Source organism: Excalfactoria chinensis, chromosome 1 (genome assembly GCF_039878825.1).
Source record: "Excalfactoria chinensis isolate bCotChi1 chromosome 1, bCotChi1.hap2, whole genome shotgun sequence".
NCBI lineage: Eukaryota > Metazoa > Chordata > Aves > Galliformes > Phasianidae > Excalfactoria > Excalfactoria chinensis.
Window position 1 is genome coordinate 5,982,268 of NC_092825.1, and position 55,382 is coordinate 6,037,649.

The 55,382-nt window shown below is 44.3% G+C and overlaps 1 protein-coding gene across 1 annotated transcript; it reads right to left on the reverse strand.

Moving 5' to 3' along the window:
- Positions 1–524: 524 nt before the first annotated feature.
- On the reverse strand, positions 525–40,693 carry CCDC3 (coiled-coil domain containing 3). The gene is made up of 3 exons (XM_072343811.1): positions 39,694–40,693; positions 38,619–38,793; positions 525–2,890 (listed from the first exon to the last, which is right to left on the reverse strand). The coding sequence occupies exons 1-3, from the start codon at positions 40,104–40,106 to the stop codon at positions 2,615–2,617; spliced, it is 864 nt and encodes a 287-aa protein (XP_072199912.1). The 5' UTR covers positions 40,107–40,693; the 3' UTR covers positions 525–2,614.
- Positions 40,694–55,382: the final 14,689 nt, after the last annotated feature.

The following is a 55,382-nucleotide window of genomic DNA, read 5'->3' on the forward strand; positions in this document are numbered from 1 at the left end:
CTTGGCTACTGTCTGGGTACTGTCACCATCAGGGACAGGTAATCAAAGTGACACTTGAAAGGTATTTTTATTCAGGCTTGGCATCTCCTGTCACTTGTTGAGAGGGTTAATCTTCTGGTTTGATCTGATCGCCAGTCCTTATCTCTGGAAACGATACAAATCCTACAGGGCACAACCTTCTTTGGTTTGCTGTTTGAAGGAGACGTTTTGATTTATGTTTGGATTCTGCATTTGGGGATTTTCTTTTTGCTTTCTTTACCAAGCAACAAGATTCTCACAAAACTGATAAGGAAAAGAAAACAGTTTACCTTTTTCTCCTTTTTTTTCCAGCTGGAGTGAAAATAGGATGGAAATTTCAGTCCTTTCATCAATTAAAAAAATAATAATAATAATCAGCCAAATGAGAATGTTTTCAATGCTGTGTTTGGAAAAACCGTACAAATAGTGAAGATGTAAGTATATTAACTATGCTTTCTCAGCTTCATAAAAACATTTATAAGACATGAATGAATAACAGGGGAAATACTTTTATTAACAAACAACAAAACCCACAAGCTTTTAATACTTATTCCAGGAAGAAACAGTTATCTTATTCAAACAGCAGTGTAGAAACCAGAAACAAACAAACCAACAAAATTAGATACTTTCCTGTGAATTTACATTTTAGAGTTAAAATCTCTTGATGGCTTCCAGGGAAGCCTTATGTCAGTTGTAGTTCTCAGGAAACAGCATTGCTGACTACAGCATAAAGCAACTTAAAATGTGCTGATTTGGTAGGCAAAGCCTTTGAAGCTTGTGGAGGAGTCAGAATCTTAAGAAATGCCAATATTATTTCAAGGGGGGAGTGGGGAAGGGAAAGCTCTATTTCCAAAAGGAGCAAGTCTGGAAGGTAATTAAACTTAGCAGCATCCTAGAAGCCAACTCAAGGCTTAACTTCTGAGCTTAGCTTGGACTGAAGCTCGTGGCTGAAAGCTGATATGGGCTTTTCCTAAGTGTGGGGATAGTTGAAGTGTGGTCCAACAGAGCTGCAGTCTGGATATGCTCTATTTTTAATCTCTGAGAAACAGCATGGAGACCATGCAGTGATCTGGCAAAGCCTGGAGAGTTAGGAGCAGAATGGAGGTTTCCACATTGTTATTTCTGAGGACCTCACCTCCATATCATCTGGATTGGTCTATCATGTATGAATCAGGTTTATCCCTGGTAAATCGTCAGTATTGCCTGATGCTAAGCAAGGACTCTCTGCCTCTGAGGCTCATGTTTGGTGAAAGAAAAACTATTTTGAGAAGGGAAAGAAGATACAAAAACTCTTCTTTCATTTTCCATTCCTTATGGTGCCCTGTTAGGAAGGAAGGTTGTTTAACTACCGTGACCAAAGACATTCTCTGGTACATTAACATAGCTGAAGAATACATTAGTTGTGGTTGCTGAGTCTTAACCTCTGATGCTTCAACAGAATTCAGTTTTGTAAATGTCTATTGAAGAACAGGATGGACTTTTTTTTTAATGAGAAAACCAAGAAATGGGATTTGCTTCATATTTTAAGAAATTAGACTATATCAAATGTGTAATAAAAATATTTTCTATAGGATTTTAGAATATATACATATATAAACTACCTTAATTTTTAATGCCCTGTTGATATTGATGTGATCTCTACAGTATCTAAGCATAACTAAATGAGGCTGCCCAGCAACCTCCTTTATACCTCAAACAGTGATTACAAAACTTGAAGCCTTGTCCACACTGTAAGTTAAACCTGCTTGAAAACAGGATCTGAAATTGTCCATCAGACCTGATCCAGCACCCACTAAATCTAGGCTAAATCCATTCCTGACAGTAGGAGCTGGATTAGGCCCTAGACACAGACTCGGATTGATAGGTCTCCAGCTCCATTGGCTGAGCAACACTAAAGGCACCTGAAGGAGTTGCTATGACTCTTAAGGCATGTCCTGGTAAAATGAAAAATATTGGAGTTTTATTTATTTATTTATTTTAAAAGAATATTAAGAAATACTTAGACACACTCTTAAGACAGTTTGGGCACATTTGCATTTCATTTTGAATAAGGATCCAAACTGACTATGCGTCCCGGACATACCCTGTGCTCATATACAGAATATAGTCTTTAGTCAAGCTTAAGGCGCGATGAAGGGGATCATGATGGAGCACAGAGCATTTATGCCCTTATCCTTCCTGCAGCATACATCTCTGTACATCCACTTGCTCGCCCAGTCCATGTAGAGAAGATAAGTTGGCATCCCTAGAAGAGGCTCCTATGTCAAATGCCTGGCAGAACTTCCATCATACCCACCCCACCACGGGGAAACCTAGAACTGGTGACAGAGACAGGACCAAGAAGCACAATGTGCTTTATATTACAGTCTGGCCCTATGTCTACCCAGAGTACCATGGACTTAGTTTGAGGTTGATACTCCAGTACGCAGACAAATCCAGTTTGCATTCCTGTTTAATCTAGCACTGTGTCTAGAGCAAGTTCAGATTCATATTCCATGCAAGGTTTGAAACAGTATAGACAAGGTGTAAGGGCCAGATCCTGATCTAACACAGGCAAAATTTGCCATTATCGTTGGCCTGAGCTCTTACCCTTGCATTATACTTTAAGGTAGGTAGCATGTGAGTTCTCCTGCTTTAAAGAGTTAATATAAGGAATTTGACCACCAGCAGAGGCAAGTTTCTCACTGAGCTTTCGGTTCATCAGCTCCATGTGCCTGCTGTTTTTCCTAGCTTGCCGGAGAGACCTCTTGACTTTCTTCACCCGATCTCGCAGCTGTTTGTTGCGCTTCTCCAACGTTGCCACCTTCTGCTGCAGCTTCTTCACTCTGTCCTCCTCCTCAAACAGGGCTTTCTGGACCGAGGAGCACATGAGCTGAGGGGACAGATGAAATGAAATAGGAACAGATGAGCTTTACGCAAAAGCTTATTCAAGTAAGGATTTACTCAGGTGTTCCCCAAAGGACTTCACAACTCTTGAAACGCACAACAGCTTTTTCGAAACTCTATTGACTTTTTTTATGCCTCTTCTACTAAAAAATTTTGCTTTCATTCCTGTATTCAGATAAGATGCAAAATTGTAGATTTTAGCGACACTGATTGTTCACAATGACTTCTGGGAGCTGTTCTGAAAAACCTGTTAAGCCCATTGAAGTTGGATTCATGGAGGAAGGTTGGCCTATTCATGATCTGAAATTGGAGTTCAATCTAAGGAGTTATTGCTATTGAAAAACTCTAGGCTTGATTCAGCTTAGAAGCCCTTCAGAATCTCCAGATTTTGATGCAAGTCTGTCCTGTGTTCTTTATTTCAGTATGTGCAATAAGCACAGAGGCTGCAAAACATAGGACGAGCTGTTTTTATCTCTTCAATCATAAAGTTATCTTAAATATCTTATTTAATGGGCTTCTCTCAGATGAAAACCCTGAAGTGTAAAATCTCAGCAGTCTCCAGGAGCATTCAAGATTCCATAACTTTATCAAATGGTATTTAGTTTTGGGGTCATTGGCTGAAGACCAATTTTATTTTACCCACTATTAACTTATTGCAGTACTGCCCAAAGTAGGGGCATTAAGCTCTTGATGTTTTCTCCCAGCTGGGGGTCTTAAGCAAAATTAGAATAAAATAAAATAAAATAAAATAAAATAAAATAAAATAAAATAAAATAAAATAAAATAAAATAAAATAAAATAAAATAAAATAAAATAAAACAAAACAAAACAAAATAAAATAAAATAAAATAAAATAAAATAAAATAAAATAAAATAAAATAATAAAATAAAATGGAACCAGCTTCAAATATATTTCATTGTGCACATGGAGCTTTCAGCTGATTGCTGCCCTGTTGCCCTGTTGCACTGCGAGGGAAAATGGTGCTTTCTGCTGAATTTGTGTCCTATACACATCTATATTTTATTGTGAATCCAAGCACTCCTAGAGCTTAGATGGGCTTTCTCTAGAAGAACATTTGGAACAGACAGAGAATGCAAGCAAACAAGTACATCCTCTGTGTGGTGATGAAGAACTGCATGTTTCTTTCCACCTCTCTTTGTAGTATTTTCAACAACTGAAAGTGAGGGAGGGAGTCCACTTTGATGACTAACAGTTCATTTGCTTTGGAAACCTCCAGCAGCAAAAAACATGGTTGGTCAACAGAACAACTGCTTCCAGTAGCCATAAGATCATGTTTCCTGTACAAAAGCATCACAGGGCTTTCCTGAAAGGGAATTGCTTACCCCGACTGCCCTCTCACCAGGAGTCTTTTATAATTGCACACTAGGGAAGGCTGTGAGTTCTCAGATGAAGGCCAGAAACTGCACAAAAGAGGAGGGAGTTTAATTTTGATCACAGCTCAATCCAAGAGCTTTTTGAAAACAGCTGGTACCTCTTGGCTGTTGTGTTTGCCAAACCCGTGCAAAGCTTCAAGCAGAACTCATCTTGAATTTAAATCCCTACACAGGAGACCATTGTGTGGATGAGATGTTTGCTGGAAATTCCCCTTCCTGAGGGACTTGTTGCATTTTTCATTGTGTACTGACGAACAGGCATGTACTGATAGGAATATCATAGAGTGCAGTGCATTCATGCACCTGAAGTGTGCCACTGTCTGTACCCAACCGCATCTACCTGGGCTGGTTGCTGAGGGAATGACAACACCTGAGGCACTAGCCTCATCCCAGAGGCACTCCCAAACCATTGAGGTTGGTCCCCTGTCAACAGAGGTTGGGCAGTTGTGCAGAGCCACTAGAAACTTCTCATGAAAGCCAGACAGCTTATTTGCTTACACCATTCCTTTCTCAGATCTTCACTCTCCAGCCTGAATACAATGGTTTAATGTTTAAATTGCCTGGAGATGTCCAAAGAGACCACTGGAGCAACACAGATATAAAAACTAAGACCCACATAACTTTGCCTACCAACTGGGCAGGCAATAGGTAGAGCTTCACTGTCTAATAGGGCACCAACCTGAAATCACAGGACAACTAGTTGAAAAATGAACTCCTTTGATCCTTCTATGCATGGAAAAACAAGAAGGCGAGGTCCACACGTTCTCACCAGCTGGTTGCAAACAGCATTTTTCACAGGCTCTGCAGTAAGGATCGTGTCTAAATCTGAGTGCTGTCCTATTCCTGCTGCTGCTGCCGGAGCTGCGGTTCACATGGGTGCACTCAAGTTATTTTTAAACTGTTAGATCTGATGCTGAGAACTGTGCAAATGTGACAGACTGGAGCTCAGTCCAGCCAGTGCAATTAACCAGGAATAAATAGGTGAGGAGTAAGCCAGCCCTTGGTTCATGTTGCTACTCGACAATTTTTGTTTACTGCCAGCTGAGATATCCCCACTTTGGGCAGTCCTTCCTATGGAGCATATCTATATAGAGGAATCTCACACCCCATTTTGTCCAGTCTCACGAGTCCATAAATGTGCAGAGTTTGCACTGATGAACATCAAGATCAAGCTTTAATCCAAAAGCACTGCTAAAACTACTAAGAACTGACTTTCTTTTTCTATGAATGAGTCATGCTCCCATTCTCCACGACAGCTTGTCATGCCAAGTACACCAAAGAGTTTCTGTCCTCTTTTTTTTTTCTTTTTGACATCACATTTAAAAGATGACACCCAAATCTTCATCCAGCAAACTAAGTCACTCAAGAATCAATGGCAGGCAGTTAAGCAACAGGTCTGAACTGCTGTACTTAGCACGGTGTACGTGCCCACAGACCTGGGAAGTGGAGTGAAGACATCATAGTTCTTCAGACAAATCTGTGAATTATTTTTCAAGATTTCCTTCAGAACTTAAGTTATCAGATGACCTACAGAAGATTTGTTTGCATTGGACATTTCTGTTTGTATATTCCACAGTTGGGTCAGTAAGTCATCCTCAGTGGTATTTAAACAAATCCAGAGCAGTACAAGACAAGAAGATGTAGCAAAAAAGGTAGCACAAAAAGATCCACACACATTCTTAGGATTTAACCCAGACAGCACACAGCTGTGAAACCACAAATTACATATATTCAAGCATTTGTCTGAAACATCCTGTCACAAATACACCCGGTCTTAAGTTTCACTGCATCTAGATGATTTACTCAGTCTGTCTATCTGCCAAACGAATCAGCACTGCATTACATCAAACTGATTTTTGGAGTGTCACATTACAGGCGTGTGAGCGCTTTGCTAGATAGTTTGAATTGACATGTGTAAACATTTCTGTCTGATTGACAGACAAATCTGCCTTCTGAAAGTGTCATTAGAATGAGACAGTGGATGGGGAAACTTCCACTGACAAAGGCATGATGGTAGTGTCCATCCAACACAGGCTGTCCATACATGGCTGGAATCAGTGTTGCAGAGCTCAAGTCACTCAAAACATCACTGGTACCCACATTTGTACCATCATCTACCAAAGGGAGAAAAGTTGAGATCTAGCCAGCTTCTAATGCTTACTCCCAATGGATTGCACTGCTAAAGAGCACTGGAGAGCCATTTAGGACAAGTAAAAGACTTTAAAAGACTTTAAGTTGCACCAGGGGAGATTCATATTGAATATTAGGCAAAACTTCTCAGAATAAGTGGTGAGATATTGGCACAGGCTGCCAAGGAAAGTGGTGGAGTCACCATCCCTCAGAGTGTTCAGGAAAATGGTTGATGTGTCACTGACGTACACGGGTTAGTGGGCATGGTGAGATGGGTTGACATTTAGACTAGATGATCGTAGTGGTCTTCTTTGACCATAATGATTATGAAGAAGTCTTTCATTTGAGATCTCCTAAAAATATCTTTCATGTCAGACAGAATTTTGGAGCACAAATACCTACTGTGTTTCTTCAGCCAAGATGATCGTCTGTAATGCATGTCTGTAAGACCTGATCTCCTCTGCAGGAACAGGATATTTCTTTAGAAGACCTGGGGATAAGTCACTTTGGTTTCTTGACCCCATAATATTTTCAGGACCCACACTGCTGATTGTGCTCATGCTACCATGGGATGCTCCCTCAGCACCCCAGACTGAGCATCCCCCTAACACAACCTGTTGGAAGCATCCAATAGAAACATAGCCCAAAGGCTGAGATTGAGAAGCAGATCTTCTGCTGTGCTGCCAAGCCTCCTCCACACTGCACCCCAGCAGTTCATCACAACCCCACACTGCTCTCCTCTCTCTCTTCCCTTCTTTAAGTCTGCCCGGCAGCAAAGGTAAAAGCTGTCTGAATTTGCTGCACGTTGACTTACTGCTCTGTGCGTTACCGCTGTTAACGATATACAGGACATCTTAAACTGAAACTTTATGCATCATGAAGCATGTTCCTCCAGCTCTATTTGTCTCAGTACAGTCGTAATTCATGCACTCTCTCAAGAGGGGCTTTGGAGCCAAACATAGCTCTTTATTTTTCTTTAACTCCACCAGGATTTATTTCCCCAAGCCCTTCTCTGTCCTCAGCAAAGCAAGCTCTTGGTGAAACTAACAGGGACACGACACAGCTCAAGCAGGCAAACCTTGCCTCTCCTGGCAGAAGCGGTCCTCTTTGAGCCATGCCTTGCCATTGCCAAATTTCAGACAGTGAGCATCACTTTCTCCTTTTGTTTGGCCCCTTTGGGCAGGTTCACTGAGAGCGAGCAAGCTGGATGGACAGAGAGATGATGTGGTGAGGGGTAGGAGGAGGAATCTGGCAGCCCTCCTCCAGATGGGGTTTGGGATGGAGTCACTTAACCTCCAGTTACTGGAGCTTTTCAGCCAAGACTAACACTCCTGCTGAAGTGTGGAAAAGCCCTTGTCAGCACTGTTAAACCATCATGGTGGGGAAGCTTGGTTAAACTACCACTGCTTGCTGCAAGGCTTCACCTTTCAGACGTTCTGAAACAGGGTCTGAGGGCAAATCCAGCAGCACTGCCATTACTGGGAATAAGCTGCTATTTCCTTCCATTGCTTTGTACAGAACACCAGGGTACATACAGCCTGGATAGAAAAATTAATGGTGGTGGCTGTTCTTCTAAGGATTACTGGATCAGCATTTCTGCATGATGGACATGATTTGGTGGGCTTGGTGGTAATGAATTGATGGTTGGACTAGATGATATTAGTGGTCTTTTCAAACCTTAATGATGCTGTGGTTCTATTTACTGTGGGAAGTATAAGGCTCGTGGCATAAGCTATCAGCTAATTCAAACTGTTAGAAGCAGAGATTCACTGGGATAGGAAGAACTGTCTGCAGGGGCCTCTGCCAGCTTACAGACACCATGACATGTTTTAACACTGCAAATAATGTCTTTCTTGCCCATTCCACTTCTTGCTAAAGGCAGATTTTCATTTTAAACCTCTAATAGGCAGCCAGTCAAGACAATGTTCCCAATCATCAATGGAGACAAATGGCCATGTCAAAAGAGAGACTTCTAACCTGACTTAGGCATTTACCTGGAGAGGCTCGCTTTCTGGGACCCTTTCCATTACTTCAGTAACTTGCATGGACTGAAATGGATTGCACCCAGAGACCCATGAAATAGCAGCTGGCATCACTAGCTACCTGGGGGAAGCTGCAATGGGAGCATGAGGGTATTTGGAGGTTGGAGGAACTTGCCCTAGCAACAGAAGTAAACCCATATTCTCCAATCGGGGGACTTTTAAAGCAGCCTCGTTGGTTTTGATCTGCATTAAGCTGCTGTTTGGTAGAAAAACACCTGAAGAATCACTCAAGGGCCTGCTGGGGCAGCTCTTGGCCTGTGTTTTGGCAGGTCTCTTGGTTGATGCTGTGCCCTGAGCAGATGACCATGGGCCATCTCCCTGGAAAATGTGAGTGGTATTTACAAGCTGTGACGTAAAACTTGAGTGCCAGCAGCTCCACCAAGGCACCGACTCAGCACGCAGGATGGTTAATTTACTGGGAAGATTATTTTTCGGAAGGAAAAACACCCACAATCTATTCTTTCTCTTCTGATCTTTTTTTAAGCAACAACTTTAAGCTGAACAACAGATTTTTCAAAGAAGATCCTTCCCCCATAATGAAGCACTTTGAAAAACCAGACCTTCCTCTCTGGCAAGGTGTCTGAATAGCTGGTGACTCTCATCTGCAGTGGGTATGGCAAGCATCCATTTTAAAACCTTGCCCTTCAAACTTGCAGCCCTTGACTCTCTGCAGCCAGACTAGGATGGTTTTGGAGGACACAGGGAGGGAGCTGGAGGCCCATTAGGGATAGTAAAAATACTTTCAGCCCTGAAAATACCTGGATAGAGGTCTCTAGCTCCAAAACCACACACACAGAGCATTGCCTGGGCTCTGCCTTCCCTGTATACAGTGAGTCCTGAAGCTTGAGATTCTGCTCAGGGGGAAGATGTGAAGATACCAGGTGACAGCCTGGCCCAGTCCCTCTTGATGGGATGGGGGATGATGGTGGAAATGTGAGTCCTTGATACTTGCCTTTATCACTGTCAGCACCCAGGAAAAAAACAACTGAATTATTCCTCGTGTTTGCAAAGGAAAGAGGAGATGCCTTAAAGAGGAGAGAAACCACACGAATCAAGAAGACAGGAAAGGAAAAAAAAAGATGTGGGGTATGAGCCAGACTGCCTACCACAGGCACCTCACTGGTGCCAAGTGAGCAGATAAGCCAGTTCCGACAGCAAATCCTTTAATTCCCTGCACAGCCAGTGGGAGACAGGGTCTCTAGGAAGAGAAAAAGTAATCACTAGGGCAGGAGCTCACTTTGGTACACCTCAAAGCCCATTCCCTCTCCTTGCTGAACATAGGCAGAACGGTATGGGTGAGAGATATGCACCAGGAGCCAGCCAGCTGCTTTTTTCCAGTTGCTCTGAGGTGGAAGGGCCGCACACTTGTCTTGTTCCCTTTGAAAGCATTCCTCCCAGCAATTTGCCCAAGATGCCACAGGAATGCGGTGGTGGATCTGGGAGGGGAGTGACCAAGTCTGACATCTGGGCAGTTCAGGAGGAGCAGCCATCCTCCTCCTTGCTTCTTTGGAGATGCAGAAGTAAGGGCTGAGTGTTGGGCTCAATCCCACTGTACCTTGTGCTTCCTGCATTACCAGCATCCCTCCCAGCTCAAGGCTGGGCCTCACTTGGGTGTCCAAGGTGGAGCAGGGCATGGGGGTGGGGAGGGTCTCATGGCCACCCCAGGGGTCCATCTCTTTGCCCAGAGAGGTTTGGGTTTTTTGCCAAGAGAAGTTATGGATCCCAGAGGCATTCAAGGCCAGGCTGGCTGTCACTCTGGTCTAGTGACTGGCAACCCTGCACTTAGCAGAGGGGTTGAAACTAGATGATCATTGTGGTCCTTTTCAACCCAGGCCATTCTATTATTCTATGACTCTAAGATTTCCACAGTTGTGGTGCTGCCTTGACAGCCTCTTTGCTGAGACCTGTGTCCCTTCTCCATTAAAAGTACCCTGAGTGGGCAGTGAAATAACAAACAATGGGGACAAGTGCATAGAAAGGCAGAGAGCAGCCATGCCTCTGCTCCTGGCTCTCCCCATCCCATCACTGGGGTTACACATACAGAGGGCAAACCAGCTCTAGGGCTTTGCAGCACAGCTGCAGTCCAAGGCAAAACAGCAACTGCTCTGGTTCCTTCTGAGCACTGTCACAAGTAGGAGATATTCCTGATATTTCCTGTCCTTGGGGAATGCAGTGCATTAATTATTAGTTGACTAGTTATAAGCAAATGACACTGAAGTTAAAAGTGCAGTAGTACCATCTCAACCAGTGCAGCTCAACCTTGCTGAGCTTGAAGGAAAACTATGTAAAGACAAGATTAAATCATGTTCTTAACAAGGAAATAAAAACGTCTTCTCTCTGCTCCTCAAAGCCATTGAGATGCTGAGAATGAGTGAGTTTGCAGGTCTGCCTCGCAAGCTGTGCTGCTTCATGGATTTCTGCATTTTATTCAGCCTGAGTTCTGATAACAACTGAGCTGTTGCTTTTTTTCCCCCAGTCATTTTTGTCTCAGAGTTAGTGCTGGAGTTTCAGTTGGGCTTCGAAACTCTCAAAAGGCTATTTTTTTCTGTAGCTTGTACAAAAACATTCCGCTTCCACAGACATCAAAGTTTCCAAAACTCGCAATCCACTTTCATTTCCAACTCAGCTTTTCCCCACAAGGTATTATTAATGTCACAATGAAGCTAATTAGCTCTGATATGCCTGTAACTACTTTGCCAACATACCTTGCCTCAAGTGTATTGTTGCCTAATTGAAAGTTGCTGTGTGACCGTGTCTATACCTAACCTTGTTTTGCTTGGCATGTATTTCAATAGGATTAGGTCACCATTCCCCTACACATGCACACAGTGAATTAATTAAATATCAAGGAAGGGAGACAACCAGCAAGGCCCAGAAACAAAATTGATTGTGTCTTTCCCTCTCACTGTTGGGAACACAGGGAAACAGGGCACGGCTGAGCAGAGTGCATGGCAGCTTATGCACTGCTCAGTGCTATTGAAACGTCCGTGTTGGCTTTTGAATGAGCTCACCCCTGCCTCGTGCCACAATAGCTCCTGGGAAGTTAATGTAATGGTTCTGTTAAATGTGCACCCTTATTTAACAGGATAACAGTGAGGGAAGTACGGCATTTTCAAATATATCATCCCTTGAAGCATCACAGAATCATTAAAGAAAAGACCACTACTCCAACTGCCAACCCAATCTCACTCAACCCAAGCCCTCCCAGTGTAACTTAAGGCCATTACCTCTCATTCTATCACGTTACCTGCAACTCTAGATGCAGCTTAAGCTAAGGACTAGCATCAGTTGGTGCAGAAACCAACTTATCCTCACCAATATTCATTTGGATGAGGATTACACTTGTTTAGACCAACCTTACACCTGATCTGGAGTGTTTGCTTTAAGCATGACTTACTTCAGAGCGATGTTTTACAGCCTGTAGGAGTTATCTGGAGGCCCCAGCAGAAATGATCAATGATTTGGAGTGGCAGGTGCTGCCTGAATGTCTCTAAGGCTCAGGTTTAGATTAACTATTGCTGTCACAGTACAAAAGAGCGGGGGATATGAGTGGTGGCAGGATCAGGGTAGATGAACCAAGAGCTTGTGTCTCTGCAGATCAGCTGTGCCTGCAGTCCCACAAAAGCTCAAGAGCCGTGCAATTGCAGAATCATAGAATTACAGAACTGAATTTGAAGGGATTCTTAAAGGTCACCTCTCCCAGCTCCCCTGCGGTGAACAAGAACACCTACAGCTAGATCAGGTTGCTTGGAGCCCCATCCAGATTGATCTTGAATGTCTCCGGAGTTGGGGCATCCACACACATCTCTAAACAATACACTTCAGTGCCTCACTACCCATATTTAGAAAAAATCCTTTTCCTTATATTCAGTCTAAATCTCCCCTCTTTTAGTCTGAAACTATTTCCATTTGTGAGTGATGAGGTTAGAGGAGAAAGGGGCTGAGCAATGTGGAAACGAGGTTGACTGGGGTCACAAACCCCTTGTGAGTAAGGCAATGCCAGCAATCTGTTATACACCCAACAGGTTCTGAATATGGATGCTGAGTGCCTGCATCCTCTATACTGAGAAGTCAGAGCAGCAGGAGACCTCCCAGCCCCCTACTTCCTCATCCCTGGGCTTATTATTCCCAGACAGCACATACATAAACTTTTGTTCCTCTGTCACTTCTGAGGCCAAATGGAGGGAGAGAAGCAGAGCAAATCCCAGCAGGGACGTATGCAAATGCTCAGAGTGTGAGTACAGTGCATTCAGTGACGTCTCTTGTGAAGTCACAGAAGCATGGACGTTTGCTTTAAGCGGCGCTCGTGTCTCCTCCTCATCACATATATCATACCTTGGGCAACTTTTATGCACAGGAGGAAAACCCATGCTGAGGAAGGCAAATGTTTAAAGTTAACGCAACGTCTATAAAAGTCATGTTCCCCTATAAATCCCTCCACTCTGGACGTTTTGGCTTCATACTTCACATAAGCTGCTGCAGCTGAGCTGCCTCTACAAACAGATGGGATTTCCTTGGCCACAGGCTCAGATGGAGACTGCATGCACTGCTGCTGCAAGAAAGCTTCTAGATTTTGAAGAGCAAAAGTAGGCGCTGTGAGGCAACCTGCCATCCTCTAATGCCTCTGGGAAGCCATCACTCTTGAACAGGTAGAGGAAAGGCCATAGATATTTTACTTAATTATTTGTCACATCCACTTGGGAAGCAGGGGAGGTGGGGGAGGAGGAGGGTTGAAAAGGGCACACTCCAACCTGTATTTGGCTGGGTTTGGTGCATCCCTTTAGAGAGTCTTTGCACCACACTACTTAATGTATCTAACCTAGATCCTGAGTAGGAAGCATTGGTTTTATAGGCTATTTTGACAGTCTGGAGAAAAAGAAAATCCTCCAGAGGATGAGTCAGAGCAACTAATTCAGAGCAGGAAAGTGAGCACTAGAAATAGTGTGGAAACAGCTCAGTGCAGTGCTTACGCAAACAGCTGGAGATGCTGCTGCCACAGCAGGAGCAGCACAGAAGCTTTACCAAAGCCTTTCCCAGTAAGCATGAAATATGTGAAACCTTAACAGAATCAAGAGCAAAGGCACCGATATTAGCCTGGATGAAGGACAGGGGCTTGACAAGGGATATCTGTATCTGCAGAGAGCTAAGCTACTGAGCTACACCACGATCCCAACCCAATCTGGAGACCTCAGCAAGGAGCTGGTGGCTGTGCCCCTTCCAAGCCAGAAGAGAATCATAGAATTATAAAGGCTGAGAAAGTCCATTAAGATCATGTAGTCCAATCATCAACCCATCACCCATGCCTACTAAAGATGGGCATGCTCACTAGAGGTGATGGAACAAGAGGTGACGACATGTAGGCAAAGCAGAGGACAGGGCTTGTTATTAATTCAAGGCACAGGTTCCCACAGAGGTGAAGTGGAAAAGCTTCACTGAGGGTGGAGAGAGCAAAGACAAAGGCATGACAAAACAAATATCTACTATCTGCAGGCGCTCTGTGGCTAACATCAGCATGCTGAGAGAGAAGCTGAGGAGGCAAAATGCCGGGGAGACTAATCAGAAGCTCCAAATAACAAACTCAGAGTGCTAACATCTGGTTGATGGGTTGCTGCTCACTGATAGTCCCGTCCTGTTGTTCTCAGCTCCAAGTGCTGCGTGGGCTGTTAATTCTGAGTGGCCCCAGACCACCCTGCATGCACTAAATGGGCAGTAGACTGCTCTGAACATGGCAGAGTTTGGTAAAGAGGTTCTGGAGTGCCATATTTCAGGGATCATCCTCCTGCTTGCCTGAGTTTAAACGACCCCAAGCATTCAGGGCATTAATTTCTACTTTCCATAGGAGTCAAAGGCTGCTGCTGCTCTCCAGTACAACCTCTCCAACAGGGTCCTGCTCCTGAACCAGCATTTGAATTCTCCCTAGAAACATTGGTCATGGAAACATAGGGTCATATTTAATGAGTCAAGTCTCTCTCTACAGCTTTGCTATGCTTTATATACACATAGAAATATCTGCTGGGCAACTTATTGCCTTCTACAGGGAAAAGCTTTTCACACAGGATGGCTTACAATGTCCATAGAAAATAAGGTCTCCAAATAAGGGTGAGTGTTCCAAGTGCACACAAGCCTGCAGCTCTCATCCCAGCCTTTTGAGAGGTGATGAAGGAGGCAGAGCTGCTCAAGTGACAGCCATAGCAGCTCTGGACACTGTGTCCCCAGGCTGATTGGTGCCATGTGGTGAACTCTAAGAAGAACCTAAATTGGAAAGCAGGCACTCAGCTGCTGGTTCACGTAACAACGGTGGCTCTCAGCTGTTTAATCCTAAATTAATAACTGTGTTGGAGGGGGATAATTACACTGCACTGCACGGTGAGCTCACAGTGGCACCTCTGAGTCACAGTTCAGTTACACTCCTGTTTTCTTCTTCAATTTTTTTTGTGAATAATTGCCTTGTGATATGCAAAATCTGGTAAGATCCTGCTGTCATGTGCACTTATCTGTAAAGCCTGCTTTATTATTGGCTAAATATTTATGGATAGGTATCAAGTGTGTCTCTGTAAGTCTGTACTGCCGTTTGTATATGTGCTTTTCTAACGGCATGAAGATGCTGTAGATATTTATTTTGTTTTTATTACAGTTCTCTGACACTCACGTTAAACATGCTTCACCAGTTTTGTATTGCACCCTATTAGCAATAACAAGAGCCAGGATCTGGACAGTCCTAGTTGAGGCACTGACACAGTCTTCCCAGGGAAGTTGTGGATGTCCTATCCCTGGAGGTGGGATGAAGCATCATCATGGGGCCCTGGGCAACCTGATCTAGTGCCTAAGTTGGCAACCCTGCCTGTTGGATCAATGATCTCTGAAGTCCATTCCAACTCAAGCCATTCTATGATGCTGTGAACTGAATTGCCTCCCACCCCTGCAGCAGTAGCAGCTTATAGTATCTGCACCAGAAACCATTCATACAAAACCATATGAACTGCCTGACATCACAGTAATAGTAGAGAAGACAACAACAACAAAACACACTGTGAAGAAATCCAGACCTGGCCTCCAGTCTACTCTCTTAACTAGCCCTCTTCTGTGTCTTTTGGCAATGGTAATTTCAGAACAGCAAAACAGCAATTATTTTGATCTGCGTTATCTGAACAGCTTGTTCTCATTAAGCAACACACACACTTCGCACCTAATCAAAGCAGGCAGATAAAATGAGTGTCCTAATCAGCGGAAAGAAACTGGATGTCTCCTTTACAGAAAGGGCAGTTAGTGGAAAAGCAAGAACTAGTTTCTCTGTGCTTCATTCCCTCTCTCTAAAAGGGATAACAGGAAGCATGTCATTCTGAAAGTTTTCTGAGCTGATATATTCAAAAACTAGGAAGGTCTATATTCAGTTTGGATGGTGCAAGAATGGAAGTAATAAGGGAGCCAAGACCTGCAGTCAGATTCTTCACTTTCATGGTGAGTGATCTCAGTGCTTCCCCATGGAAATTCAGAGGCAGACCAGGACCCACAGTTTTCTATGAGTGGTACTGCTGTGTATTGCCTGACACAGTATCCCTGTCTCCAGCAATCTGGAAACTCATTTTCCAGGAAGGATCCTGGAGAAATTGCCCAGCATTAGAGAGTATGACTGGTTGAGCTTTCAATAATTAGGAGTTTAGTTAGTAAGAGTTTGTAACACAAAATCTGCATCTCCGAGTGTCGCAGATTAAGGCGTGTAAATCCACATTATACAAGAAGAGGAAAGTTCCAGATGTGTGAATGTTTGGGTCAGTCAGGTTAGCGGCATCCAGGGGATCTGTGTGTGTGCTGTGTCACATTTGTGGTAGATGAGAGGAATTGTCAGAGATGGGAAGATCACGGATCCTACTCAAAATAGGGACACTTCTATAAATCTCCACACGTCTCATTTGCCAAGAGTTTGCTCTGAGTCTTATTTGAAGACAAGTGTAATCTTGTTAAATACGCTGAAACTTTATTATCTGCTGAAGAGAGGGAATGAGACGTAGATGATCACACATAGGGCTGTGCTTTCAGAGGCTTATAACTCTGGATAGAGGGATCCATGTGGCATTAAATAATGATTATTCTGTCTTTCTGTCTGTCTTGCAGGGCAAGGATACACCTGGTCAAGTGAGTGAAAGTGGAGTGGTGTTCTACACGTGCCTGGTAAATTACAAAGGACAAAAAACATTTAATTCCCTGTAAAAACACCCCCTTGGAGCTATGTATTTGTTGGCTAAGCACTGTCAGATAATTATCTGTCATCTAGATGGGACAACTGTGTCCTCTGCTAGGTGTGTGGTCACTGACACATTGTCAATGGAAGAGCATAGGCATGTCCATGCTTCCTCTTGGCTCCAGATGTACCTGGTAGAGGATGCATGCAGATGATTGGGTGCTATAGCCCCAAGACCAAAATTTTCAAGCATGACCAAAGGAACAACTTCCAGCAATCGCTCTCATTATGATATGGATGAACAACTAACCGTCCTTTAGTCCATGTTGATCAACAGGGACAAAACAGGTGCAAGCACTTGGGCACTAACATGCCAGCGGTCCCACCTCTTCTGTAATTACACGCCAACAAAACATCAGAAAAGCAAGCTGACAAATACAGAAGGGATTTTTATAGAAAGGACAGGAAATATTTATTCTCATTCATTGGCTGTGGCAGAAATTTGAGCTTGTGTGGGAGAGTATAACAAGAATTAAGCACTGTAGGGGTTGTTAGAGACCCTTTCCTGCAAGTATTTGAGGCCTCTTTCCATCAATTAGATGTGATTTAGGCATAATACATGCAAACTGCAGCACAAGCTCAGCTGGAAAGACTGGATAACAAACGTGTTTAATCTGATTCCAACACACATAGATCTCCCAGTTCTACCTTGGTTTGTTTAATGCTGTTAATAAATACATTACTGTGCTGATATTCAGCACCTACAGTTCTAATGACAGCCAGTGTTACTGAAAGACAACACAAACAGGTTATCTACTCTGCTCACTCAGTATATCTGTAAGCCATTTTAAGTGAAGAAGCACAATAATAGTAACTTTTTTTTTCTTAATTGCATGATTTCAAGTCTTTTTCCTTCCATCCACTCCCCACCCAGAGATCCTGCTACTTACCAACACGTCTTTATTTAATCTTTTCCTAAAATAACCTTCTTCCACTGAGAAATTTGCAAGTGTTTGGGGAGGGGAGGTGTTGTTTGCTGTTGTATTGGAAGGAGAGAAGGGAAATTATTTCCTGGCTGAGATTTATGTGTCAAGTTTTAGCTTGCAGCCAGACGTTTTAGCCAAGTTATAAAATCTGAAGATAATTCCAACTCTCCTCCTCACTGACATTTATGAAGTAATTCCTGGTATGTGTCAAAATAAAAGAAGGTTTTGCACTGTGGAGACTTTCAATACAAAAGAGACCTACCTTTGCCTAGAAGCAAAGGGCAGGAAAAGATGTCACTCTAGAAAGAGCTGGTCATCAGAAGGAGGGAGCTGAACTCCAGGTTACTAAAAACTGGTCAATACATTGTCAAACCAACGAGCAAGAGAGAGAATGCACACAACTCTTGCACTTGTCAGTGAATAAAATGAAGATAGGCTTGGTTGAGGCATCAGAATCATTGGAAACTTCCATAAATACCATAAAGATGCTCTTGATCTGCTGAGACTATGCAGCTCATCTCTGCAAAGTGTTTTGATCCTTCAAGCAAAAGGATACTGAGCCATGGGGACTGCTGTTCTCCTTTTTCCTTTCTGTCACATTTGCCACATCAGACCAGGCCAGATCATGCTGGGAAGTGAGGTGACCAGAGCAGTCACCAACGGACTGTCTCAGAAGGAAGAGCACAGAGGCTGCAGAGATGAGTAACCATATCTACTTCAGTTGAACCCACTGAGAAGGGGTTAAGACTGTTGGCTATATCCATGCTAGTAAGATGGAGCAAAGCTCCAGTAAGCTGGGAAAGCTTCATTAAAGAGTAGCCCTCGCAATCAATGCAGCACAGTGCAGCAGCTGCTTGCTTGCCTCCTGTCCTTCCCAATGGGCCCGATCCAACCTCTCAAGGTCTCAGAGCTGAGCTCAGATGCAGATGGGAGGTGGTGATGAATGTGCAACCACTCCAACCCACACAGCTCTGGGGTTGTGTAATCCAATTGTAACACAGAAATAGAAGCTGGCGTGTTCCCAAAGAGCCAACTACTACAGGAGCTTGCTGAGTTTCTCTTACTTTCACTGAAAAGCTCAAGCAAAGAAGACGGCTGGCTGGGCTCTAAAATAACCTCCCATAATTTCCCTCTACTCCCCAGCCTGCAAATCTTTACGGTGCTGACATATACGCTCTCCCAAACTCCCACATTTTTTTAAGAACAGTTGAACCAAATGCTGGGAGAAAGCAAATCTCGTGAAGCCACCTTGGCTGTATTTTAATGCCTTCTGGAAAGATCCTAATGCAAGACAGACGTTCACGATATGTTTGCACTTGTAACTAAGCACTGGCTACACTCGAGCTTGGCTTTAACAAGCTTTCCCCAAAATACCACACATGAAATACAGGCAAAGAGACAAGGATGTTGGTTTCAGAGTTATGTGTGACAGAAGGCAAATGTCTAGAAGCTAAAAGTGAGTAGATATGAGGATTTCCATACTCGCTCCCATCTCTGTTATCTACTGTCCACACCTAAAAGCCTGTTTAGAGTTCAGTTAGATCAGAATTAATGCTCTGCTATAGACTCAAGGCAATGAGTCCAAGGCTTTGCCAACATGACCAGATAAGACAAGGTGACAGAAAGGAGATGAAAGTAATGTGATAGTGGACAAATAAACTGCCATTAGTCCAACAGCCACATGACAGCTTACGTCTACCTTTTGAAGTCAGTTGTATTATTGTTGGATAGGTGAAAGCTCATGCCTTAGGTCATTTATTTGAATACTCAAATTGAGTAAAGACTGTTGAAAATGCAGGCCACAACCCTGTACAAGCTTTTGATTGCTGAAGGAAAGTTTCCCAGACATTTCAAAGCTTCAGTATTCAAAGGCCTTTTCAGACTCTTAAAATAAAACTGATGTATTTGTAACAAAAGTCAAGAAACAAGAAAATTGAAGGAATAACCCAAAACGAACACTACTTGATTCAATTGCTGAGCTGAACTCAAAAGTCCAGTCTCATTCTTGGGTTTGCAGCCTGCCTTGTGCCCCTTTGACTGGACAAATCCAAACCCACATCTACTTCAGACAGTGATTAAAGAAAAGCTCATAGAGCAGTGTTTCACCTTTATTGCTTTATCTTACCAAAGTATAACAATACCCTAAGCTAATAAAGCCGCTTTTAACCAAAAATTTGGACAATGGCTTTAGGTTTCAAAATCATATATTACTTTATTTTCACATTGTGAGTCACAGCTCACAAGGTCTACACAGAATCACGTAGGAGAAGAGGAAAACTGAGAGATCCCTTAAATGAAAAGATGGGTAAATATCCTCCCGTATCAACTCACCTGGAGGTTAAATAGCAACAGTAATGATACATCAGTGGTTCTGAGCTGAGTTTTGAATCATGGGCTGTGGATGGTGCACAGTGAATGCAAATGCAGCTTGCTTGGACTTCAGAATTCCCCATTAGGAAACAATGAAGTTACAGTAAGGGCCACAACAAAGCGTGTCTGTAGGAACTGCAGCTGGGCACTCAGTCTTCAGTGTGTGTATGTTACACATTAAACCCCCTCTAGGCACAAATAATTCACACACAGCATCTGCAAGGCCTGCAAAAGTTCAGGAGAAAAGGAACACAGATGGAAGAAAGCCACTGCTCAGCTCTAACAAATTACAATCAATTCCCTGTTACAGATTTTCCATGTCACTGAGGACAATGTGGTGTTATGGGGCACTTTCACTCCTCATCATCAGCAGTAAAGCCTTCCCAAAGGCTACCTCAAAAATCCCTCCCTGGGTTACTGTGAGAAGCCTAAAAACTCCCTGCAGCAGCTGTGAGCAGATGTTCCTCCAACATCCCTTCTGACAGCTGCTCTACACCTCTGAGAGTGGGGCCACGCCGGCAGGACCCGAGTGATGTATGGCCACATCCCTGTCCAGTGGCAGGTCAGCAACATGCCACAGACCTCCAGCTCCTTTCTGCTCCTCTTTTTAACTTCGCAGTGCTAGTTGAGTGGAAGCAGTTTTCTGGATGCTTTCCCATTTCCTTAATACTTCAACAAACAGTACTAAGAGCATGGAAAGGCTCAGCATGCATGTTTAAGGAAACCCAGGCTTGACAAGTACTACTTGGCCATCACTACTGTGATGGAGATGTACTGGTCTTTGCTTTTCCCCTGTTTTTAAAGCTGCTGTACAGAGTGCTTTTGACGGGAAGCTTTAAAAAGCTTCTGTTCTGAAGTGGTTTTAGAAGACAGCCTCCATACAGGAATGCTTTTCCTCACTCTGACTCTTCAGCTATTGTTGAGTGTGGTAAAACTGTGCAACAGGCAATTTTCAATCTTGCTTCCAGGGCTGCTTCTTGTTCATTCCTGTGGTTGGATTTCCTTGCTAGAGATCATAGCTGTATGAGGTTTCCCATGGCTGAAATGGACAAAAATCATTAAGGATGGGCTTTGCAGCAAGAATACTGAATGCTCCATCACATCACGCATGGCTCCAAAAAACACATTTTTATGTTAACCAGTCTAGAAAATATCTGAGAAATAAAATACTGAAAGGTCAGGTCCAGTGTGGCCCAAGAAGAGATTTGGACTGGATATGAGGAAAAAGTTTTGTATGCTAAGAGTAGTGAAGCACCAGAACAGGTTGTCTGGAGAGGTGCTGGATGCTTGGAGACACTCAAGGCCAGGCTGGATGGAGCTCTGAGCACCTGATGTAGCTGCGGTGTCCCTGCTCATTGCAGGAGAGTTGGACCAGAAGACCTTTGAAGTTCTTTTCCAACTCAAGTGATTCTAAGATTCTACAATACTAAGAGCAACAAAAATCAATCTTGATCAGAACAGATTAGCTTGTACAGTTGAACCTTTGATCTGATTTCCTGCACAAAGTTGTCCAAAGACATCACTTATGTTCACTGAATGACCTCAGCAAGTACTTATCTTTCCTAGAAAAAAAGATCCAACCCCGTTTTCACTGATGGGGAATTCATCATGACCCCTGGCAAAGTAAAGGAAAGATTAATGATTTACTTGGGTTTAAAAAATGCTTTCAAGTTGGGTTACATATACATATATTGCTACCAATTTCCAGTTGCAGATCCAAAAAAAACAAAAAAGGAGAGAGATCTAAAGCAGAACACTTCTGGTTTGATTTCTGAGTCAGGAAATCCTCTTTGTAATTGCAGTCTCCCAGGTAAGTCCTATACTCCCACCCACACTACATCCAGGTGTTTAAGGAGGTGCTGCTTTCCTTTCCAGAGAATTGTGGTGGCCTCCAGCAATCCCTAATTAGCACCTTGCTGATCCACGAAGCACTGAATACCACTCGCTTCTCTATCGCTCGACTCTGTAACCAATAATTACATATTTGTCAGGCTGCCAAAATGCTCACACACACCTGCACACTGCCCACACGGTCCTTACAAAGAGATTTATAATAATTAATTGTAACATTCCTATCACAAATCTCTTATCCTGCTTCCAGCAGTGGCATGCAAGTCTGAAGACAGGCATGTCTGACTTCCCCTGCTTGTTTACCAAGTTCAAGTCAGTTAAGATTGTCTTCCCTCTGTATCCTTTGATGCTTTGATTCACTGTTATTTTTTTTCTCTTGACATCTTAATTTACATCTGGGTGAGGAATGATGCTTTTTCTTTTTCTTCTGTTTTCTTCTTGTTATTTGTTCATGTCTTCCTGACTAGTCTAGACAGCTCTACCACTTGCAATTTTCCCAAGATGGATGCTTGCCAAATTGCACGTCTCTCCTCCCACAGAAAGTGGGCCAAGTTTCACAAAACCAAACCTCTTCCCACAGCTCACCATTTCCCCAGCTAGCTGTTGTCTTCCAGAGCTGAAGGGATGAGAACTGAAGGCTTTGTAAGGCATTCATCACCTCCAGGACCCTTCCCACTTCCCAAAGGTATTCAATGGCCATGCAGCATCCCACCAAGCTGCATCTCTCATGCTGCTATTCCTGCTCCCTCTCTACTTTATGCTCACCACGGAACATCCCAAGTTGCTAATGCAGATGAGTACTGCCGCAGTGCTCTTCTTGTTGGTCATGATGCTGCCCTCCTTTGCTAAAGCAAAAGGCCTTGTTCAAATCTGCCTTCTCCCTGATTTGTTTCTAATCTGTTTTGCGTGTTATTCTTCTTCTTTTTTCCATACCATATTCTGTTCTTAAGTTCTTCTCAGTTTTCACTTTCTCTTACAGGTTGCTGGCACTGTTGACATCCATCTGCATTTAATCTTTTTGGGGTTAAGTCTTACACACAAATATTTGCTTTCCCTGCTGGCACTTTCAGCAGTCTAAGCAAAACTTTGAAATTTCCCTGTGGCAATAGCTGTGGGAGGTCCCAGACAGTGAGAGAAGGGGCTTCATTCCCTCATTCCTCATATACTTGCATCTCAGAGCATTTGTGGTAGTTGATTCCCATCCAGGATAGGGCAGAAACCACCTCCTTTGAGGCTCAGCCATCAATACAGTCTGCAACCTTAAATCCTGTGCTATGGGAGGATTACAGGACAGAGACCTACACACTCATAAGCTCCATGGAGAGAGTAAATAGACTGACAGTATCTTCCATCAGAAGATCTGGGGGATAGCAGATGGCATAGTATGGAGCATTCTCAAATCAAACAGAAAGTGATGATTCTCAACAAGACTGGACAACTTAAGGAAAGGTAATGTCACTAAAAGCAACTAACTACACACACACACAATACACACCACCAACAACAATAAAACATATATATAAATTAATTCACAACAGAGTTCTTGAACTGAAAACATTGGAGGTCAGGAGATCATCAGGAGGATCCAGCATACCTCATTGCCACCTTTGTACCGTCTTCCCTGGATACCTGTTTTAGATGTTTGTTGTGTTTCCTTGTGGAAGCAAACAGATGTGGACCATCTTTCTTTACATATGGAAAGAATGAATGGTCACAACTGGCTCACTTCAGCTCTTTCCCAGCCAAGCAGTTGCCAAAGAAAGTTTCAGCTCTGAAGCTCAGCTTTGCCTGATAGCAAGACATTAGGCATAGATGCCTTTACCCTCTGTGTGCCCAGTGATGTAGACAGCAAGATTTTCACACTGTGCTTCTTTTTGATCCACAAAATCTGTGTCCTTCCTCTTTTCTTCCTTCGTCTTAGCCATCAATAGGAAATAGTTCATAGACAATTTTAGAAGGCAGGTCCAGGAGCAGAACTATAGGTACTGGTGCTATGGCCATGCTGGAAACATACGGCTGGCAAAGAGGCCTTCATTCTGATCCAGTACAACCATTCTCATTTTATTACTAATAAGATGGGATAGCTGTAATACGAGGAATCATAGAATCATAGAATCATAGAATCATAGAATAGCTTGAGTTGGAGGGACATTAAATACCACACAGTTCCAACCCCTTGCCATGGGCAGGGCTGCCACACACCAAATCAAGCTGATGCCCCCAGAGAGGACTGAATGCTAACTGTTGGCTGTTAATGTTTAATTTCCTCCAAACTTCCTTTTGAGAGAAACATTTGAGGAAAGTTTGAAGAAATTCTATTCACTACTAAAAAAAAATAATAAACAGTAAATTTCACCTTAAGTATGATAAGAACAGCTGTCAGCTGTTGGAAGCCAAAAAGAGGAATGTCGCCTTTCTTCTCATGGCTGGGGAGAAACCACCCTGCAGCAGGTGCCAGAATGGCGCTCCTGCCACCTCAGAGATGCCTTGAGTTGAACAATTGAATGACCCAACAGAGCTTGTGAAAGCCCTCGCAGCTTAATGAAGTCACTGCTTGCTAACACTGGAGCAAAACCATCTTGTTTACTGCTGTAGTTCCATCTGTAAACATTTGTGCATCTGAAACCACAAAACTTGAGTCATTTTGACTTATTAATGGCACAGCACCATGCTGATTGCTGCTGTGTCTGACTGTTATCCTGTTAAGAGAGTGATAAACGAGGTCCCAAACACAGCCTTTCATCTCCAGAAGGTCCCATTTGGGTTCCCCTGGAAATGAATCATATGAAGGAGAAGTGAACATGAAGATATGGCTGGTCTCCTCTGGGTCCCAGCACTGTTGGAAGGGAAAGATGTCTCTCCAGAAAATCACCACCAACTTGACCACCCAAAATGGGCCAATGTTCATTTCCTACCCTGCCAACAATACCCAGGCTCACAGACCTCCTGCAAGATCAGTTGATGAGGTTTCTGAAGGTTGGGGTTATTTAACAGGTATGATGACGATCTGTGTAAAAATGTGCTTTTCCCACTTCATTGGCTCACCAGGTACAATTTCCTCTTGACTAGAACAGCGCTGATGTTCCTATAAAGCTAAAACTCTAAGACTTTCTGCAGGGATACTTTTCATTCACATATTTGTCTACTTGCTGAGATGTTTTTTGCATGATTACTTTGACCCCTCAAACCAAGTTTTTTTCCAAATCTTTTTGAAATAAGAAGAGAAAAAACTGTAGACTTTTACCCCAGTTCAAAACCTCCAGAGTTGGATTCAGCTCCAGGTTAGACAACTGACTCTATGGAGATGACCCAGTAGCCCATATGGAGGCGCCTGCTCTCCTTTCAGTCACTGTGCAGTACCCTTCCTGTCCACCATCTGCTGCTTCACTTTCCATGGAAACAGGAGAGGGCTTCAAACTTCTGCTAAGTAGATGATACAGAATGCAGGAGATATGGCTATTCAATGGGTTGCTTCACTTGTATGTAATTTAACTGCTGTGTCAGCTTTTAAAACCAAAACAGCACGAAACTCCCACTTCTTTTGTAGTCTAAACTTGCATTCTCTACTTTTTGCTCATAAGGCAACTATTTTGCACTAATTCAGGGCTTCCAATATTGGAACATTTGTCAAAAGAACTTCTGTACTTCACTCTGTTGGCTTCAGAACTTTAGAGAACTGCATGGAGTGAAGAAATTCAGCCTTTCTTCCCATTTTGCAAGCAATATTGAAGAGGACAAGCTAATGCCTTTCAAGCACTACTCAATGCATATAAATATGTATGTATATATCAACCACAAAGCCAATCCCAAGCCAAAATATTTATGCATAAAATATGTGGAAAAAAAAATTATGTTTAAAATCCCATCAAGAATATATACTAGAAGATCAAATAGAAAAGCTCTAAAATCAATGCTGAAGTAATTTAAAAAGCCTAATGAAAAAGCTTGTCTTACATGATGGTTCCAACAATGCTACCTGGATTAGAAAGCTTATTGTGGTTGTTACTGCCAGCTTTGGGGTCTAAGGCATTCCATGGTTAGAGATATTGTTTCCTTTTGATAAAGTACTGTTAACGTGTGTTTTCATTTCTTTTTTTCCTCTCCTTGCACCATCTTGAAAAAATCCTTTTTTTTCTCTCTCTCTGTAAATAGAACTATTTACACATTTTGCACCATTTCCTAAATCAGTCTGTAATTGACAGCAAGCTTATAAAGAAAGGAGACTAGGGGCTTTGGAACTTCAAAACACATGGAATTGCTTTAAAACAATTTAGAAAATTGGATTTAAATCCACAAACTAAAAATCAATGTCTTACAAGCATTCAAGAATTCTTATCCAAAGGCTTTAAGAAGATAAAGATTCCAATAGGCATCATAAGCTCTGAGCAAATTCAAGCCACCTGCTCCACACAGCATTGCACAAAGGAGGACCCTGGGCAGGTTGCAGTGCTTGCCTCAAGCTCTGGCCTTTTCTTGAATCCACTGAATCTAAGCCCAGAATGTCTATTTGAAGGAAAAGCACGTGGTGAGACAGACCCATAGTCGTGGTTATGGTATTGTAGAATAAATGCTGCAGGAACACACCAGTCCCTTTTAGATCACATTAAGACCATACAGGGCCAAGGCCAGACCACAGCGTGAGCTTACGTGAGCTCTGTTTCTCAACATTAATGTATCACCTTCACCCAAAAGGCAAGAAGAAAATGCATTTGCAGGGTTACCCTCACCACTGGATGCAGCACAGAAGCTCTTTCAACTCACATGTTTTGCTGGGCATGGATTTCCCAATCACTGCTCTAGACAAGAAGTTAGAGATGCCAAATGCAGCTGACAATGCAAGTACAACTTGGGTCAGAGAAAGAACTGGAGGAGTGATTCCCTTAGCCCAGCAGAAATCATTAGATACTGATAAATACTCAGTCTGGTTTTGGAAGCACTCAGACCAAGCCTGAGACTACCTCCCTAACTACACAGGACGGTCCAGTGGCTCTGGCACTAAAGATCTGGATCTCAGTCCCAGAAACAACTTTTACTTCCAGGAGAGAGCCACCAACTGCTTACTATAAGGGAAGTGGAAACCTTTTTACTTATTTGAGACCATACCACGTCTTTTGTGCCATAAGATGCACATTCATTAACTTGTCAATTCAGAGTCAGTTTTTGTACAGAGGAAGCAACAGTGCTGCAAAAGAGAGGATATAACGCTGGTGTCACTAAGATTTGTTGCCTCAAGCATTTCTATAAGTAGCAGTTCTGTTAGGAATCCTCCTAATTAAAAGGATAAATGAAACGTGGGACAGATTTCAGCTCAGACACTAACACACTTCAGTTTAGATGTCAGCAGGTAGAAGGTGTCTGTACAAAAGACCATTGTCTTGAGATTTCCTAACAGTGGAGTTCTAGAGGCCAAACAAAGTGTCCAACTCTTTCTTGGGCAACTTCAGGTGTCCAAGACATCTGCAGAGGACCACAGATGACTGCTCTTCTTATCCTAAAATGAACACCACTCTTTGGTTAGCTGAAATGCTCTCTGTCCTCTTTTATTTGGGATTCCTGGGAGTGTTATTCACCTGCACACATTGTGCCACCTGCTGCTACATGAACTGCCCATGTTGTCCCCAGGCTGACACTGCAGAAGGTGATGTTCAGGTGAACAGTAAGCTTCCTGCTATTGCTGGTCTTCTGCTTTCTTTCAGATCTCCTAGGCATCTCAAATGATAAAAGGCACCCACTTCTGGGGACCACATTGTTCCCATGAAGGTCTCAGCCTGGCCACTGATTCCTACCCAGGGTTGGAAATGCCAGTGATGCCCTGCTGGCCTGATCTCAACTTTCTGGGCATGAGTGTGGAAAAAGAAAGAAAAATGAGTTCTGTTCTTTCAGTGGTTTCCCTTATTTAAGTGAAACATGTGTTACACTAACTGGAACCACATGTCTAAGACAATAAGTTGGGGAATACCACATTTGAACTTCTGCTGGGTGCTGATGACCTCCCAGGGCAGACAGTACTGAGTCTCCCCCTGAAAGCCCAGGGCAAGCCTGTCATGACCTGTTCTTCTTTTGGGGTCCCAAATGGCTCTGAATCCTCTTTTAACTAGACAGAGAGACTGTTTCCACTTCTTCCCTACTTTGGCTGACTCTGCTGCTGCCTACAAAGACTGCCTGTCTCTTTCCAAGATAAAATATATATATAAATAAAGATAAATCCCCAGAATCTGTAGATGAAGGAAAAAGATACTGCTCCCTGACAGACACTGCAGTGCTGCAATATCCACAGTCCCTTTGTGGGGTACAGACCAAGCCTGGACACTACCAGTGGTTTAAAGCTATGTGTAGGATTGGGAGCAGGTTAGAGTACATGATTCGCCCTGGGCAAGCCTGAGATTACTCCATTTCAAAACAGAGGAAATGCTGTAAATACCACAGCAAATGTAATTACCAGAACATGATAAACACCACTTTGTTAGCAGCAACCATGGGAGGCTTCTCCTGTTTCAGATGTTTCTGACAGTGAGCAGAAAGCAAACTCGAGGTCAATCCTGATGTCTGGATACAGAACCATGGCTCTAGTTTGGGCTTCTTTTTAATTAGCTCCAGTACGTGTTTAGTCCCAGGTGCTGATGTTGTGATGGAAGGATCCCACTCATTCTCAACGTCAGTAAAGTGATTTGGGAGCAGCACCCTCCCGTAAGAAGCAGCTCCTGATTGCCACTAATTTGGAAGCATTGGGATATTTCACATCAATATCTCAGCTGCCCATATAGACATAAGTTAAACATTTGGATTTTGTCACTGAATGTGTTTTTGAGCCATTTCTATTGCAGCAGGAAAGATTTGAGCGTAAAACACTATTTCCTGGATACGTTTAATCAAAGTTCTGCACTTTTGGGAAAGGAACCAAGAATCACATTTGCTCCCTGTCCTTAGAAACTGAGATTTAGGAAAACACCGGCTCAATTAAGATTTTAATGGGCAGATTGTGAAGGGGCAAATCTCTGAACTCAAACAAAACATGCTGCCGGCCTAAAACATGTATAAGGCAGAAAAACAACTGCTGATGGAAGCAACAGCTCTCCCATGGGGCATTATTAAAGCTGTTTCCAATCCACATCACCACAGTCATCTTCAAGGCTTCAGGAGGTGGGCTGTGGATGCTATGTGCCACCTCCCAGGGTTGCTCATCCTGGGAATGGGGCATCAAGGGAATGAGACACTACTGTCACCACAGCCATTCTGTTTGAGGAATGAACCAGGGCAGAGCACAGTGAAACATTATACCTTATCCCAAAACTCTGTCATGCCTCATGCAATGGATATTCCTCCAGAGGCAGGAAGCCTATGGAGAGTCTCTTCTGACTAACAGACTCGCTGCAACCTCCCAGCTTGAATCAAAGCATGTAAATAATGGAGATTTCATCACATTGGTTGGCTACACATTTCAGTACATTATATCCTCATTTCCTATCTCTATGATTGTTTTCTTTCTCTTATTTATACCCATTATTTTTAATTTGTCTTTACTTACAGCTATCTCTCCAATACAGATACATGCAGACCAAGTACAATCCGCCTGCATCCTTCCTACTGATAAACCATGTACATGGAGATTCTCAGCTTAGGGCACTGTTTGTAGGCCAGGAATAAACTCATAGCATTTCTTATCCACTCAAGAGCATAGGCTGGTGTCCAACAGAGCTCTCCCATGGAGCTCATCATTCCTCCCCTTAGAATCATAGAATTATAGACTCATTAAGTTTGGAAAAGACCAATAAGATCATCCAGTCCAATCATCAACCATCATGCCCACTAAACCATGTCCCTCAGTGTCACATTTACACTTCCTTTGAACACCTCCAGGTATGGTGACTCCACCACCTCGCTGGGCAGCCTGTGCCAATGCCTCACTTTTTCTGGGAAGAAATTTTCCTAATATCTAACTTGAACCTCTCCTGGCACAACTTAAGGTCATTACTTCTTGTCCTATTGCCATTTCCCAGGGGAAGAGGCCCACCTTGCCAAAGCCTCCCTTCAGGCAGTTGTAGAGAGCAATAAGGTCTCTCCTGAGCCTCCAGACCAAACAATCCCAGTTCCCCATAAGACTTGTGCTCCAGACCATTCACAGCTTTGTTGCCATTCTCTGGACATGCACCAGGGCCTCAGTGTCACTTCCACAACCCTACACAACGCTTTTATGTGGAAAGAGCTTTCCTGCTCCACAACAAAACAGAAGATATTGAGTAGATGCGGCTGTTATGTTCATGCTTCAGAGACTCTGAAACAAAACTTTTCCCCATGCAATGGAAATGGGGAGTTACATCATCTGACTTTCTATTTGTGTCCTCAGCCGGCATCAGCACAAGCTGTTCCTCTACTCTGACTTTCCTTTCTTTCTCTCCCCAACTACCATCCAGTTATGCAACTGAGTTTTTTCCACAATAAATATATATATATATATAATCAAGAACATCCAGGAGAACATAATTGTGCTTTGTAAAGTCTCTGGAAAGACCGAAAGCAAGACAAACAAGTGAACGTGCTCTGAAACAGGTTTGCAGTGAAGATGAATGGAGGTGACAAACTCATTGTATTTTGAGGCAATAAAGAGAACATGTGCCATCACCATCCAACAGCATAGTTTGGTTTGAATAAGTAGTCAAACCCCAGGTGCTCACATGTCACACATCCAAACACATGTCCTTGGAAGACATGGAGAGGCAAAAGGAAGGGCACAGGAGATAGAAAAATTAGTTAACAGATTACAGACAGTCATTTCTAATCTCCCTGGAGATAAATCCTAGTTCAAAGAGAATCGTCTCCACTGAACTAGGGAACACAGCCTCGCTTCTACCATCCTCAGAATGAGATAGCCCTCCCTCTGCTCTTTCCTTTTCACATTACACAGCGTCATGGAAAATTGCTTCTCTCCCAGTAAGTTTTTTTTCCCTATTGGACTTCATTTTACAGATAACTGGACAGCAGTTGTAGCGGTATCGTTCCAAAAGAAACCTCTAATTGTGGCAGTGAAAGGAGGTAGCCGCTGCAACAGCTGCCAGAAGCACCTGCAACATTTCTGGCAGTAACCAGCTGCAATTGGCCATGCCAAAACCCTATTCTCCCAGTGCCCTGAAAATGGTTTGCATTGGCTCTGTGTTCCAGGCTGGCAGCAAAGCTAAACCTGCAACCACGTGGCTGCCCATGCCCAAGTTCCATGGGGCAAGGATGTTTCTGCAGGGAAATTTGGAAAGTCATTTGGCTGGTGGAGGCAGGATAGATATTAGAAGGCTGCATCCGCAGCTTCCATTGAGGACTTGAACTACTGCTGCCTCGGAGCCAACTTGGCTTCCCCTTCGTGAAAATAAACATCAAAATACATGGGCTGGGAGAAAATATGTCCCTGACTGAAAGACCTCATCTCCCTTCAAGGCAGAATGACTGATCCGGTTACAGGCAACATTATAGGTGTCCCATCTGCCAGCTGGATTTCCACAGTTGTTAGTTTTAATAAACATTTTCTCCTTTTTCTTTTCTTTTTTTTTTTTTTTTTCTTTTTAATCTCACAGGTAAATGAGGAAAGGCACAAGTGGAAATGAAGGACTTCTTATTGCATACAGGATTGACTGTGGCCAATAACTAAACCAAAGTGCGACTCTGCTCACAGCCAGACAAGTGTTTGTACTAAGGACAGAACTTAGCCCAAGACTGCTGGTCCTGGACCCCATAAATCATCCTTCCCATCTATTGAAAAAGACAAAGCATGAAATCTTCACATGCAAGAACACCTAACAGATCTACAGACTTACAGATTAGATAGAGTCTCCCATATTTGGGTTGAACAACAGCTTGGGAGCATCCATCATTCACTGTGTCTGCTCCTGGATAAGAAAACCTTCCAGATATTCACTATGAATACAGTCCTCAGAATGGCCAGCCCAGACTGTGACCTAGGAGAATCCAGGCAGGCAGAAATCCAGGTATACCTGTCTTAGATGTTTGCTTCTCCCTCCTGCTCCCAACCCAACAAAAAGCACTGAAATATTCCTGGTGAGTTACTCCAAGTACAGGGAAGCATTCCTGACCATCTTCCAGTAGCAGCTAATGCTACTCTCAATGGCTGAAAAACCACAGGACAAATGTGATAAGTATGAATGGCTGAAAAACAAATAAGCAAACAACACCACTGCCACCATTACCTGCTTTTTTGGGCTTCATGTTGTATTTTGCCTTGGATTCATAAGATAATACCCTACAGGAACATGGGCCTTGACTTTCCTCCTTGGAAGCCAGGGGTACCCTGGGAGTACCTTACCTATAAGAACCTGCGTCAAGGAAGGTGATCTGGATGTAGACACAAACGTTTTCAAGCATGTGTTGCCCCACACCTTTTCAGGTCCCAGCTCCAGTAACTGCTCATGTCCCCACCAGCATTGGTGGGCCTTCTTTGCCCTTTCAGCCTTCCCAGTCTACATGCAGTGGGATGTCCTCCATCTCCTTCTAATGCTGGAAAGGCCATGAGCATGAGGACAGAAAAGCAGAGGAATCACTGTGCTGCTCACACATGGGGAAACAAAGTCAGACTTGGTCTTTTCATATCTTCTTGTTGCTGTTTGAATCATGACACTGCCATCTCTAGCAGGCTTGGAGGAAGAGGTCTGTGTCTCTTCAAACTTTCCACTGCCTTCTGCAGGAGGTATCTCTTATGCCTGCCTCTACCAGACTTCATGCTAACACAGAGGGAACATGACCAGGTTGACAAACATCCACATCTCCAATCCGCCCTGAGACCATAATGTTGACATCTCACTTGTGCCACACTCTGTGAATTTGGCCCCATCCGGTTTGCTGCATCTTTCTTATCCAGCTGGGAAACATATTGCTTCTGCTCTTGGCTTGCAAAAAAAATCTTTATACAGCTGAGCAAACACTGAAGGAGAAGCCAGACCAAGAGATGAAATGATCTGCTGTGGTTGAGGTCAGATGCCTGCTCATGTACAGAAGTAGGTAGCCTCATGCCACGAAATCCAGAATAATTTAATGCATTTGGCAGAAGTCATTGAAAATGTGGCTCTGTATAATTAAAAGCAGCCTGAAGCCATGTGGGTCTCCGCTCATCGCTAGTTCCTGGAAGGATTGCCTTCAGAGGCAGCAGCCATGCACACATACTCATGGCTGCCCAGGCATTTCCTCGCCTGGCAGGCTGGAAGCAGGATAATTTTGAGGATATCATGTACCTCAATGTGCATAGTCAGAGCAGGCTGTGCTCTGAAGCAATCTACATCCACTGATGGTGAGCAAGGTAGTCCAGATTTCTCCACCAGTTGGTGGGACACTGGTGTATTCTCACCTCTTTTTGCCTTGCCCTGCACCAAGCTTCCAGAGTTCAGAGGGTTCTCTTTTCAACCCCAAACTGAGACTAATCACAACTGATATCAAACTGAAGACTTCATACACTGCTTCAGGTCAACCCTGCTACGTGACACTGTATGAGAACAAATGGGCAAGCTGCCTCATAATAAAGAAAAAGGGTGCCTCTATAAGGCACTCTAGGAATAGAGACATTTCCCCATTTCCCTGCTTGGAAATACTCTAAACACCATCTGGGTGCTACAAATAAAGGAATGTTAGTGTGCAGTGGAAACATCCCACGGATTTTGAAGTCTTCCATGGCCTTTTGTTCTCTATTTTATCACTCTGTGTTCATGTGGGAAGACAGAAAACTGATAGGGAGATGCTTACCACATCCCTAAGAGTCCCCCATCACAGGCTGAGTGGGAAATGAGTCCATGCCATTTCCACACCAAAAGACTCCAAGGGACATTACCCAAATATATCAGCTATCTTGTGGTTTCCCTTCATCCCAGACACTTTTCAGCAGTTGTCCTTCTCATTTAATGCAGCTCACAACTATGCAAATCAAACACAGATTGCAGGGCAGGGATATGCTCCTTGGGTGGGTTACTAGAAGGAAAACAAAAGCACAGTAGAACATCATTAAAATGAGATGGAAGCAATGGGCATTCTCTGCCATGGTATTTTGCTGCTTCAACAAGCTGCAGGGAAAGAAAACTAATGTAAAAAAAAAAGAATTTCAAACCTTTATTGTACCCTATTTTTATCTACTTTGAGGTCATTTTGCCTTGCCCTTGCCACACTGGAGTTTTAAAGAGAGCATTTTCTATTTCCCTAGTGCCTCAGGATCAGGGAAGGGAGGATCCTTCATGTAGCTCATGCTGTAAGAAAAAACAGAAGGCCAGTACATGGGAATTAAGGAAAACTGCCTTAACCCAGCTAGACTGCAGTGGGCTCCACAGTACGCACTAGAACACAAGGATGGCTACCCATGACTGGCACTTCCCAGCCCTCCAGTTCCTCCCCTAGAACCCAGAGCAGAGAGGAAACTACCAGGACAAACATCCAAGTCATTCTCTGGTAGCCCAAGGAGCCTTTGTGGGAGATGCTGTTTCTCCATGATTTAAGCCTTAATGGTCTTACAAAGTGTCTCTGAATGTGAGCCATGACCATCCGCCCAGCTGAGGTCACCAGGACAAGGAAGAGGCTACAAACACTGCTGCCCAGGGATGGGTTCAGGGAGTGACTCAACCCAGTGGCTCCCAGTGTATTCACATGCCCTCTGTTGAAATACAAATAGCTTTGAAACTATTTCCTCCATTTCTGCAGAGGAAGAATGACATTTCATTCAATTTTTTTCTTTGTATAATAATGGGAAAGCTAATTATGCAATTACAATTGCTTTTCTTATCTGGTTCCTTTTTTAGCTGCTTCAAAGCCTTGCAGGTGTTACAACTGGGTCATGAGGTGCTTGTTACAGCGGCCAAAGTGCCACTGGAGAAGAAGATGCTAAGCAGGCATTTGTAGATTGCCTCCTAACTTGTTAGTCACCTTGCTTTTTATTAGGAATGCTGACAACTTCCATGAAAGCTTTATTATTACCCATAGAAATCCCTGAGGGTCTCTCTAAAATTGAGAAGGAAAATAATTCACCTAAATCAGCTGAAGTAGCAGCCGGGCTGCAGGTCTGATGATTGAGAGGGGAAAAAGCAATTCATGGAGAAAGGCTCAATAAAATCTCCTCCTGCAAACTGAATAAGCCAATAAAAATGAGCCTCCTCATCAACTTGTTAACAAAACCAAGAGCTAAAACTCCTCTGAGTAATAACTAACTGCAGGCATGTTCAACGCTTCCATAGAGTTGACCCTCATACTTCCATAGACTCCATAAACAGGGCCTCAAGTTACCCTGGTGTAATCCTTTCTATGCAGAAAAGGCAGCAATTAAGAGACTGCACAGCCCTACAGAAGGCCATTCAGGGGGAGAAATGTGAGCTACCAGCTTTGTACTGAAATGTGAAAGCCTGCATGGGGCACTGCAAGAGGGGAAACTGCTTTCTCATCACCTCCTCTCAGCTTCAGCAAGCAGAAATCAACTCTCTTCATGCAGAAAAGTACCATTTAGCATGTAGCAAAATCTGTTACGAGAAAGAGGCATTGGCGCATTTGGATAGCAAGGAGGGTGATGATGTAACGCTGAATGTTCATATCTATCACCCAAAGAAAACTCTGAGGAATTGGATTTGATGATCCTTGTGGATCCCTTCCAACTTAGGATCGTAGAATCATAGAATGGCTTGCAATGGAAGGGACCTTAAAGATCATCCAGTTCCAGTACCCCTGCCACTGGCATGGTTGCCAACCACAAGATGAGACACTAGATGAGGTTGCTTAGCACCGTGTTCAACCTGACCTTGGAACACTTGATAGACCACATAGAATTCTATGATTCTATGACCTGTAGGACTGCTTTTGAGCAAAAAAAGAGGTCCCAAGGCTGCTCCCTAAAAGCATCAGGATCTTTCAGCAATGCAACTCCAGTGCTACTGGCTGCACCAACCTACAGACAACAACTGGGTGTAATGCAAGGTTTAGTGAGCAATCATAGGCACTGAGGGAAGAACTGGATAGAGGCCAAGAGGACTCCAGGGCACTTCCCAAAGCCAGAAGGGAGCTGGAAATTGTGCCTCAGCCAGCACAGCACAGCCCAAAAAGTGAACATTCTTTGATGCATCCACAGGTCTCCCCTCGGGCATCAATGTGAGGCTTGAGTACAAACACAGAGCTTTTAAGAATTTTAATCAGGTTTTTATTACTCCTTAATTGGTCCTTTCTTTAATAAAAACACCTTATTAAAGGAAACTGCTGCGACTGCAAGATTTGTTTTATAGGCAACTACTGCATTTCTCCAATGGGCTGGAGAGTGGGAAGAACAGCCTAAAACTGTAACTCCAGAGGGGCAAAGTAGAGTTCCTGTATCATTATCTCCACCAGCATCAGCTCTTAAGCTTCAAACAGAAGGGAGAGGAGTTGAAGCGATTCGTTAAACTCCAGCTGTGGTGTGGTAGAAGCTCAGGGCTTTAGCACCAATCTTGTGGTAAACCAAAGCAAAGCAGGAGGTCTGTGAGCATCTCTGAGAGGCTGAGAAAGGTTAGGATAGAGCCTAACTGATTACAAGCATGGAGGCCAAAGTGGAACTGCGCAAAGAAAGGACAGCTGAGCTACTGTTGCTCTCCAAAATGGCCAGAACAAGAACCTGAGTAAATTCATCAGACTGTGGGGTTGTTGGAAAACCATGGATAGCAGCGCCTGGCCCTCAGCCCAGATTGAAGGGGCTTAAAGATGCAGCTGGTTACAGCTTCCAGCAGCAGTAGCAGTCAGGACGAGGAATGTGTTATCCCCAGCAAATTGTCTGGAGTCTGGCCTCCTTTTACCATGTGCCCAGGGGCTTTCCGACAGTTGTAAGGTTTTCCTGCGCTCTGTATCCCTTTACCGTGTCAGTGTGTTGAGGATTTTCTGCACATCTATTTGTTCCCCCAAGCGCTGGGCAGAACAGGAGAGAGGAGGAGAAGGAGCCGGCATCTTTTCATTCTGTGGGACAGTCCTTATGGGGCTGCGAGGAGCACTGGGAAAAAGTCTTTTGGAGTCTTGTTGTTGACAGAGCCATGTGTGAAGATATCCCAAGACTCAAAGGTGGGACCCTCAGTTCCTCAACCTAGACCTTCACCTTCTGGTTTGAGGACATCAGCACCTCTGTCTCTTCCCTCAGACTTGATCCCATCACCACTGGATCTGATAAGGCAAAGCAAGGAGCAAAATGCCAACCATGCCTGTTGGGAAGAGATGCCAATCCACACTGGGAAGAGAAGGGTAATGCTAAGAAGGAGAAGCCAATTCCTAATGCAGCGATAGCCAAGAAGCCTATCTATCTCCAACACAATAGCACTGATGCATGGGCTGAATGGGAGCACAATCCAAACTATTTTTAACTAGTGCAGAGGAAGCTTTTACTTTTCACTGCAAAAGGAAGCAGACAACATGGCCATCAGTTGAGCTCAGTTTATCCCCTCATAGGGTGTGTGCAGAGGTATTTAAAGCCCCCAGCTCTGGCTGTAATTCCCTTTAATCTGCTCACAGCTGTGTGGGGTCAAGGAGCACAGCAGCTGAGATGCACTTTTGATCCATGTGCTCTAGGTTCTGCCCTGGGGTTTCCATTCCAGCTAACAGGTGAGTTGTACCATTGGCATCACTAAGCACCAATCCATCAGGGTCCCCTACATTTGGTTCCAAATGTATATTTGAATGTCAATAATCCCCCCTCTCTCCCCAGAATGGGACACTGGTACTCTCAGGGCATCCCAAGGACTGGAGTCATGCCCATGGTGCCACTGGCACCCAGTGGACAACACAGCAGTTCAATCTTAGCCCATGGGAAAAGTCTCAGCTGCTGCCAGAGCTTCTGCCTTCACAAATATTGTGCATGAATCCACAGGACACAAGAGATGATACATGTCCCCTCCCATCCTGACCTAAAGAGATGCTTCAGATGTTCTCAGCTCCCCGTGGAAACCACCAGCCTCATAAAACAAAGTTTGGCACTAAAAGAAAGAGGTCTCCAAGTTCCAGTTCCGCAAGTGTATATACCCAGAACATCACTGCAGGTTGCTCCTCTCTGCCAAAGAAGTGTTTATAAAAAGCTTGCATTTATTACAAACACTACAGCCCCATAAAGCTCAGAAGCCACTGGCAACAGACACCAGAGGACTTTCCATGCTAAAAATATACTTTCTTCAGGGAGAGCTGCCTAGAGGGTGAATTACTTCTCGTGCTCTCCCCTGGGAGGAGAAAGGCACCTTATTCAGCTTGCTCCAGAGCAGGTGCTGGCATTACTCAGACGAATGTGCCCTCAAGAGCCTTTATTCCCCCAGCAGCTACAAAGGCAGCTTAGGACGATTACCTTCGAAATCAATGTTTATGCTGCTGTGTGTATTAGGCAAGAATAATCCCTCACAGCCTGCAGTGGTCCAGACAAGAGCGAAACCAGAAGCCAAAAAGCTCTACTCCCAAACATTTTCATTGAAATAAAAGTGTCGGTTCTGCAGACAGCAAGACGACAACAGGATCCTAATTGATTCTGGTTTCCCATCTATTGCTCACGATCAAATCAATGTCGGGCTTTGCTCAGCCCCAAGGGAAGTTAAAGGGTCAGCAAAGAGGTGAGCACTGAAAGCAGAACTTAACATCTCCCCACCAGCAGGGTGTTGTCTGCCAGTGATGGTGCCAACAGACCAGGAAAATCAGGGACCAGCCAATATACATACATATACACATATAGATATATACGCATGCAAATGACACTTGAATGTCTGCGCCCACCTAGAAAACAAAGCACCAAAGAGCAAATAAATCCCTTACTCGATTATCTTCTTGGATCTCCCAGTCGCTGGAGAAGCTCAGGGCGTGCTGTGCCTGCGAGCAGTTGGAAAACTGGAAAAGGCTGGCAAACATCCTCCTGTTCTCCTGGGTGTCCGGGAAAATCGCCTCCTGGAAGTTCACCCCATGTGGCAGGAGAATGTAATTCTCATCCATGCTGAAACACAAACCATGGGGCAGCTGCTTTAAGGCTCTATTGCAGAAGTCACTGTTGTTCTCCAGCTCAGCCAAGTGCCACCAAAGTTGCATGGACAGACTTTGAGCCATCGCATGGCTCTCAGCAGTTCTGGTACTTTGCTGCCTATATTCTCTCCATGCATTTGACCTGGTAGCTGCAGGGAGGACCTGGCAGGCTCCTGCTGCCCTGCAGATATCAATGAGCTCCCAAAATATGTCAAATCTCTCTTTAGGCCTTTGGTTCCTACTGAATTTGTATTGCGTTGCTCTTGACCCCTGAGTCTAAGTGCTCCTTCAAAGTCAATAAATAACTTTTGGAAGGCATGTCCTTAAAGATATTGTCCCAGACTGAGCACTGGACAGCATCAGAGCTTGTTTTGCTATGCACCCAGTGTAAGGATATAGCGAGCATTTCGAAACAAGCCACAAAGCAACATTTTGCAAATGCTTTTGGATTGAAAGGTCAGGGCAATGGCTTTGTTCCCACATTGTGGTTTATTTTCTTATTCTTTCAATGAGCCCAAAGTCACGATTTGGCTGGGACCAACAGAACGCTGCCGGGTGTGCATTTGGGGATTGCTCCTGTACTCTCATGCCAAACTTCGGAGAACAGGCACTGGCCCCTCTCCAGCGCTGGAGAAGAGCTCTGTTCATGAAAAAAAAACAAAAGCAGCAGCACCCAGGGGCTGCTTAACAGCAGCTCAGCATTAAAGCAGTGCTGGGATATCCCAGCTCGGGATGTTTCTTTGGGGTGGATGTGCGGAAGATGAGATACTACGTGGAGAGCAGCGGGACGGGGCCAACCCTCCCAGTCCTGGAGGATGCCCGGATATGTGCCACGGCACCCAGACCCCCCCGGACCCCCGAGGCCGGGACTCACCGGAGGAAGAAGAAGTAAGCGTAGCCCTGCATGACGGTGTGCGAGTGACAGGAGAAGTAGCCGAGCCCTGTGAGGTTGAGTCGGGAACCGGCGGGCACCTCCAGCATGCTACCCCACGCTTGGTCACACAGCAGTTCGATCTCAGCCGAATAAAAGAGTCCCCCCGGGTTGTGCTGCGAGCTGGCACCGGACGGAGGGTCCCGTTGCCAGGGCAGATAATTGTAAGCCCCGTAGGGATCGGGATGAAGAGCCAACACCCGCGCGTAAACGATGATGGAAGCCAGCTCGGCTCGGCAGCCCTCGCTCAGCGGCCGCCACTCGGCCGGCAGCTGGCAGCCCCCCCCGGCGCCCGCCCCGGCCCCCAGCCCCAGTGCCAGCCCCAGCAGCAGCAGCGGCCCCGCGGGCGGCGGCATCGCGGGAGGCTCCGAGCCGGGGGGGGGCGCGCCCGGCTCCGCTCCGGGTCCGGCACCGGGACTGCGGACTGAGGATGGGAATGGGGGAGAAGGAGGGTAGGGGACAGCCCGGAAATGTTATAGGTGGAAGCTGTAGGGAGAGGGATAGAGGGAGAAGGGATGGGGTTGAAGCAAAAGGTGGGAAAGTCAAAGGTGTCCCCCGTAAATTTAAATAATAATAATGAGACTTAGAAGGTTTGGGGAGTGAAGGAGTGAAGATGCAAAGGGGTGAGGGTGCGAAGGGGTTGAGATGCGAGCGGCTGAGATGCAAAGGGGAGGGCTGGGAAAAGGGAGAGACATGCGAAGGGGCAGAGATGCGAAGGGGAGGGAGGGAAATGGGAGAGTTGCAAAGGGGGAGGTGAAAAGGGAGGGATGCAAAGGGGAGGGATGAGGAGGGAAGAGGTGGACGGGACGGACGGCACGGACGTGCAAAGAAGAGAGAGATGTAAAAGGGCGGAGATGCGAAGGGCAAAGCACAGCCCCGGGGGGTTAAAGCTGCCGCTGGGCATCCCCGGACCCCACGGGGAACGCTGGCGGTACCCGGGGCTCAGGGAGGTGGAGACAGGTCTAACAGGGAGGGCAGGGACTGAGGGAGGTGCCAGATCCCACTTGCGATTTCCTTTCCTAGAAGCCTGCAACTCTTTCTCAAAATGCAGCTGCTGAGAAAGGTAAAAATAAAAAGCCGGCACTCCGCGCTGTCACTTCCCACCGCTTACTCCATAGAACTGCGGCACCCTGGGGCTTCTCCAGCTTTCGGGCAGATGGCTCCGAGCCGGACCCTTCTCCTGGCACATGCACTGCTGCGGAGCTCCCGAGCATCCCCAGGGGCCGCGCACCATCTGCAGCCCGAAATAGCTCCTTCTAGTTCAAGTTTTTATCCTTTTCCCACATTAGATCTGACTGGTAATAACGTGGCCAAGAAAGAGCTTGGGATGCTGAAAAAAAAACAAAAAGACTTCTGTTGGAATATGAATATCATGCAGATGTGGTCCTGGTTAAGTCTCTCCCTAACGCTGATGACTACTGAAAGTTTGACTCTAAGTCCTGGCTGATTCCTTTAATCCTCTCCTCTGTCTGTCTGTCTCCATCTGTTTCTGCTCTCCAGAAGGACTGGGAGCCGTCAGGAGCAGAAGATGCCTTTTTGTTCCTCATTGGTGCTGTGCCCAGGGTGGGGGGTTCCCACGTACGGGCAGGGTTGGAAGCACTGTGCAAAAGAATGAACCGCAAGTTACACAACACTAAGCCAAGTTCACGACAGGGAGACATCAGTGACAAGTGTCTCCCTCGGGGATAACTTCATCGCATTCAGCTGTTGGCAGGAAGTTCTATAAAGGTGATATTCCTATGTCACGATGGCACGGTCCCATGATGAACTTAAAGGTAGTTTTATGCAAGAGCACAGTTGTTAAAACAGAAGCAGACATTTTCTTCTCTTTTTTTTTTTGCTAACAAATCCTCCGGAATGATCGATGGAGCTTTTATAGCATTTATTTTTTTACAATGTGTTTCTTGGAAATCAACAAATGGTTTCATAACCTTCAGGAAAAAAAGAAATCTGAACAGGCAATCTGAAAAGACTGCTTTGAAGGAAACATCCTCAGGAAATCCCGATAGATCAACAAGTTTAACTGTATTTTGAATAGCGTTAACCACCAGGACAAAGTGTTTCTCTCTGCTTTGGAAACTGAAGGGAATACATTGTGGTAGGGGAGGCTTCACGGCTTCATTCAGTACGTTTTAGATATGGAAATAAGAACAAAGGAGGAAAATAAAGAACTGAGGCTGTTGCTGACTCAGAATGGTGGAATCATTCAGGTTGGAAAGGGCCAATAGGATCATGTGGTTTGACCATCAACCCACCCCCATCACTCCCACTAACCATGTCCCCCAGTGCCACATCCACCCTGTTCTTGAACTCCTCCAGGGACAATGAGTCCCCCACCTCCCTGGGCAGCCTGTGCCAATGCCTCACCACTCCTCTGAGAATAATTATTTCCCATTATCCAACCTGAACCTCCCCTGGTGCAACTTAAGGCCATTATCTCTTGTCCTTTTATTCTCCCTGTTATCTGGGAGAAGACGCCAACCCCACCTCACTTCTTTCAGGTAGTCACGAGGCTAGGGCAGTCCTCAAGGCACTTTGTGCAGTACCATGAACACAGGGGCTTTGGCACTAACCTCACAGTTGGGTTTCTTTCCAGAAAGGACACTTTGAGACATGGCTGAAGACATGAGGATCACATAAGGAGGGAAGTGCTGCAAGTGATGGCAGAGATGTTCAGTCTCTCCATGTAGCACATTTGGCATTGGTGCTCAATGGCTTCATCAGCTTGAATCCCATACTTGGTGTGGGTAGCAACACACAGGTGTGTCTTCATTCCCAGCTTCTGCAGAACCCCAAGAAGCTGATGCAGTATTTGTAGCCATAGGTTATTTTGTCCCAGGAACCAAATTCTTATGATAACATGAGACACAAGAACTATTTCTTCAGTGTATACTTAAGAAATTGATATCTTCTGGAAAGAAGAGAGCCTGTTTTAAGCTCCATCTCTGTTTACTGTGTGTTGCAAGTGAGTAATGGTCAACTGTCCCCGAAGCACTTGGAAATATTTAACCTCAGCTGAGCGTGTTCAGCCATCGCTCACGTTTTTGTTAGCAACCACGTAACAGCTGGGAAGAGGACAGGGAAAAAGAGAGAGGAACACAGGCAGCTCAGAGCCAGAATGTAGAAGTGTCTTTAATTAATGCCACTGTTAATTGTCTGAATTAAACTGCTCTCATGTGAGCAGAGCCCTGGAATCAGTGAGCCATCTCAGAACACACAATAGCAATTGCTAGCACACACTGGCTCTGTTTGATGCTCTCCAGTTCTCCTTTTGGCGGTGATTACCAGAGTGTGGAAGCAAGTAATTAGTGTTCTTTGGAATTTCTCTGTGATCCTGCAGAGGTGGTAGTGTCAGCACTGTGAGGACACAGGAGTCCACAGGGCTGATTCAGAGCTGAATGAGCTGAAATGAGGTCTTGGCCCCAGTTCTTGAACAGATACAGTACACATGAAATTAAAATACCTCTGACCTTAAAGCGCCTGGATTCCTTGCTGTCTTCCATTTATGCTTAGAATCATAGAATTACCCAGGTTGGAAAAAACCTTGAAGATCAAGTCCAACCACAGCCTAACCATAGTACCCTAACTCTGCTTGCTGTGTCTGGTACAGTTGTAAAGGTTTGGGGTGACTTCTCTCATGCCCCATATGAGATGTCCCCTGCTGGGCCCTTCCCTTGTCAGAAGCTCATCTGTGTGTAACTTTGCCTTCCATCCAAACAAGCTGCTCCCTTGGGCTGTTTTTCCTTGAGCTCATAAACCACATTCAGATCAGTACTTTAGTAAATAATTACAGCCATCTGCACTCGAATCACAATGATTAATGCCATTTTGCTCTCAAGTTTTTCTCTCCTGAAGTCAATTTTCTCTACACCGTCAATTTTCTTCCTTCTCCCTTTGTTTCTGAGGTAGTGAAAAGAAGCACGAAGACCCGAATCCCTTCCAGCAGCCCTCTCTCTTCCAGCTCTTGATAGCATGGAATCAGTGATACAAAGTAAGGATTTAGGAACCCTCCCTGGAGGCCACATCTTTCAGACCTGTGTTTGCTTTCTCTGCAGGGATCCACCATCTGATCTGAGATGGACTTCGGTGCAGCATGAATGTTTCTTCGCTGTGAACTCAGCATGGGTCTGACAAGTGCTGTAGCCAAAACTGAGCTAATCAGAGGAGCGTCAATGGAGCCAATTAGCTCTCAGGCCATTCATGCATGTGCCACAGTTATTCACTCACTTCCTCCTCTGAGACAGGCTTGTAGGCTTTGTGACAGGCCTATGGCTTTCCCAGGCAGGAGCACTTCCTTCTCTTTCTCATATCTTCACAGATATTCAGACCAAACATTTCTCCCTCCAGACTGTGTGATCTTCTTTGCTGTTTCTATGGTGATACAGGTGATTTAGGCCTTTCAATAAAACATAGCTTGTCTATGCCTTTTTTTGCCTTTAAACTATTGACAGAGTATTACTCCAGGTATCAAACGAGAGCACAGTACTTGGAGTCTGGTTGCCCATCTGACGGGTGCAGGTGATCTGAAACCTCAGCTCAGCTGTCTTTTATTCATATATCTGCAATGATTCCTTTGTAGCCCAGCCTACAAAATATCAAAGCCAGATTTCTTCCCCCACATCCACCCTTCTATAAAGTGGGAAACCCACAGAGTAGCATTCAGCTACATTACTGTCCCAACAGGAAGAGATGCTTTCGCACAATTAAGTTGCTGTTCAGGCTCTTTCCTGTGATGTCTTTAGTCCTGCAGCTTCTTTTCCTGTGCAGACCCAATCTTGGCCCACCACTGTCCAACCAGCTTGTAGCTCTACCTACTGATTTCCCATTCACAATTCATCTCCATTGTCCAGCCACATCTAACCCCTGCTTTATGCCAGCTCCTATGGGCAAGTTCTGAAGCAAGGACCTTCTCAGCTCTGTTTTTTTTCCAGCATCTGGAACATGAGTTGTGACCACAGGTCCAAGAATAAGAATAACAACAATGTGCAGGCTGATTCCAGCCCAAGTCAGCAGAGGCCAGCAGTGCTGCGCTCAGATGGCTGTTCATAAATCAACATGAAATGTGCTGTCTGAGCACAGCTCCCAGTAGACACACATCTGCATAACACATACATACCACTGATACAACTGGTGATGGGAAAAATATCTTAACATATCATTCCCACAGCCATGGAGGAATGAGTAAAGATGTCTAATTCTCCTGTCTCTGGTGTGAACTCTGGTCCAGGTAAATTCAGCTCTTAGGAGTTAGAGGTTTTAAAGGCATAAGAAAGGGACTATTAGAAAAGCCTGATCTGACCACACTGGCTAGAAAATGTCCCTTAGGGATTCTTGTATCATGACCACAACTGAATTTAGAAGAAAAAAGCTGGAGAAAAAAAAAAAAAAAATATATATATATATATATATATATATATATATACATCCAACTCTTGTTTTAAGAGTTCAGAAGGTGATGAAACAAGTTCATCACAGTGTGAGTTCTTCCAGTGCTAAAGACAATGAGAAGAAATCACAACCACTTACAGGCTGCCTGGGGAAGTGGTGCAGTCCCCTGATCTCCAAAGAGCCAGTGAGGGAGTAGCACATCCACTTCTTCACCCAAGAGCTGTGTTTATCCTGCTAGTAAGGGTTGAATAAGGATGGAGCAATTTGCATTGGTCACTCTACAGAAAAACTGTATTGGCAAAATAAAGTTTGCATTTCAGTCATATCTCAGTCAAGTGAGGTAACTCTGACCACATTTTTTTGCCTGTCATTGTCCCTTCCACACCCTGTCATTCACACTGGGTCTCTTTGACTATAGAATCACATGAAGAAAGCAATGGTGGTCAAGTCTGAAGCCTAATGCAGGGCAGAGACAAGAGGAGAGAGTCACCTATAGTGAGCAACCTTGGCACAATGTATAGTTAATGCAATTGAATTCACACTGTGCTCAGTTTTCACAACTGGGTTCTTACCCTGATGAGTTAATTCCCTTTGATGTCTCTCATGTTCCTCCCCTGCTTTCTCTGAGTCTAAAATAACCTAACTGTCCATCTTGCTTATGGAATTACTGAACTTTTAAGAGAACACAAAGTGCACTCACATGAGGATTTGGGATTAAACCTCTCTTGTTTATGTTAAACATAACATCTTAATTCTTCCACTGCTGAAGGGCAAATGAATCTCTGCATCCCCAAAGAAACCTGCTTTCAAGCCCTAGAGCGAAGGTCAGTGTGATTTATTTCTCATTAGAGATGTTCTTTCCAGCAAAGTTGCCTCATGGTATACGACAGACCTCTTACAAAACACCTTTATGCAATTTACCTCATTTTTACTTAAATATAGCCCATTGTAAGGCTACATATGCTTAATATTCACCATGTTTCTCCACGTCAACTGCAGCAATCAGCGGAGTATCTGAATTTTTTTTCCAGGGATGTGATAAGGGACACAAGTGCCCGTTATCTGTATCTCACCAGCACCCAAAGACCTCTGGATTCAGGGAGTGAATCCCATTGAATCTGGCAGTTCTTCCAGAATTTGGCCAGGATCTCACCTCCCAGTGCTGGGGAGAGTGGGGAAAAGGCAGAGGGGAAGTGGGTGAAAAGGCAGAAAAAGACTTGGGGTGAGAGAAAAGGGTAGTGAAGAAAGTAACTCATCAAGGAAAGTTTAAAGCAATGTTGGATTAAGCAGATCTTGCTCTTCTCTGGTATGATAGGGCTTTCTGGATCTATGACACAGACCTTTCTGTTTGCTAAGCAGTTGACATAAAAGCACATCAACCCTGCCATTGTGCAGGAGGTTTATTTGGATGTTAGATATTGTCCTTAGCAAAGGATAAAATCTATGCTTAACTTTGTGAGTTGACTCAAGTATGGCAGTGAAACCAGCTCTGATCCAGTTCTCCTGATGGAGACTGAACCCTGTTCTCATGAATCAGATGGCTCTTTGCTCATCAAAACTGTCTGATTTAGCAGTTGATGACACACATACAAGACAGGTGATACAGGAGCTACAAAATCCATCAGTAGCAAGACAAGCAAATTATTTGCTGGATTGTAGTGCCTGTTAGCAAAGCTGCTAACCCTGGCTCCTCCTTGTCTTATATTAACTATTTGGGTTATAACATCATGTTTTGCATGTTTGTCTTGGGTAGACGCGAGGAAAACATCTTGATGGTCTCTTCATCAAGGAAGGATGTGCTTCTGTGAGTAGAGACAAGACCTATATATAAGGCTGAAATGTTGGGATGGAAAAGGAGATTGACTGGAAAGATAAGATTTAGGAACAAAAAAGGCCATCAATACTAGCTTCTTACGGCATAAAGCAATTGTGAAGGTGCAATTCTTAATATAGTTATGAACTCAGATAACTGGAGACAAGCATCACAGGAAAGTCCATCTAGGTATTCTAATAAGGGTGGTGAGGCACTGGAACAGGTTGCACACACAGAGAGGTGGTGGATGGTCCATCCCTGGAGACATCCAAGGTCAAGCTTGTTGGAGCCCTGAGCAACCTGGTCTAGCTGTAGGTGTCTCTGTTCACTGCAGGGTAGTTAGACCAGATGGTCTTAAAGTATCCCTCCCAACTCAAACAATTCTATGATTCTATGAACCCAGCTATTCTCTAGGAGAGCACAGTCCAAACAGTTATTGAGGGCTCACCACCTTGAATTAAGCCAGGATGGTTAGGAGACATCAGAAGTTCTTTTACTGCTGAAGATTTACCATTACCTACAGCTATAAGTAGGAGCAAGTTTGGGTCCACGTTCACAGAGAACTTGTTGAGACACCAGAAAGTACCTTCTTTGTGGTTCCCATTTAAAAACAGAAGTATAAAACAAGCCAAGATCTCTAAAAACCCATTTGTTCAGGACAGTAGCCCAGTGCAATGTTCAGAGAAGGGCTGCCTTCTGCAGGCACTATTAAAAACCCAGCTACAGTGAGACTGCAGCTGAGCACAGGTAGAGCCTGAGTAAGGTCTTGAAACATTCAGAAGGGGCTTTTGCAAGGTGGACAGCCTGAAGAAGACATTTCCATTACTCAGAAGATCACCTGTTTGTAGGTGTAACTGGGAATCTGAGTACAGAATCACCCACAACCCATTAGTTTGGTGCTGAGGTTGAGCCCCGAACCACATAGGTGATAACATATCCAAAGGAAAAAGGAAAAAAAAACTCTTTTTCACGCAGATGTATGTTAGTTTCCAGCTCTGATTAAATATATCCCAGCTGCTAGGAACAGCTGTGAGAGATTTTTCTCCTTTGCTTTTTTTTTTCAAGTGTGATGTATTCCTCCTCTTCACCATCACCTCGTGAAGGAGGGGAGGAAGAGCTTCAGATAAAAGCCTTGCTCCAGGGCAAGCAAGGATCCCAACTGCAGTTTTGCATAAATCTGTCACTTGGATTCTCTGGAGAGCAACTACAAGCTTGAAAAATAGCATAGAGCAGCAGGCACAGGTGTGAACTCGTCTCTCTCTCTCTCTTTATATACATATGTATTCTTTTTTAATAAAAGTTGCTGTGAACAGCAGTTCATAAACGTGTTATTAGTAAACCAGAAATGAAATTAGTAAACCTGTAAAAGAATATTGTCCACCATAAAATCCACAGTGACCGTCCTGCAGTGCTTCTGCGGCTTTCTATTCCCTCTAGGACAATCTGTGAAGGAGCTTTTGCTCTCTTCTTACTTTTAAATGCAAATACATCCAAGCTTTGCTGAGTTTGGCTTGGGGCTGGGAGGGCGATTTGTGAGGAAGCTCAGTTATATCTTTCACCCCAGGGTCAGCTTTGCATCCCACAGTAAATTTGGCTGCTTCACTTGAAACAAAGACACAGTGTTGTTCCATAGTCTTTTCTCCTCCATCCATGCACTTTCATCCCCAAGTGCTCCAAGTGGCTGGAGCACAGAGGCCAGCAGAGCTGGTTGCGTGGGCTGAGCTCATCCCAGGCTCCCAATAGGCTTCTCTGCCCCCCCACGCCCTACCTTTGTCCCTAAATCTTTCATGTTCTCATCAGGCAGGAGGGTGTTTGGTGTTTGGTTACCGTCTCCATTGTAAAGGAGGAAATTGCTTTTGCAACTGCGGTCCCAGAGGCTGTACTTTTCTTTTGCAATTAAACCTTTATCAGACCTCACACTGCAGTGATGATGTTGACTGAATAGGTGTTTGCTGACAGATATTGACCTACAGCCTAAATAATATAAGGAAAACGCTTTTAAGCTTTTTGGCTTTTTTAAAAGTCTTTGCCTAGTTCATGGTTGGAGCCAGATTTGCAGTAGATAAAGTGACATTATTTAGGACTGTATTGGGTACTACCAGCGTCTGTGTTTAAGTCACCCTCTGGGCAGGATGGGGTGACCACTTCTTTGTTGTGGGAGCACAATCTTTTGGGGCTGATCACCACTTTTTCACTCCAGCATTAGTATTAAAGAGGCAGAGCACCTTGCTTGCTCTGGCAGCAGGAGAGCTATAATCCTAATCAGCTACAATCTGAGAGAGTGGTCTATCTACCTAAAGGGCAGTTTTGCATTTCAGTGCTGTTGTGTTGAAAGCCAAATTAATAACAAGGTTTGGTCAAGTCCTGCAAAAGTTGAAACCTGACTTCTGGCTTGGTTTCTGTCTGACAAAGAGCAAGATTTTGATGTTCTTTTCAGCAGCGTTGCTTCCCATTACAGCACGGAAGCTGTGGGTGGCTACTCTTCAGATTGAGAATACTGGCGGGTCTTGTGAGTCATGGTGGGAGGGTGACACGGGGTTGGATTTTACAAGGTGAAGAGTCAGCATTCGTGAAGTTTCTGCAGCCTAAGCAATTAATTTGTAATGACAGAGCTAGTGTAAATCCTACCGCTGCTGCACATGGCAGCTCCTGGTGGTGTGGCTGCATGGCTGGGAGAAGTGCCAGAAAAACAGAGGAAAGCAAATGTCACTCCTATCTTCACAAAGGACAAGAAGGTGTACCTAGGGAACCGCAGGCCTGTCAGCCTCACTATGATCCCTGGGAAGGTGATGGAGAGCCTAATTCTAGAAAACATTTCTAGGCACATGGAGGAGAAGAAAATCTCCAGGAGTAGTCAGCATGGATTTACAAAGGGCAAGTTGCACCTGACCAAACAGATAAGCTTCTATAAGGAATTCACCAGCCTGATGGTTGAAGGAGGAGCAGGGGATATTGTCTTCCCTGTCTTTCTTTAGGCCTCTGACACTGATTCCCATAAGAGCTGAGGGGTCATGATGGACATCAAGATGAACTTGAGGAAGCAATGTGCCTGTGCTACTAAGAAGGCTGATGGTATTCTTGGCTGAATTAAGGGAAGTATCAAGAGAGGAGAACCTTCTGATCTACTCAGCACTGACAAGGACATACCCTACAGTGCTTGTTCCAGTTCTGGGCCACCAGTACAATACAGATATGGATAAGCTGAAGGGAGTCCTACAAAGGGCCATCAAAATGGCAGTGGGACTGGAGCACCTCTCCCATGAGCAGATGCTGAGAGCTGGGGCTAGTGGAGCACTGGCTCAGGCTGCCCAGGGAGGTTATAGAGTCTTCTCCTTGGAGAAGTAATGAGTGGACTGGAAAACACAGAGCATTTTATGAAGGATGAAAAAAATGCAAAGTAAAACAAAGCTGACCCAGCAGGTCGGGAGTTGGACTTGTGACACGAGAGTGTAATTCCTTTCTCTGCCACTGGCTTCCTGTGGCACTTTGGACAGGGTAGCAAAGGATAAATCAGTAAACATATGACTTTGTCTCATTATATTCCAAATACCCATTTGTAATATAGAGATAACATCATTTTCTTTGATCACGGCGATGTGGTAAAGCAGAGATCCCAGGGTTTCACAATAACAAAGTCATAGGCTACATCCAGTTTTTTGTAGGAAAGGCTACAAACAAAGAATGTATAACTATCAAATTAAGGAAAAGAAATACAGCAGTGAAAGGTTAAGAACCGCTACCTTTGCATTGAAAGGTTCAGGAAAATGCCTGGAGTTGGGAGTAGGTGCCAGAGAAATTAATTATGATAATAAAACTTCTGGGAAGACATAGAAATGCTGGGATGATCAAATCACGTTTAATTATGAGGAACATTTTTTGTCTTGCTAATACAGCTCTGTCATGCCTTCATGTTTTGCCTCCCCTTTCTATGTTAGGGGCCAAGATGTCATTTTTTAATGCCTCAGGTCATGGTAGAGATGGTAGAGCACCCAGAGCTTTGTAAAGGAGGCCAGGGGAAACTCCCTGAGAAGACACACACTGCTCAGGTAGGAATTCCTCTATGCAACCTTCGTAGGAACAGGCAAGCCTCTTCTTTCCTTGTCTCCTCCTGGCTCTCATAGACAGCTCTTTCACAAATAGACTTCATGGTTAGAGCTTCTTTTCCTCAGGTAGAGCCACACTGACTCCCAAGGGCAATGGGCAGAGTCATGAGGCTAACAGTGCCTGCTGCAGTGGAGAGCTACACAATCTGTACTTCACTGATATATTTAAAGGCATGTCCAACAAACTCTTACTCATTGCAAATAAAAAAATCATTCATCAAAAGTCAGCCCTGATGGCATTGCTGGCAGCACAACTACCTAAGCTCTCTGTGTAGGAAGTCCAGGTCACCAGTGACAGTTTAGGGCTGTGCAGTTTCAAGATGAATTAATTGCCTCCTGGGTTTTCCCCTTGGCTCTGCAAGGCTTTTCCTGGATTTGCACACACTACCAGCTGCTGCACAGAAAGCCAGTAAGGAAAAATACGGCTGGGAGAGGAGATATGGATGAGCCCTGTCTAAATCCGGCTCTGGGTTTGTTTGCTTCTGGAAATCATGATCCCTTTGTGCTGCAGTTTCTGTTGTGCTGTAGGCTGTTGAAAAGAAATAACAACAAGAACACGTGGCAAGCAATGCAAATGAAAGGCTTTGATCTTTGCTGTTTGAGAGAAGGGCTGCAAACTCCAACCTGCCAAAAGGCTGCACTGGCTGGGCTTCTCAGGAACTTACCCTTATGGCTTCAGCCAATTCACAAACCAGGCCCACAACTGCAGCTTCTGTTGTTCCCTTAAAAAAAGAAGATTTGATACACAGCAGTAGGATTCCTACACACATCAGTATGGAAAGTGTTCTTGATCCTTATACCTCATGGCAAATATTTCTTGTAGCAATGATATATCATTCTCCATGGGATAACTGCTTCATGGCCTGCCTTCAACATGGTACACCAAAGCCTGAACACAATGAGGGTTCAGCTTCTTCCCAGGATGCTGTCCTGATGGATGATCCCATTCCTCAGCAATATTTGAACGCCCTTATTCGAGCTGTCTGCCTTATTGCTCTGCTTAGGATTCTGAACACTCTTCCTGGATACTCTGCAAGAGGCTCCCTGGAGATCCCATGAAAGATATGAAATCCTTATGTTCTGTTTTCTGTCTCTTGGCCCTACAGTGATGCTGTTGTGTATCTCATAGATCCTGGCATTAGTTCTCAATGCCTTTCTTTGCCTGCTATATCCTGATGTCTCAGATATGACTTATGTCTTTACACCAAGTTCGTAGGTAGTCCACCCCATTAGAACAGCACAAACCTCAGAGCAGCTGCCCATTCTCAGTATTTATAAAGTGTGCTTCATCTGGATTCCCAGAGCCATTGCTTTGAAAGAGGACAACACCATGAAGTCAACGTCTGTTTATAAACTGCAAAATAGGGGCATCTAGCTCCAAATGTTCCTCTACATTGCAAGGGAGTTGTACTAGACAACCTCTAAGGATCCCCTTCAACTCAGGTGATTCTATGAGAATCCACTGGGCTGGTATGCTCTCCAGATGCACCCCTACCAGTGGTTTACTGTGATGACTGAGAGACCCTTTAGCACTACAGAATTTTACCATGGTTGTTAGAAGCTTATTGAGATCTCCTGGAAGGAGGTTAGCACTTCAGCAAAGAGATGCCATGAAGCACTGCATCCTGGTTGTGTTCTCACCCTGCACTGCAAGAAAATGCCTTTCAGAAACACCTCCTGCAGTGCATTTGTCATTTGACAGAGGTGTTTATTGCCTTCTTTTTTTCCACTTCCCAAGTTAAAAACTATTATTTGTTAGGCTCTTTCCTTCTTCGTGTACTTTATATTATCAGCTCTCAATCAATGCATCATTTAAGCTTTAGGATGAAACATGGAGATTACACTTAAGCCCCTGGGGAGATCATTCCTACAGACTAAAGGTGTTTTCAGACCATTCTGCCTGATTCCATCCTGATACCAAATGATTCAAGAGAGCAATCCTTACTCACTTCTGCCACTCTTCCAGTGAGAACTATGATAACACAGCGCAGGGATTAACAGGCTGTTTGGCTTTTTAGATGTTGGTGTTTTTATTCCATTTACCACCTCTGTCTGCACCTAATTCTCAGCTAAGTTAAGAAAGGAAGTAACTGCTCTGATTTCAGTGAGACAGGGTTTAGTTATCTGGCTGCCTGCTTAGCTCAATTATTAATGTTAGATCGCTATTGATTTTGCCTCTCTGAGCTTAGTGGCAAACAACTGCTGAAAAATGGAAGTGGAAAGCAAAAGAGAGCAAAGGAGAAAAAAAGCTTCCAGAGAAGGTAGGTCTTATTTAATCCAAGGGGCCCAGGAATTACATTAACCTGTGGAAAGGGGAAGTTGTTTTTATCTTCTCAGATTCATTTAGTTGCTTTCACTCAGTGTATTCTCCACATCCTGGGTTCAAGGATGAGGTGTTTTGGGGTAACAGCTCCAGGAAAATGATCCATTTATGAGAGCCGGCTGTAACCGAGGAAGTTCTATAGGTTTGGTACATAGATATCACACTGAAGCACTTACAGGAAAAAAAAAAATCAGTTACAAAATTAAAGTGATACATCAGCCCAGCTCTCACCCTCAAAAGCAATCTTCCTCATTCAGTCCCAGAGCGTATTTTACTGGCTGCAGTTTCAGGCTGCCCAAAACCTTAGCTGACCCTTTGCTTTCAAAGAATGAAGCAGAGAAAATGTCTCTTAAGTTTATTCTCGCGTGCTCCCCATGCCTCAGCCTTAAGCTATACACATTCTATACAAAATTCCTCCAGGACTACACAGCAGCCTTCAGAATCCTGCCTTCAGCCTTCAGGATCTCTGCTCTGAGACACATCTCTGCTGCCAAAAACTATGGTGTCCAGCTGGGACTCCAGCACTCAGCTTCAGCCTGGAGGAGGAACTACTGGGGCTTTTAAAGAGGTTTGTTCTACATCGTTACACTTCCTTCACTTTTCCGAATCTCTTGCATAAATAACCCTCTTCTAACAGACACAAGATATGATGCAATACAAAGACAAGACTGACTTCTCTCTCTTTGCAGCACACAGATTGAGGCCCTTGAGAAAGGAGCCAGCAAAAGAAAAGTGATACAGTGAGTACCATAGAGACTGCAAAGCTGCCTGGGGCCCTGTTCGACTCTGCATCAAAAACTGTGCAGCTCTGTCCACTTTGGGTGAGTTTAGCAAATAAAATGATCGCTGTACCTCCTGTTCACCAATAATCTACACAAATAAAACTATTATTATTATTACAGAAAAGGAAACAAGCAAGTGAAGAAGGGGGGAAAAATAAAATGTATGGAGTGAGCTTCCACTTAGAGGTTACAGCCTGTGGGTTACAACCTATGGCTTAAAGAGTTTCTAATGGGTTGTTTCTTTGTCCTCACAGAACTCAGCATTAGAAACATTTTTTTTGCAGCAGGCTTTCTATAACATCAGCTTGTTCTTATATCTGTGGTTGGTTTATTGCAGCAATTATAATAATTGATCAACTTGTAAACCTGATTATAAAGTCTGCTCCCTCATCTGTTTTGTTCCTTGACTGGCTCTTGCTTTGAAGGCAGCAGGGATTTACAGTAGGGGCTGTCTGTAGCACCCATCCCCTCCCTGGTTTTCTATTAATGTTGCCTGGTTAAGGAAGAACAGTTTAGCTCTCAAGGAGTGGCTGAGGATGATCTGGTTACAGAGCCTCCAGCCATTAAATCACCTTGATCTGGTCCTAGTTGAAAAGTAAATATCAAAGTTGCAGAGGGAGTCAGGAAGGCAGGAAGAGGAGAAGAAATGTCTCCGTCTTATACTCAAACATCTCCCAGTTCTCATGGGTCACACTAGTGAGATACTGAACTATACCCCACATAGTACTGTCCTCTCCCCATGACAGCTGAAGCCTGGCTGTCTAGTTGGATCTATCTCACCAGCTAAAGAGACAAAGATTTGTTTTCCATGATACAGCAACATAGGGCCACAGGTGCTGGAAGAGAATAAAGCAGATGAGCTTCGGTAGTGCTGCCCATGAGGCTTTCACAGCTCAAGTTAGGAAGCACTGTTACAGCCACCTTCTCATACACAAACTCTAAATTAAGCAATTTATATCTGCATGAGGGAACTTGCCATGCACACATATATTGAAGAGCTAGATGCCCAGTGTCAACAAGAACTGTGGTCAAAAGTTGTTTTATTTAATTATCAGTGTTTGAAAAGCAAGGTCTCTGTAGATCTCTGTGGATGGGAGACATGGCAATAGATAGACATAATAATCATCATGACAAGATGGACCTTTAGAGATAAAACCACTATAGAAATCATTGCCGTGATAACTAGATTAATATTTCATCTTGAGGACATGAGATATCCAACT

What these genes read in the sequence shown, in the direction of transcription:
- CCDC3 (XM_072343811.1), bottom strand. Translation starts at nt 40,106, where the DNA reads ATGCCGCCGCCCGCGGGGCCGCTGCTGCTGCTGGGGCTGGCACTGGGG. An exon ending in GCTTACTTCTTCTTCCTCCG is followed by an intron (nt 38,794 to 39,693) that starts GTGAGTCCCGGC and finishes TTTGTGTTTCAG; the next exon opens with CATGGATGAGAATTACATTC. An exon ending in AGATCCAAGAAGATAATCGA is followed by an intron (nt 2,891 to 38,618) that starts GTAAGGGATTTA and finishes CTGTCCCCTCAG; the next exon opens with CTCATGTGCTCCTCGGTCCA.